The 70,597-nt window shown below is 45.7% G+C and overlaps 1 protein-coding gene across 1 annotated transcript; it reads right to left on the bottom strand.

Moving 5' to 3' along the window:
- Positions 1-11,822: 11,822 nt before the first annotated feature.
- Positions 11,823-56,333, bottom strand: LOC144687541 (glutathione S-transferase theta-1-like). Its single transcript, XM_078553825.1, has 5 exons — positions 56,126-56,333; positions 41,292-41,379; positions 25,079-25,229; positions 22,660-22,836; positions 11,823-12,134 (listed from the first exon to the last, which is right to left on the bottom strand). Exons 1-5 carry the CDS (start codon positions 56,235-56,237, stop codon positions 11,931-11,933), a joined length of 732 nt encoding a protein of 243 aa, XP_078409951.1. The 5' UTR covers positions 56,238-56,333; the 3' UTR covers positions 11,823-11,930.
- Positions 56,334-70,597: the final 14,264 nt, after the last annotated feature.

The raw sequence follows: 70,597 nt of genomic DNA, 5'->3' as shown, positions 1-70,597 counted from the left end.
TTCCAAGTCAGGATGGTGTGTGGCTTGGAGGGGAACTGCTCACCATATGGTTCCACATTGACCTGTTCATCATATAGTTCCATATTGATCTGCTTATCGCACACTTACATAATAGGGGCCAGCGAAGCCGACATCCCATGATTGAATAAAAATAAATTATCCCAATATCAACTGCGAAAATAACAAGTAAAGGACAAAGAGAGAGAGGAATTCCTGAAATGTGTACAACAGAACTTTCTTTGTCAGAGTCTTTCCAGTCCAATTGAGGAAGGAAGCAGGATTAGATCTGGTTTGTGTGAATGAAATGGGGCAAATGGAGCAGAATTCAGCGGGGGAAACATCTGGGGAAGATGATCATAATATCATCAGGTTTACAATAGTTATGGGGCTGAATCCTATGGTTCCCAGCCAGTGGATTTTCAGGCAGGGAGCCCGTAAAATTCCCAAGCTAGCCCTCCTGCACGTTCCTGACCTGTCCGCAATTTTACAGGGGCCGGGTGAGGCCGAGGACCGCCTGCCCACCCTCGCCTCAATTGGGGGCTTTAAGAGGCTGCATCCTGCCTGGCCTCAATTTGAGACTGGCAGGAGGAGTTCAGGGGCAGGGGTAGGTCACCCTGCCCGGGCCTCGGGTGGGAAGTGGGGGTGCCTCCCTCAAGGGCCCCCTTTCCACATCAGTTGCCCTCCCCTCAAGGTCTGCCCCTCAGGGGTGCTCCCCCAAGACTCTCCATCAAGTCCCCCACTCCTCGTCTCCTCACCCCACTTGGCCTCAACTCCCCGTTCCAGACTCCGGGACTTTGGCTGAATTTTTCCCCCGTTGGGGGGATGTTGATGGGCGGGCGTGTGCAGGCGTGCTTCCGATCAGAGGCGCGCCCAGTGTGATGTCCGCACACACTATGTGCTCCCTGTGCAGGTGGGGGGGAATGCCTAAAATCGAGAGTGCACTCTTTTGTGCATGCGCAAAATCATCCCTGAGGCTAAGTGCAGCCTCAGGGAGATCGGCCCTACTTTCAACCATATTAAAAATAGAAAAAAAAAATTTCCCTTACATGTCCCCTCAGGTGACAATGTCACATGAGTTGGGACATGTTTAAAATTTCCAAAAAAACTTTATTAAGATTTTTAAAACCCTGCATGAAACCTCATCCCACTGCTGGATGAGGTTTCATGCTTTTTCTAGTTCGCACTGAGGCTTCTGGCCTGCCCGCCAACCTTAAGGTTGGACAGGCAGGTCCACTAATTACTTTAATTGCTCTGTCAATGGCCTCAAATGGCCATTGACAGGTCGGTGGGCGTGCAGCTGATTTTGCTGCTCCCCCACTTTCCTGAAAATTTAATTGGGCGGCGGTGACATCGGGAGTTCCTTTGAATCTGGGGAAAGCTTGTAGTTCCGGTCCTGGCCACTGCTGCCACTGGCGCTGCTGGGCCAGCTGCTCTCTGAGGCAGGACTTCCACCCAAGACAGGAGCAGAAGTCCCGTCTCCAGCCAATGAATGTTTCTTGGAGTGTTAAATGGCTGTGTGGCTGCTGTGATCGGTGCGGGTGCGTCTCCCTCCAACTCTTCAGTGGCATGGGCGGGAAAGCCTGCTGTCTGAAAATTCCTGCCTATGGAAAAGGAAAGCTACGATCAAGAGTAAAAATACTGAATTGGAGGAAGGATGGCTTCAGTGAGTTGAGAAGGGATCATCTGCTGGTGGATTGGAATCAAAGAATGATAAGCAAAACTGTAAATTAGTAATTGGAAGCCTTCCAAAAGAAGATAATTTGGATACAGGATAGACACGTTCCCACGAGGGGAAAAGAAGTGCATTCAAAGTTGGGTGACTAAAGATATAAGCTGTAAAATTCAGATGTATGGTGTCTATGGAAGCCAAGTTGCTGAAATAGTGGGAAGACCACTTTTGGTGCAAACTGCATTGTGTACCATGTGGGCACTAGTGTGGGTATGTCATACGTGCACTGGAAGCTTTTGCAATGGGCGATTGTGACACCAAACAGCCTCTCAGGCTGATGCCAATTTTTGCCAATTTGGTGTTCGAAGGTGCGGAAGGTGCTAAGCTCATCCAGTTAAACATGCGTTCAGCTGTATGAAGATTCCCAAACTCATCTTACTTCTAGGATCAGACATCCAGTTTGTAGATGAGGAACTTATGACTTTCTTGCAAAGCTTGTGGAAGTATGTGGTGTGTTCGTGGAGGAGGTTTGATGATTTGTTGGATTTTGAAGGGAGTGTTCCTGTATTCTGACAGAGAAGTTTTCCTCTGGAGTTATAGAGGCTCTAGTTGGCTTCCTCTTATATTGTAACACAACAGTTACATGGAGCACAGGCTGCAGAGGGGAAGCTGTGCACAGAGGGAGTAGGAGAAGGGCTCTCAATAGAAGGCCGTACTCGCCACAGTTTTTCAGGAAGCGTATCTCTTCGCCTCAGCCAGGGCGAGCATGTGAGGTACCTATGATTCAGCAAAAAGGTGGTCATTGAACTGTGCCCCCCTCCTTCAACAGGACCTAGAGCTACACAGCAGGGTAAGGACAGAACAGTTAGGAGAGATGGTGATATAGTGGTAATGTCACTGACCTAGTAATCCAGAGGCCCAGGGTAATGCTCTGGGGACATGGGTTTAAATCCCACCACAGCAGCTTGGTTGGCAAGTGGACTCTGATGGGTAGAGGTGTTGCCATGGGGAATGCACCAGTGATGGTTAATGACAGTTAACTCTGCCAATCAGAGGCCACTTGCCAACCAGTCAGCACTTTCTTCACGACAGTATAAATTGTTGTTTTCCCCCTATATTGGTATTCTTGCAAAGTGTCCTGATGAGTGCAAGACAAAAAGCTTCGACGTCTCTTTTTTACTCAAAAAAAAATCAAGGTCAATGTTGCCCACAACTTCTACACAAGCGGATCCTTCCTGGTGGGTGTAGATGACACAGCCAATATCTCCCAGTTCACTGCCCATCTTTGCATAGCGAGGTGACCGAGATCCTGTACAGCAGGAGAGAGAATGTCATCATCTACTGTCGTACCAGAGAGAGGCAGGAGGAGTGGGCACATGCTTTGCCAGGGTTGTGGGATTCTCAATGTTGCAGGGAGCCATCGACTACACATGTGACTCTGTGAACCCCTACATGTAACCAATGAGAGGTACAGGAACCAAAAAGGTTCCCACCCTATCAACATGCAATTGGTGTGACCATACACAGAATATCATGTTGGTGAATGTTCACTATCTTGGCAGGAACAATGACACCTCCATCCTGAGGCAGTCAGCTGTTCCCACCATCTTTGAGCCACCACAATGAAGCAGGGGCTATCTAGTTGATGACAAGGGATACCCTCTGTACTCATGGTTCCACTCTGCTACCTGACCACAGGAGGACAAGGCAGCCATATCAACAACAACTTGCATTTATATAGCTAGAGCCATGCATGCACAAGGGACCTTGTAGAACAAACCATCAACATCATTATGCAACGGTTCCACTGCCTGGAACACAAATATTCACAGAAAGCAATTATTCTGTAAGTCTTTTACTTCCTTATTTTCATTAACACCATTATCAGTTTTGAAGGGACCACATTGTTTCAGACCACACACCTGTTCCTAACATGATTGTACAAATGTGTGTGTTGATTTTGATTTCCTTTACATGCTCCCTTTTTTAACTCTTACTGTCTGTTTTGTAATCACAGAATCACAAAATCACAGTGCAGAAGAGGCCCTTCGGCTCATCGAGTCTGCACCGACACGTGAGAAACACCTGACTTAATCCCATTTACCAGCACTTGGCCCATAGCCTTGAATGTTCTGACGTGCCAAGTGCTCATCCAGGTACTTTTTAAAGGATGTGAGGCAACCCGCCTCCATCACCCTCCCAGGCAGCGCATTCCAGACCATCACCGCCCTCTGGGTAAAAAAGTTTTTCCTCACATCCCCCCTAAACCTCCTGCCTCTCACCTTGAACTTATGCCCCCTTGTGACTGACCCTTCAACCAAGGGGAACAGCTGCTCCCTATCCACCCTGTCCATGCCCCTCATAATCTTGTACACCCTGATCAGGCCGCCCCTCAGTCTTCTCTGCTTCAACGAAAACAACCCAAATCTATCCAACTTCTCTCCATAACTTAAATGTTTCATCCCAGGCAACATCCTGGTGAATCTCCTCTGCATCCCCTCCAGTGCAATCACATCCTTCCCATAATGTGGCGACCAGAACTGCACACAGTACTCCAGCTGTGGCCTCACCAAGGTTCTATACAACTCCAACATGACCTGGAAAAACTCAGCAGGTCTGGTAGCATCGGCGGAGAAGAATAAAGTTGACGTTTCGAGTCCTCATGACCCTTCAACAGAACTGAGTAAAATTAGGAGAGGGGTGAAATATAAGCTGGTTTAAGGTGGGGGGGGCGGGGTGGGGGGAGAGAAGTGGGGGTGGGGGGGGGGGTGGTTGTAGGGACAAGCAAGCAGTGATAGGAGCAGTTAATCAAAAGATGTCACAGACAAAAGAACAAAGAGGTGTTGAAGGTGCCATTTTAACACTCCACCCTGCTCTCTTGCCCACATGTCTGTCCTTGGTCTGCTGCATTGTTCCAGTGAAGCTCAACGCAAACTGAAGGAGCAGCACCTCATCTTCCGACTAGGCACTTTACAGCCTTTCGGACTGAATATTGAATTCAACAACTTTAGGTCTTGAACTCCCTCCTCCATCCCCACCCCCTTTCCGTTTCTTCCCCCTCCCTTTTGTTTTTTCCAATAATTTATATAGATTTTTCTTTTCCCACCTATTTCCATTATTTTTAAATTTATACCTTTTATGCCCTGTTAGTCTTTCCACTCCACCCCCACTAGAGCTGTACCTTGAGTGTCCTGCCATCCATTCTTAATTAGCACATTTGTTTAGATAATATCACCACCTTTAACACCTTTGTTCCTTTGTGACATCTTTTGATTATCTGCTCCTATCACTGCTTGCCTGTCCCTACAACCACCCCACCCCCAACTTCTCTCCCCCCACCCCTCCCACCCCCCCTCTACCTTAAACCAGCTTATATTTCACCCCTCTCCTAATTTTACTCAGTTCTGTTGAAAGGTCATGAGGACTCGAAACGTCAACTTTATTCTTCTCCGCCGATGCTGCCAGACCTGCTGAGTTTTCCCAGGCATTTCTGTTTTTGTTTTGGATTTCCAGCATCCGCAATTTTTTGTTTTTATCCAACATGACCTCCCTACTTTTGTAATCTGCTTTATTTTTAAATTTTATTTTGTTTCTTACCTCTTGAGTCACGCATGATTATTTTCTTTGAATTTTAGTGGTATAACCCGATTCTGTATCATATTTAATTTTTTTAATGCCTTTCGCTGATGGTCTATTCTTTTACCCATTAGCTGATTTGCCTGTTTACTGTGCCATCCCCACTGAAGACAGCCTTATCCAAATCTAAATAGCTGTTTCATGTTTCTCCCTTTCAAACACTATGTTGAATTTGATCATATTATGATGATTATTAGATAAATGCAGTGTTTATGCAGTGTTAAGCTGCTAACTAAACCTGGATCATTGATCATTACTAAATCTAATACGGCCTGCTCCCTTGTTGGTTCTAGGAAATATTGTTGCAGAAAACTATTCCAGATACTCAAGAGATTCCCTAACTTCCCAACATGTACTCTTCTGCCTACCCCAATCTATTTGGAAGTTAAAATCCCCCAAGAAAACTACTCTACCTTTGCTACATGTTTGTCTAATCTCTGCATTTGAAAATCTATCACTTCACAGCTATGACCACAGGGCCTATACACAACTTCCACGACAGTCTTAAATCCCTTAATAGTGCTCTATTCTACCTGCATATCACATGTTATGTCCTCTCTTGTCATCAAGGTGATTTCATTTTTAATCACTAAGGCTGCATCTGCCATTGATCATTTGCCCTATCTTTCCTGTACACCTTATAACCTGATATATTTAGTCCCCTGTCCTTTATTGCAGCCATGTCTCAGTGTTGGTTATCATGTCATACCTTCCAGATTGAATTCACACCTGCAATTCATTCAATTTATTCCTTCTATTCCCAGTCTGTGTATAAAGAACATGTATTTTGGCCACACACCCTAACCTGTCCTGCTCTAATGTTTTACTCATATGTTTCATATTTCCCTCTCCTTGTTTCATCACACTACAACCTTTATTTTTCCATTTACCCAAAACACAATTTCTTACTGTTACTCTCTTCTCTTCCCTTTCATAAGTTTTTGAATATTACTAATAATGCCTTCCCCATCTGAACCCTCCCCCCTCACATACAATTTTATATTTAACGTCCTTATGACTCCCCTCATCGAAGTCCCTTTCAGCAGAATGACAGAATGGTTACAGCGCAGAATATGGCTATCCTGTCTCTGCCAGATCTCCAAAGGAGCAATTCACCTAGTGCCATCCCCTGCCTTCTCCTCGTAGCCCTGCACATTTTTCCTTTTTAGATAATAATCCAATTCTCTCTTGAATGCTTCAATTGAACCTGCCTACACCAAATGCTTAGGCCATGTATTCCAGATCCTAACCACTTGCATCATGAAAAAGTTTTTCCTCATGTTGCCATTGATTCTGTTCCTAGTTACCTTAAATCTGTGCCCTTTGGTTCTCAATCCTTCCAACAATGGGAAATATTTCATCCAATCTACTCTGTCCAGTACCATCTTGATTTTGAATACCTCTGTCAAATCTCCACTCCACCTTCTCTCCAAGGAAAACAGTCCCACTTCTCTGTTTCGAGTTCAAAGACAGCAGTGCTTTCTCATAGTATGTCTTTATTGAACTGATTGTAAGATGGCAGCTTACAGAGTTTCCCACATGGCAGAAATCACATGACTACAGAAAGTCAGATAGGACAGATAGTACTGTTGCATTTACTCCCTTATTTTCCAGCTCTTCTATCTTGTCATTTACGCTGGACTTGAGGGCGGCTGGAACTCTTCTCGACAGATGCTGAATTGGCCTTACACTCTCATCTACTTCAAGATGATCTTCTCCTGGTAGACATCTAAACCCTGTAAACACATCTGTGTACTCCTTTCGAATCTGTTCAGCAGTCAATGGTCTTGTGTATTGCGACGCATTGTAAATCTCTGTTGGCACGTTCAGAGTTACCAGTCTGCAGTATTTGCATCCTGTCCTTTGTCATTGTTCTGCTCTTTTGGCCTGTTATATCTCTCAGCATAATGTACCTCCTGGTCTGTTCTACCATACATGTGCCCTACTGACAGTTTACAAGCTCTGCATTTCTACACATATCTCTCGCTTTCCTGAGCGTCAGTTTCTCCTCTCTCAGTAGACTTTCTCTCACTGAGGGATCTCGTATGCCTAAGAGTATTCTATCTTTAATCAGATCATCTTTTAGCTGTCCGAATTCAGATGATTCTGCAATTTTGTTACTGCGGTCACATACCGTTCAGTGGGTTCTTTTTCCCCTTGAGCTCTAGCATTCATAAGTTATGTTCACTTGGGGTTCAAAATGTGTGTTCAAGGCTTTCAAAATTTCTGTTATTTGCTCCTTTTGTTCATCGATTAGATTTAGAGTAAAATACAATTTGTAGCAGTTCTGCTCCAACAGTGTTAGAAGTGTATCTACTCTTATTGGTCCTGGTTTGTTAATTAAATCTGTTGCCAGCTTATAGTTTTGCCATTGTAAGTGGAAAAACTGCCAGTTCTTCCACACATTATCTTTCATTTCGACAGGAGCTGGGAGTAAAAAGTTTACTGCCATGTTCACTCACCTAGTATTTTACTTGCAACATTGCCTCCATCATGTGTTTGCTTATCCTTGTGCTTCTTGAACAGCCTTTAGCAGATTGGAATATTTCTGTGTGCCTTTCTGAGCTGTGTCTTCTCTGCAGTATTTCCAAGATTTCAAAACTCTTGTATTTCCACTTTCTCATAGTATGTCTTTATTGAACTGATTGTAAGATGGCAACTTACAGAGCTTCCCTCATGGCAGAGGTCACATGATTACAGCAGGCCAGATAGGACATATAGTACTGTTTCATTTCAAAACCCAAACATTCTCCAATCTATCTACGTGTTTGAAGTTCCTCAGTCTTGGAGCCATTCTCTTCAATCTTTTCTGCACCCTCTCTCTAACACTTTCACTTCCTTCCTGAAGTGTGGCAACCAGAATTGGACATAATGGTCCAGTTGAGGCCAAACCAGGGTCTTATAGAAGTTTAACATAACTTCCTTGCTTTTATACTCCATATCCCTAGTAATAAAGCCTAGGATATTGCATGCTTTATTAACTGCCCTCTCAGCCTGTGCTACCACCTTCAATGATTTATGCACATTATACACCCTCTGCTCCTACAACCCCTTTAGAATTGTACCCTTTATTTTATATTGTCTCTCCACATTCTTTCTGTGAAAATTAATCACATCACACTTCCCTGCATTAAATTTCATCTGCCATTTGACACCCATTCCACCAACCTGTCAATGTCCTTTTGAAGTTTTACACCATTCTCCTCACATTTCCAATACTTTCAAGTTTTGTATCATCCACAAATTTTGAAGTTGTGCCCTTTACACCAAGGTCTATATCAGGAAGAGCAGGGGTCCAACACTGACCCCTGGAGAATTCCATTATAAACATTCCTCCAGTAGGAAAAACCTCCATTAGCCACTACTTTCTGTTTCCTGTCACTCAGCCAATTTTGTATCCATGTTGCTACTACCCCTTTTATTCCTTGAGCTATAACTTTTCTCACAAGTCTGTTGTGTGGTACTTTATCAAATACCTTTTAGAAGTCCATGTACATCACATCAACAACTATACCCTCATCAACCCTCTCTTTTACCATATCAAAAAACTTGAACAAGTTAAACAGGGCTTGCCCTCAACAAACCCATACTGGTTTTCTTTAATTAACCTGTAGTTGCCCAAGTGACTATTCATTTTGTCCCAGATTATCATTTCCAGAAGCTTCCCCACCACCAAGGTTAAACTGACTGGTCTGTAGTTGCTGGGCTTATTTTTACACCCTTTTTTGAACAAGGATGTAAGGTTTGCAATTCTCCAGTCCTCTGGCATGTCCCCTGAGTATAAGGAAGACTGAAAAATTATGGCCAGTGTCTCTGCAATTTCCACCCTCACTTCCCTCAGTATTCTTGCGTGCATCTCATCTGATCCTGGTGTCTTATCAATTTTAAGTACAGATAACCTTTCCAATACCTCCACTTCATCAATTTTAAACACTTACAGTGTCTGAACTCCTCTTTCACCATGACCTGTGCAGCATCTTCTTCCTTGGTAAAGACAGAGGCAAAGAATTCATTCAATACCTCAGCCATGCCTCCTGCCTCCTTGTATAAATCCCCTTTTATTTCCTGAGCACATTCCAGGAACACTTTCCCCTCTCTGCCCTCTATTAGTATCCAAGTCTACATTTGGGTAATTAAAGTCCCCCATTATAACTACTCTATAATTCTTGCGCCTAGAACAAGAACAAAAAAAAACAAAGAAAAGTACAGCACAGGAACAGGCCCTTCGCCCCTCCAAGCCTGCGCTGATCATATTGCCTGTCAAATCTCTGTAATTCCCCTGCAGATTTGTTCCTCTACATCCTTCCCACTAGTTGGTGGACTATAAACCTAGCCATGTAATTGCACCTTTTTGTTCCTAAGCTGTAGCCAAATAGATTCTACCCTTAACCCCTCTGGAACACCCTCTCTTTTTAGCACTGCAATGTTCTCCTTAATTGTTACTGCCACTCCTCCTCCTTTCCTTCCTTTCCTATCTTTCATAACCACTTGTATCCAGGAATATTTAATACTCAGTCCTGCCCTTCTTTGAGCCAGGTCGTATTTCTACCTGGTTATCTCTGCCTACCAATCACTGATCTGATTTACCAAACTCTATGCATTCATATACATGCACAGTAAACCCAATTTACACTTATTTTCTGCTTTACTCTGAACCCACCCAAGAACTCATCTTGTGCTTTGGGGAGCTGACACACAAACCACCTATCCCCTTGGCCTGGATGCACCCCACACGTGCCCCAGTGACTCACCGTGTGCTGAAGTCGACTTTATAAGACCATGTAAGGTAGGCACAGTGCCAGTATCTCAGCTGGCAGCTGTGAGTGTCAGATAAGTTATGGTTCATCTTCCTCAGAGGCCAGGAGCAGCTCTCGCCCTTATTCATGAGGCTGCAGTGTCAGGCCAGGAAGCAGGCCTTGGCTATCTGACAGTAGAACTGTAGCAGGGGAGGATTGGGGTGAGGATAGGGATATGTGATGGAAAGCAAGATGTCCATGGGTACACTAGGCTGGATTTTACCAGGCCTCTGGAGGGGCTGTAACGTGGCGACAGAAAGGCAGGGTGTGGCGTGCCCACCATCTTCCCACTGCCATGCCATCTTACCAGCGGTGGGAAAGGTGGAGGACAGATCTCCAACCCAGAGGCTAATTGATTCACTTAAGTAGTCAAATAAGGGCTGTTTGTATTTTGCAAAGGGCCCTTTGCTGCACGGGAGGCAGCCAGGTGAATCCTGGTTTCCTCCCTGCAGGCTTTGGGGTTTTGGGCCCTCCTAATTTGGCCCACAGAGGGCCGCCCCCTCTCAATGACAATGGCCACCTCAGTGGCAATGAAGCCACCTGCTATCACCAACTACCCGGCTGCATCCCCCAGCTAAGCTTGCCTGACTGGCACCGGATTTTCTGACTCCAGGGAGAGTGTCCTGCTCCATGGCATCCTCTTATTCAGGTGCAATCCTAGCAGTGGCCACTGCCGCCGCCCCCCCCCCCCCCCCCCCCCCCCAATTAGTGCCGCAGAGAATGCTGAGCTGCTGGCCCACTGACTGGCTGGCAGCCCCTGGGGAGGCGGGATGCCATCCTTTAAAGGGACAGCAACCCTGATGGCAACTAATTAGTCACCTAACTCCCATAAAATATGACCATTGGTCCTGCAAACAGCAGAGGTGGTGATTTCAGCACCACCCACCCTCCCATGCCCCAGCCCCTACCGCACTTGACTTTCCAGCCTGTCTTCAGGATCCTGCTGCTAGAATTCTGCTTATTACCCACAACTTCCACTTTTTGGCAGATAGCACGTTGAAAGTGAAGTGGATTTGAGAAGTTGTATAAGGCAGGAAAATATCAATAAACATAGAAAGATTTAAAGCACAGAAGCGGGGCCACTTGGCCATCATAAGAACATCAGAAATAGGAGCAGGAGTAGACCATTGAGCCTGCTGCACCGTTCAATATGATCATGGCTGACCTTTGACTTCAATTCCACTTTCCCATCTGCTCCCCCTATCCCTTAATTCCAAGAGAGACCAACAATTCTTCAGCCTTAAATATGTTTGACAATGGAGCATCCCCAACCCTCAGGGGTAGAGAATTCTAAAAGCTCAAACCCTTTGAATGAAGAAGCTTCTCCTCATCTCAGTCTTAAATGATTGGCTCCTGTGCCCCCTTGTTCTAGATTTCCCAGCCAGAGGAAACAACCTCTGTGTCTACCCTGTCAAACTCCTCCAGAATCTTATATATGTCAATAAGATCATTTCTCAATTTTCTCAACTCCATAGAATATAGGCCCAATTTACTCCCCTTCATCATAGGACAACCTGCTCACTCTGGGGACCAATCAAGTGGTCCTTCACTGTACTGCCTCCATTGCAAGTATATCCTTCCTTAAAGATGAAGATCAAAACTGTGCACAGTATTGCATAGCCCTATACAATTATAGCAAGAGTTGGCAGTGTCAGAAAGGAAGAAATAATAATGAGAAAAGTATGAAGTAAAAACAAATCAGCAAAACACAGAAGTCAAGGTTCTCATTGTTCCTGGCAGTTTATTTGATTCTAGGAGATATTGGAACATACCAGACCAAGCTGCAGTTAGCAGGCACCTCAGACACTGGGGCTTACTAACTCATTCCTTTACTTGTATTTTTTCTGCAGCTTTTGTGCAAGTTGTTGCACTGTAGGAGAGTTAAGGTCTAAAGCATTTGCAAAATCCTTACTCTTCATCATCTTCTCATGGGCCTCATCGAATAACTCTTTGCCCACATCACCCTTGACTCGCTCACGCCATTCGATCAGTTTGGGTCGACCTTCCAAGGGATCGATTCCAGTACTTAGAGGCTGGAGTGGAAGAAAAAGAGATAAAAGAGTGAACTGGATGGAGACTGGGACTGAGAGTTTAGAGAGTGAGATTGGGAGTGAGAGATCAAAGAGACTGAGAGAATTGGGGTGGAATTGGTGGTCAATGGTGAAAGTGGAGTGGGCGTCACTTCTGCTTTCGAGTTTGGAGTTGGTGCCCGCGCAATTCTTACAAAAATGCAGAGGGTCGGCCATGAGCATGTAAAACATGTCAATGCCAGGGGAGGTTTCTATTGAAGAATTGCACCATCAAGTGACAGTTCAGCAGGTCCAGGCGGCCTGGACAAGCAGGGAAGCTCTACATCTAGGCCCCAACTTTCTTGTGCAGCTCCTTTTTATCAGGAGTCATTTGATCTGTGCATCCCTTCATCCCCCTCAACCCCACCTCAAACATTTCCCCCCCCCACCCCCCCATCACTCCCCACCACTGATTAATCTTTATTGTCTTGGAACCCGCCAGTCTCATCCCCACCCCCAACTACGTCCAAGCCCCTTCCATGTTATTTTGAAGATGTCAGAGCCAAGACATAGACTGGTTCCAGGGTTCAGCGATGCCTTCCTGCAGATTCCAGGATTTCAGGCAGGAGATGCTCTTCCCAAGTGATGGCAACAAGAGACCATCCTGCATGACCAAGGGGGCTTGGGCAGAGGAGGTTAGCAACCACGGGGCGCAGCCACAAATGTGCGTCCAGTGCAAGGAAAGGGTCATTGACCACATCTGATCCACACAGGTAAGTGCCTTGGTGACATAGGATTTTCTCTCATGTTGGCATCAGGCTATGTATTTGTGTAAGTGTTCAGCTAATCTAGGCAGGTTAATGTGTGATGAACCTCAGGACCGTGAGGGACTTTAGGCCAAAGCATATAACAGTTTGGCTTCAGTGAGCAATTGGATGCAACCTAACACAGGCCAGTATGAGTGGTGGAGCTGCAAGCAGACAAGCAGCTCAGTTAGCATTTGTCAACTCAATCTCCACTTTCTCCTGCAGGACAAGCAGACCCATAGCCAGAAGTAAAAGGGCAAAGATGGGGCAGAGGGGCACCCGCTCTCCCCTGCAGAAGAACAAGCCCTCCAGGTTACTGGGGAACACAGAGGATGATCCGTTACTGATGGCGAGGCTGCAGAGTGAGAATGCATCCAAACTGGTGCTGACATAACGGCTGCTCTGTGCCACACGGTGCTCATAGACTCTGTGGAACCTTAATGTGTTTCTTTTTATTCTCCTTTACAGGACCCTGCAATCCAGACCCGATGCCCCAGCCACTGGAAACTGAAGACTCCACCTCTGGGCACAATGACACCATTGACCCAGAGGCTGCACTGTCACCTGCCTCTCCTGCACCCTCCACCAGCTCAGCTACACCCACCCACGTCACAGAGCGGTCGCATTTAGAATTGGGTCCACTTTCTTGTGAGCACAGCACAGATACATCCCAGTAGCTGAGGGAGACTGTGAGAGTCGAGGTCCCAGACATTCGGGAAATGCTGGGATCAGGCCCTCCCCCAAACCCCATGCTGATGGTGGACCTCTGGCCATGGCCACAAGATGCCTGCTAGAAATGTAGTAGAGGTTAGGGGAACATATGGTGGAAATACAAGCGATTATGCGCAGCTTTGCATGGAGTATAGAGCTATGCCATGCTAGCCATGAGTTCTGCCATACTTCAAGCATTTGAACTCATGGTTTCATCCATGGAGAAATTGGTGACCACCATGGAGAGCCAGGCTGCGCATTCGACCCATATGCACTCTGTCACTCTAGTCATCGGCACCATACAGCAGTGGCTAAGCGAGAGGACAATGAGGCACCTGGACTTCCCTCCAAGTGCTCCTCCTCTTCAGGGAGAGAGGAATGTGCCATTACGCACCCAGATAGAGGAGGAGCACATGCCAGCTGTCCCAGAGCTTCTCTCAGGGCACTCCCAGGGTGAGAAGCTGTTCCTCAACCCCTCTGCCATTGACCTCATTGCCTCCAGCAGGTATGGCCCAGGAGGTTGCCCCTGCACCGGTGCAGGAAACCCCCAGTGGGATGCAGCCCTCAAGGCCCCGCACCTCCAGAGGCACCCTCCAAAGTCATCACAGGCAATGGGGAAGTGTACTCAGCACTCTGCTTCCACCTCAGCTGCTGATATCCGGGTCACACTGGGACACATTGGTAGGAAAAGAATGCTTAAGAATTCATGAGAACACAAAGATGGCACAGGTATTTCTATGAAATTCACTTTGTCAATTGCAAATATTGCACAATATATTGTTTCCACTTTATTCAGATGTGCATCATTATTGTTTTTTGGGAATTGCTCAGGGACCTAACTATACTGACATGTCTCATAGCTGGCACTCATTGAAGGTTCATGGGAATGTTAGACATCTCCTTTATTGTGTAGGAGATTATAGTGTCTGTTTGCGTTCAGTCTTTATTTAATGTTCATATGTGTCTGCTCCAATGTTTGCCAGTCTGTGAGACTTAGAGGAACATTCAGGCTCTGCAGGCACTCCATTTCTTGCAGTGACAAGATGATTATCTGAGATATGTGGTGTCAAGGAACTGTAACGATGGAGCACTTTTCGAGACTTTGGTCATGATAGGCTGCTTGACATATAGCACTGGCATCATCAGTTCTCCTGGGTAACAGTCTTCAGCAGCGAGTGTGTGTGACAGATGTCCACTTCCCTTGCTTTTCTCAATGGCAGAGGATGCTGGTTCAGAGGCAGCTCTTGGAGTGGTGGTTGACAGGAGTTGCTAGATATCCATAGCAGGCAAGCATGTGCCGGCGATGGGAGAATGGTCATGTAGATCCCTCAATATTGGGCAATCTTGTGTATATGAGAATGTCCATGGTATCCCAGGAACATCACCCCATGGCCCTGGCATCCAGTAAAGGGTCATGCACATTCATGTCCTCTTCCTCAGGCTCATCCCATTCATTTTCATCTGAGAAGTGTTGCTCCTCCCTATCACCCTGATGCAAGGCCATAGTGCACAACATATCAGTACACATTGGGAGGTCTCCATGGGGAGAATGCTGGACGCCAGGGAGACCCTGGTCCAGCAGAATGAGGAGATGCACACAGACCTGCACTCCATCACAGTAGCCATGGGTGAGTTCCTGCAGTGGCAACGCAAGAAGGAAACGGGCACCTCGACATCCCCCCCAGGTGCTCCTTCCCCTCAAGTAGTCAGGCCGGGACCCTCAGGCACCGAAGGGAAGAGGAGCAGCTGCTGGACACCCCTGGGTCATCCACTCAGGAATCCCAGAAGCTGTCCTCTGCCTCCGAGTCCCCTTTGCCTGTGACTCCCTCAACCTCGTCCTCTGTCACTGCAGAGGGAGCAGCCGGCCCACAGGAGGACAGCCAAAGCCAATCGGAGCCCTCAAGGCCTTGGCTCTCCAGAGGATGCACTCCAAAGTTATCAAAGGTAACGGGGCCAACATTGCACAGGTTGTCTCCACCCTTGCTGCGGATGTCAGGGCAGCACCTTGAAGTCTAAGGCATTCAAAAGTTAAGGAATTCTGATCACAGCTGGTTGCATGGGTGAACACATTTTATGACATTACAATCTGTAAATATATTCACTTTCACTGAATAACATGTAACGGTGTCTTTCAGACTTCAGCTTCGCGAGTCCTCCCACTGCACCATCCCTCCACTAGCAATTCAGCTGCACACAGCCGGCCCATGAGTGATTCTGGAGGGAGGGGTGTGTGTGTGTGGCAGGGCCTTATGGAGCCCTGTGCAAGCACTCTCCCACACATCCATCATACTCATCTCAATGTCCTGAGCATTTTCAATGCTGCCTGCTGGGGTTCACTTTCAGTTGTCCATCTGAGCTGACCTGTATCTCCGCCCACCCACTGATCTCACCCCCATGCAGAACCTGATTTCGCCCGCCACGAGTCTTCCTTCATTTTCGATTTAGCATGGCGGTAATGCAGTTTTTCTTTCACTGCCCCGTCCTTTTCCCTTCCCCAGTCACCAATTTCTTTTTCCCCATCACTGTTGATCCCCCCGGCATCACCTTCCACCTCCCCTCCGTGACCTACCAGCCACAACCGTTTTCCCTCGGGGATGTCCAGGTGAACATGCATGTTCCCTTCCTTCCTGAAAATCCCACCCCCACATCCACATTAACCTCCCCGACCTCCTCCTTCCCACCCCCAAAGTCCGTGTCTGCCTCCGAGTCCCCACCAACCACCCTCAACAGCCCTTCTACTGATAACGTCAAACCCTCACCCTCCCACCCTACCGCCTCACTCTGCCCTCGGTTACTCTCACCATTCCCTCAGACTACACCCACCCTCACTCAGTCAGTTCACTCCCCATGAGGCAGTCACGGACTCACTGGGGCCTTCCCTTGCACGTTCACCTGGACATCCCCCCCTCCGGACTCCCTCCCCCTTTGGAAACCCTTCCTCCCCTGGAACTCCATCCCCCCCGGAATTTCTTCCCCACCCCCAGGACACCCTCGCCTTAGTCCTTCCCCCACCCCCACTTAGTCCTTCCCCCTTCCTGGCTCCCTCAGACACCCTTACTTCTTCCTCCACCCTTACTCCGTCCCCTCTCCGCACTCCTTCCTCCGTCCCCTCTCCGCACTCCTTCCTCCCCCTGGACTCCCTCCCCACTCTGCACTCCTTTCCCTCCTCCCAACCTCCCCCAAGATACGGTCATTCCCCCCCCAACCTCACCCCCTGACCCCCCAACACCTTCGTTCCTCCCCTCCCAACCTCAACCCCAACACCTTCATTCCCCCCCCTCTGAACCTCACGTCCCCCCGACACCTCTTCCTCTCCCAGTCGATCCTAGACCTTCCTCTCCCACACCCAGGTACACCTTCCTCGTCCAAACTCTGCTGGACCTTCCCCTCCACCCCCTCGATCATCATCCGTTGTGAGCGAACCCTCAACGGTGACTTTCCACCTCCTGTGAGATGCTTCGCAGTAGAGCCATGTCCATGAGAATCCACCCAGCGTGCGATGGTCGTTCCTCCAGGGTCCTGAGGCTGTTGGGCTCCAGCATCTTCTGCTCCTTGTGTGTTTGTGATGTGAGCAAGGCCCTGGCAGTAAGTCCCGACTTCTGTATGTCACACTTGTCAGCACGTGTTCTGCACCAGCATGATTTCCCGCCGATGTGGACAGACGGTCCAGCGGTGGGGGGGCATGTTTCCAGCAGGCTGGCCTTATAATGATATACAGATGTATTACAATGAGGTTCCCGATGTCCAGTGGCAGGAAATGCTGCCCGCCTTCAACCGGCGGAGCGGACGATCGTAAACTGGTTTCACGGCCTTGTAAAACCGATTTTTGGCCTTCTTGCCATATTGTCCACTCATGTTGCTGAGCACATTCGACGCCAGCAAGAATGGAAAATCTCACCCAATATTTAAAATGTATTCTCACCTACAAGCTCCATCTAGTGACTGATGTTGGTTGGCGCAGGTAGCACCTGAAATCCCAGGACGACCTGCACCAAACAGCTTCTGCAACTAGATGGAGTTCAGGACTTAGTGTGAGTTCAGAATGGGAGCCAGAAGCAGAACAACAGAAGAACAGACTCCAGGGACAAAGGTAAGAACAGAAGGCGGGAGACAAGGCTGGAGCATGAGGGGAGCAAAGATACAAAGCCAGAGGAGGGGGCAGAGGCAAAGCCAGGCCGATGAGGCAAGGCTGAGCAAGAAGCAAGGCCAGAGGGAAGCAACACTGGGAAGCAAGGGAGAGGGGAAGAGGAACTGAAGGCAGGAAGTGCTATGGGAAAGGCCTGTGGCAAATGATTTTAAAGTGAAACTGACAATGTTAAATGGGTATACAGACGCTACTTTATTAACAATGTGAAAATGAAGCAGTGTTAAGTGAGTCAACATTAGGCAGGGACTTACTGTGATAGTGTGAGTGATCCTCAAATTGCAATCCGTGACCCTCCCCCCTCCCCCTTTCACTTTCCACTTTGTCCCAATCATGTTTGACCCTCCAACATGACTGTGCACCTTCCCTTTGTAACCCTTGAACAGAGTGCCCTGAGTTTGACCCACAGGACCCAGCTTTGGACATTAATGACCCTGCCCTTTGGGCCCCTCATTCCTTGTACCTTCACTGACTGCCCCTACCCCCACCACACCCAAGGCTCCAGGTTGTTACAGCTGCACACTTACTTGCCCCAACCCAGCTGTTGTCCTCCCTCGAAGCCCTCTTCTAGTCTGTCAGGCCCCTACCTGAACGCCACCCCCTCCCACCCATTCCTCCCTCCTGACCCGCCCTTGCCGGTCCTGACCCCCCCATCCAAGCTGCCATTCTCCTGCTTCCCCTCCCTTGTGCCACAGAGTTTAAGACAACTCACTTCGGACACAACTGCCCAAAGGCGACTGGCACACACTACGTTTAAACAAAAGTGAACGAGGTGCCGTGAGGTTCCTGAGTGCTGCTGATTTTATCTTGAAGATCGGAACAATTCCAAAAAGTTTTAAGATATAATGCAAATTCATGGCATGCAAATGGGATCCAAGTAGGATCCTGTCAGAGGATGGCATGGGGCCTGACCTGCCCCTGCCACACTGGTGACTCAATTTTTCAGCTTGAACCCTCCGTTGTAATTTTGAAATTTCGGCTCCTGCATAATTAACTCACCCTGTACACCACGTTTCCCACTACCAGAGACTTCATAAGAGAGAGTGGGACCAGGAGTGAAAGATTAGAAAGACCGAGACTGGGGCTGACAAATGAAAGAGTAAGCGAATGAGTGTGGGATTGGGAGATGTGAGTGTTCCTCTGGGACTGAGCAGTGAGAATGAGTCCAGTACGTGGAGAGGGGAACTTACAAATCTGTAAAACAATGATCCTCGCACCTCCACTGGGGAATGGGGAAAGGAAATCTCTCAGGGGGTTCACCGGCTGAGAACCTGGACTGGAAAATGTAGATATCAGGTTTGGAGAAGACAGATTCCATCATTGTCCAATAGGCAATGGGCACTCACTGAATGACCTCACATGTCATAGTTATAGAGTCATTACAGCACAGAAGGAGGATCTGTGTCCCATCGAGTCTATACTGGTGCTCTGTGGAGCAATCTGTGTCAGTCCCATCTCTCCACTCTATTCCTGTAGGCCTGCAAGTTTAGTACCTTCCAGTGACCATTTTCTTTTGAAATCACTGATCATCTTTGTATCACTCTCATAGGCAGTAAGCTCTAATCATTACTACTCACTCATTTAAAAAGTTCTTCCTCACACCCACCCTGCATCACTTTCCCAAAACCTTAAATCTGTGTCCCCATCCTTGTGCCATCAACTATTGGGAACAACTTTTCTTTGTCCACCTCACCTAAACCTGTCACAATCATGTACACCTCTATCAAATCTCCCCTCAATCTCCTTCGCTCCAAGGAGAACAACCCCAGCTTCTCCAACCTAACCTTGTGGCTAACCTTCCCTCATCCCTGGAACCATTCTGGTCAATCTCCTCTGCACCTCTCAAGGGTCCTCACATCCTTCCTAAAGTGTGGTGACCAGAAATGGACACAATGCTCCAGTTGTGGCCCAACCAGAGCTTTATAAAGATTCACCATAACTTCCCTGCTTTTGTACTCAATTTCTCTGTTTATGAAGACCACATTGCATATGCTTTGCTCTCTGATCTCTCAATCTATCGTGCCACCTTAACTGATCTGTGCACATGAATCCCCAGGTCCCTCTATCCCTGCACACTCTTTAGAACTGTGCCATTATGTCTCTATTGCCTTTCCCTATCCATTCTGCCAAAATGCATCGCCTCACACTCCTCTGTATTCTGCTAACCTATCTATGATCTATCTCGATTAGTATCATCCTCACTGTTTGCCACTTCTCCAAGTTTGGTATCATTAGCAATTTTTGTTAACCAACCTTTTATGTGGTACTTTGTCAAACGCTTTCTTAAAATCCATAAGACAACATCCACTGAATTCCAATTTAACTAATTGAATTAGCTAAGCACAATCTACCTTTTACAAATCGATGCTGGCTCTCCTTAATTACCTCAAACCTCTCCAAGTGCCTCTCCCCATTTTTCCCTGATTGTTATTTCTAAAACATAACCCACAATTAATATTAGACAAACTGGCCAGCAGTGACAAGAACATCCTTACATTATTTCTTAACAGTTTCAGATTTGCCACTCTCTGATCATCTGGCACCTCCCTCGTATCTAGGGAAGATTATGGCAAGATCTGCCACTACCTTCAGCCCCAATTCCTTCAGCAACCTAGGATGCAAGCCATCCGGAAAGCAGCTTTTTCATTCTAAAAACAGCCAGCCTTTCCAATACTTCCTGCTTATCAATTCTCACCCCATTTATTGCCTCTACATCTTCACTACTACGACTAATATTTTGTCAGCAACCTTTCCTTAGAAAACATCGATACAAAGTACTCATTCAGAATTCTAGCCTTTCCCTGCACCTCTTAGCATCATTTTTGTCCCCAATAGGCACCCCCCCCACCCAGCTTCTTACTATCTACTTGCTATTTACATGACGATAGAAGATTGTTGGATCCCCTTTTATGTTAATAGCCATTCTATTCTCATATTCTCTCTTTGCCAGTCTTATTTTCCCTCTTCCCCTCACAACTTATTGTATTTGACCTGGGTCTCACTTGAAGAATTCACCCGACATGCATCATACACTCTCCTTTTGGTTTTATCATATTCTCTATCTCCCTTGTCATCCAAGGAGTCCTGGCTACCCTTTCACCCTTGTTGGAATGTACCCAGTCTGTCCCTGAAATATCTCCTCCTTAAAGATCACCCATTGTTCCGTTACAACTTTTCCCATCAAGGTTTGGTTACATTTTACCCTGACTAGCTCCCAACTTGAGGTCTTGTGGTGCAGTGGGTAGCGCCCCTGACTCTGACCCAGATGTTCTCGATTTTAGTCTCACCCCAGGACTTGATGGGCAAGGAAGGTGCATTCATAATGCTGCCAAATAGGTTGAGTACCAACCTGCAAATCCTTCCAGCGCACACCAATGGCAGGCAGTAAGAGCAGGAGAGACTCAAGAAAGACTTAAGAAAGCATGGAACAAACATTGGAGCCACTACCATTACTTTCTATAGCTCCAGACTGCAATATGCACATTGTCACAGCAATAGGGACTCCCTAAGTGAACTGTAACACTGTACCAGATCCTCTCTCACTGTATTGAAGTTAGTCCTCTTCCAATTTAGAAGTTCTACTTTAGATTGTTCCTTGCTCTTCTCCATTGCTAATCTAAACTTTATGATATGATGATCACTCTTACACAAGTGTTCCCCTACAGGCACTTGGTCCACTTGGCCCACCTCATTCCCCAGCACCAGATCCAGCAATACCTCCTTCCACGTTAGACCAGAAACATACTGGGTCAAGGAAGTTCTCCTGAATACATTTCAGAAATTCTTCTCCCTCTACCCTTTACTCTAACACTATCGGAATTGATATTTGGGTACTTAAAGTTCCACAATATCACCACTCTACAGTTCTTGTACGTCTCTGCAATTTCCCTGCAGATTTGCTCCTCTATTTCTCTCTTCCACTATTTGGAGAATATAATACCCCCAGTAATATGATCATCCCCTTTCTCCTTCTTAATTCCAATCAAATGCATTCTGTCCTTGGTCTCTTGCAGAATCCTCTCTTTCCAAAATTAAAGTGTCTTCTCTAATCAGTACTGCCACCCCACTTCCTTTTTACCTTCCTCTATCTTTTCTGAACACTTTGTATCCCTGAACATTAAGCACCCAGACTTCGCCATTTTTAAGCCATTTTTCTATTATTGTCACTATATCATATTCCCACATGACTATTTGTGCTTGTGGCTCACTAACCTTATTCACCACACTTTGCACATTTATATACATATATTCTAAACCTGTCTTTGTATTCCACGTTGTCCTTCTCAGTCTGTTCCTATCTAATATGGTACTACTTCCTTCCCTAGTACTATCCAACACTCTCACTCCTTTATGCACATTATTCCTCTTTTCTATTTCTATATGTTGGTTCCCACCTACCTGCCAATTTAGTTTAAATCTCCTCAACCACACTAATGAACCTCCCCATGAAGACAATGGTCCAAATCCTATTGAGGTGCAATACGTCCCTTTTGAATATGTGTCTCCTGCCACAGAACTGATCCAAATACCCTCCCTCCTGCACCATGCTTCAAGCCACACATTGATCCTCCCTATCTTTCCATTTCTACTTTCATAAACACACGGCATTGGGAATTAGAGATTATTAGCTTCAAGGTACTACTTTTTAACTTCTACTCCAGCTCCAGCTCCTGAAAGTCTGACCATAGGACCTCAATGTGACTAACTGTCATTTGAACAATGTATTGAAGGGCTGCCCAAGTCAATGTAAAGGAGCTATTTGAGGGGCAAGTGTTTAATCCAATTTCTGAAAACCACCTGGATCCACCAAGTGCAATTGCCTCTTTGTGGGACTGTGCTATCAGGCTGTTGGTTGGAAATATCATCAAGCTGGCTGCGATTCTCTCACCTGCATCAGTTCAACGAGAGCGACCAGGTCCGCCAGGGACACTTTCTCTCCCGCGATGTACGGTTTGTCCTGAAGGAACTTGTCTTCAAAGATCTGGATTGATTTTCGCAGATCCTCCAGGGCCTCGTCCATTCTGTCCTTGGGAATTGGCTTCCCAGTTAAAGCTGGCAACAGGCTCTAGGATAAAACACATGAGGAGAGGTCAGCAGTCCAAGGTGCACTCACAGGAGGTAAGACACAGCCCTGAGGAACCTTAACACAGCAGAAGGCTGAATTCAGGCATTGGAATTGTGTTCAGTGAGTCTTCTAGCTCACTCACATTTTGCAAGTGTCCTTTAGAAAGTACACAAGAACACAGGAGCAGTAGTAGACCATATGGTCCATCAAGCCTGCTGTGCCATTCAATACAATCATGGCTAATCTTCTGCCTGAATTCCACTTCCTGACCCCTCTCCATATCCTTTTGATTCTCTGAGAGACCAAAATTTTGCTCATCCCAGCTTTAGATATGGCCAATGATGCAGCTTCCACAACACTCTGGGACAGAGAATTCTCGAGCTTTATAACTCTTTGAGTGAAGAAATTTCTCCTTATCTCAGTCCTAAATGATTGGCCCCTTATCCTGAGACCGTGCCCCCATGTTCTAGATTCTCCAGCTAAGGAAAAAAACCTCTCAGTGCCTACTCTGTCAATTCGCTTCAGAATCCTGTATGTTTCAATTAGGTCATCTCTCATTCTTTTAAATTCCAGAGAGTATATGTAACTGCTAAGCATGTCCCTCTATTATTAGTGTTTGCATGCTCCCTGGCCTGATTCTCCTCTCCCACTGGCTGTGGTCTCAACATCCAACAAACATTCCCTTCACCTCGATCTCTTTGAGATTTATTGGGGGGGAGGGGGATATTTATTCCCCAGGGAAGACTTACTCCCTCTCTCTGTACCCCTGTTGGCCAACAAAAATCCTCTCTTACTCTTTGAAGCCATCCCCCACTAAACATCCCCTCCCCCAATTAACATCCCCTCCCCCAATAAACATCCCCTCCCCCAATAAACATCCCCTCCCCCAATAAACATCCCCTCCCCCAATTAACATCCCCTCCCCCAATAAACACGCCCTCCCCAATAAACACCCCCTCCCCAATAAACATCTCTCCAATGAACATCCCCACCCCCTAATAAACATACCCCCCTCCGAAAAATCAACCCCTCCCCCAATAAACATCCCCTCCCCCAATAAACACCCCCCTCCCCAATAAACATCTCTCCAACAAACATCCCCACCCCCTAATATACATACCCCCTTTCCCAAAAATCAACCCCTCCCCAATAAACATTCCCTCCCTAAATAAACATCCCCCCTCCCCAATAAACATTCCCCCAATGAACATCCCCTCCCCCTAATAAACATAACCCCTCCCCAATAAATCACCTCCTCCCCCAGTAAACATCCCCTCCCTACCAAACATCCCCTCCCCCAGTTAACATTCCCTCCCCAATAAACGTCCCCTGGCCCGATAAACATCCCTTCCCGCAATAAATATCCCCACCCCTCTCAATAAACATCCCCTCTCCCCTTAATAAACATCCCCTCCCCAATAAACATCACCTCCTTCAATAAACACCCCCCTCCCCAATAAACATCCCCTACCCCCAATAAATATCTCCTCCTCAATAAACATTCCTTCCCCCTCAATAAATATTTCCTCCCCCAGTAAACATCCCCTATGCCCAATAAACATCCCCTACCCCCAATAAATATCCACCCCCCCCAATAAATATCCCCTCTCCCACTAAACAATCCCTTCCCCCCAATAAACATCCCCTCCTCCAATGTACAGACCCTCTATCCAATAAAAGGCCACTCCCTCAAGTGAATAACCCTCCCTCCATTGAGCATCCCCATTTCTCACTGAACAGACCCTACCCTACCCCACAATGAACAGTTCTTCCATGCAGTGAGGGACCCTCCCTCCAATAAATGGCCACTCCCCCAATGAAGAGACTCGCACCATTAAAAAGTGTCTCTCCCTCCAATAAATGGCCCCGTCCTGAAGTACCAATGCTCCAATCAACAGCCATTGCCAAAATATGGCACCTCCGTCAAAGATGGCCCTTCTTTGAAGGACAGACTCTTCCCACCTTGGATCAAAGAGGAAAGTTTTAAGGACCGGGTTGAGACTCGGAGAGGTTTAGGGAAGGAATTTGAGAGCTTGGGGCTTGGCAGCTGAAGGTACAGCCACCAATGGTGGGGTGAAGGAAATGAGGAATTCACAAAATACCAAACAGGCAGGGAGTCATTTCAGAGAATAATGGAGGCCGGGAATAATTCCTGAGAGAGGAATTTAAAACTGGCTGCTTTGTGGGTGAGGATTGAATCGATACTTTTCTAGAAATGTAGCAAGAAAATTGCTGACTTTACCCTAAACATGAAAATCCTGGATCCCTGATACCGAATGGTGGCGTGCTGCCAGGCTAGATATTCATCCACTCGAGCCCGTTTCTGGAGGTCGGCCGGGTACCAGTGGTCAGGGGCCTGGTATTTACATGCCAGATATTTCAGAATCGCCACACTGTAAGAGAAAGAATTAGAGAGTTACTCTCCCTTTGCTTCACTATCCGTCAGTGTCACTCTCCATCTCGCTCTCCATCAGAGTCACTTTTCATCAGAATCACACTCCGCCCAGAATCACACTCCACCCAGAGTCAATCTCAGCCCAGGGTCACTCTTGATCAGTTTCACTGTCCATCAGGGTCACACTGCACCCAGGGTCACACACCCAGGGTCACGCTCCACCCAGGGTCACACACCCAGGGTCACACACCCAGGGGCACACTCCACCCAGGGGCACACTCCACCCAGGATCACACACCCAGGGTCACACTCCACCCAGGGTCACACTTCACCCAGGGTCACACTCCACCCAGGGTCACACACCCAAGGTCACACACCTAGGATCACACTTCATCTAGGGTCACACACCCAGGGTCACATACCCAGGGTCACACACCTAGGATCACACTTCATCCAGGGTCACACACCGAGGGTCACACACCTAGGATCACACTTCATCCAGGGTCACACACCTAGGATCACACTTCATCCAGGGTCACACACCCAGGGTCACACTCCACCCAGGATCACACTCCACCCAGGGTCACACACCCAGGGTCACACACCTAGGATCACACTTCATCCAGGGTCACACACCCAGGGTCACACCCCACCCAGAATCACACACCCAGGATCACACACCCAGGGGCACACTCCACCCAGGGTCACACACCCAGGGGCACACCCCACCCAGGGGCACACACCCAGGGTCACACTCCACCCAGTGTCCTCCCCCACACAGTTGGTGTCCCTCTCCTTTCACTCTCACTGTGTTGATTCAGCTCTTCATCTGGATCTCTGCTCTCAGTGGTCAGAATAGATGGAAGGCTGTAAATAAAGATCTCAAAGAGGATCCCAGTTCCAAGGTTTCTGACTGCTGGGGCTAGATTTTCCACAGGATTTCCAACTGTTTCAAGCGTAACGAGTCCACTGCTCTCCCCACATCCCCTCAAATCAAGGATGACATGCCTGTACAGTGTTGAGAGGGAGCATTGCATTGTCAGAGATGCTGTTCTTTGGACGAGATGTTAACCTGTAGCCTTACTTGCCTCTCGGATGGGCATTATTTCGAAGAAGGGCAAGGGAGTTATCCCCAGTGTCCTGGCCAACGTTTACTCCTCAATTAACATCACTATAATGGATTATCTGATCATTATCACACTGCTGTTTGTGGGAGTTTGCTGAGTGCATATTAGCTGCCATGTTTCCCATATTACAACAGTGAGTGAACTTCAGAAAGTACTTCATTGGCTGTAAAGCGCTTTGAGAGATCCAGTGGTCGTGGAAAGCATGATATAAATGCAAGTCTTTCTTTCTTTCCTTCTTTTCTCTCTCCAGTTAAATAATTCTGTTTTTCTACTCTTCCTGCCAAAGTGGACAGCATCACATTTCACCACATTATACTCCATCAGCCAAGTTTTTACCCACTCACTTAGCTTATCTGTATCCCTTTGCAGGCTCTTTGGACTGGATTTTAATTTTTAAGGCGGGAATCAGGAGTGGGGAATTTTCCCAACGTCAAAACCCTGCCTCTGTTCCGGCACTGCCAGGAGGCGTGATTTTCATCTGGAGGTGGGCTGGAGTCAAGCCGGCTACCTCGTGCGCCAGCGCAGAAGTGAAAGAGTAGAGCAAACGATGGCACAAATGGAGGCAGGCCAAACCCTAAGATTTTCACTGAATTGTGGAGACCCCATGGTTTAACCAGAATGGTGCTGGGAACCAGGATCAAGAGACCCCATCCCCATTTCCGACAGATCTTATTTTCACTGGTAGGAAAAGATGACAGGATGTGACTTCCACATGGGGGAATCCTGAACTCAGCAGGGTCATTTGAACTCAGTGCTGAGTTCAAACTAATTTCATTTTCATTGACACAAGGGCTTTATCCCACAGAGTGACTTACAATTTTTTACAGTAAATGTTTGTAAAAGGCAGGTAAGGTCAGTGGAACTGTCAAGCTGTCAAGTTCTTTAAATGGCCAGTCCTTTAAATTTTGAAAGAAAATAGCCTGCCTGTGTCTGAGTTGAAAATAATCTGTGCTTGCAGTTTCAACAGATCTGGGGTGTCATAGCATTAAGTGCTATCATTACAGCATTATTACTGCTTGGCTGTTTTCACAACCTGTCATTATCACAGTAAGGGGCTGTAAGTTCAGAGTTTGACTGACAGCTCCAAGAAGCTATTAAAGGATTAGCTGTCTTTGATTTGGAGCTATGGGTACAAATGTTTGTTTTTATAAGATATTAAGTACTTGAGGGGATTTAGATGTATTAAGTGGGCTTTTATCAATGAGAATGGGTTTTTCATATAGTGAAGTCTGTAATAGATAATTAGAACTTCATCTTATTTCATCTCAGCATGTCTTTGAGGTCTGCCCATCGTTGATACTGGGTGAGTTGGCATGAATTGGCACTAAGTTGGCATAGGGCCAAGTGGGGTGGGGGAGGTATGAGTTTGAACTAAGTTAACATGGGGCTATAAGGGGCCATGGGGATGAGCGGAAGAATATGAGGGGCTACTGGGGGTGGATAGTTGGCATAAGTGGGACATAGGGAATGGGTGAGGGTGAGGGGTTGTGAGGGGTAAGGGCTAGAGGGCGTAATATTTAACAACAACTGGGATGAAGTCCCAGAGTCGCAGCCTGTCTCAGCATGCAGCAGCCCCTGTAGCTGCCTCTGAACTGCATCTGGGGACACCAGCCCGACTCCAGCACGACTGAGAAACGATACCGGTGAGAAACTTCCTGGCTCACCTCACCCTCCTCTGGAAAATGTGCCCCAAATTGCAGTATGTTCGTTCTGGTGGGGTGTCGGACCAGAGTCGTGCCTGCTACCTTGTGCGTCAGCACAGAGGCAATAGAGTAGAGCAAACGATGGCACAAATGGAGGCAGGCCAAACACTAAATTTTCACTGAATTGTGGAGACTCCATGGCTTAACCAGGATAGTGCTGTGAACCTTTCACCAGTATTCAGACCACAAATCACCAGCCCTTTGCTATCATGTAAGCATGGCAAGCTAATGATGCACCACACTCGGACAATCCTGGCACATGTACATCATCTGCTCCGATGCCAGAATGTTGCAGCAATCCAGCAGCTAACAGAGCCATGACCTGCCAGCTCCACCGTTCACCGACCTTGACCAGGATCTACTGATGCAGGCAATCTATGAAAGGAGGAACATCCTCTATCCAGCAGACTGCCAGCTGTCCCTGACCCTCACCAGGAGGGCCTGGGTTCAAATAGCAAAGCTGGTTAGTGCCTCAGTGGAGCAGCTGCGAACATGGATAGCTTTTGTACCTGCACACTAACATTATGCATTTCATGTACAAGCTTTTCTATTCTTCCTGCCAAAGTGGACAGCTTCACATTTTCCCACATTATACTCCACCTGCCAAATTTTTGCCCATTCACCTATCCTATCCATATTCCTTTTCAGTATCCTCCTCACACTCATCAGCAAATTTGGCTACAATACAGTCCGACCCATCATCCAAGTCATTAATATAGATCATAAATATTTGATGCCCAAGCATTGATCTCTGTGGAACTCCACTTGTTACACTTTGCCAACCTGAAAATGACCCATCTATCCTGACTGTGGCTAATGAATAGGAAACAATCCTCTATCCATGCTAATATATCACCCGCAACACCATGAGCTCTTATCTTGTGCAGTAACCTTTTATGTGGCATTTGATCGAATGCGTTTTGTCCCTGCAGGGGAGACTGACCGCCAAGGATCTCACAACCACATAGCCAAAGATGTAAGCAAGCTGTCTTCACACATGTCCGCGTGTGGTGCATCATTAGCTTCCCAACAAGGGAAGCACATCATAGACGTGTCCATACTTGCAGAACACTCCATCACCTTGAACACTGAGTGGGTCACTGTGGTGTTTTATATCTCACTCATTCTCACTTTTCCAGAACTGCTTTATCCAATTCAGGGTCACGGGAAGTTGAAGCCTATCCGGACAGAAAATGAGTACTAGGTGTAGTACACTCAGGCCAGGATGCCAGTCCATCGCAGGGCACATACTCACTCGCACACATACAGACACACACACTAAGGGGCAGTTTAACCACAGCTAATCCACCTAACCAATACGTATTTGGAGGGTGTGAGGAAACCAGAGCACCCAGAGGAAACCCACGTAGGCACGGGGAGAACGTTCAAACTCCACACAGACAGACAACTGAGGTCAGAATCAAACCCAGGTCCCTGGAGCTGTGAGGCAGCAGCGCCAACCACTGCACCACCATTATATCTCTATTTGGTAAATATATTGTGTCACTCACTATTAAATCAAATTAACTGCTTTATGCAATGGTTTGCATGCTGTCTGCGGTTTATATCAAACAGGAGCGCAGCTAAGGAAATTAAGTGCAGACCTGGGGCAGAATTTTGCCCTTGATGGGCAGGCGGGCCCCACCGGCTTGGCGGCGGGCGGGCAGCCGATCGCCGCTGCCGAAATGGGCCCTGCCACCATTTTAAGTGGGCGGACCAATTAAAACCCACCCAATGGGCTGCCCGACGGGAAGCGCTATGCGCTCCCAGTGCCGGGAGGGGGGGGATTCCCCATCTGTCAGAGTGCGCTCTTTCGCACTTGCACACGAAAGAGCGCACATCTCCCTGAGACTAAGTGCTGTCTCAGGGAGATCGGTGAAAGGTTTGTGAACTTCAAAAACAGAAAAATAAAAAAATTATTAACATGTCCCCCTCATGTGACAATGTCACACGAGATGGGACATGTTAATACAAATCACAGAAACTTTATTAAACATCTTAAAAACAGACATGAAACCTCATCCCACCGGTGGATGAGGTTTCATGTTTTTTCAGAAGCCCACTGGGGCTCCTGGCCTGCCCACCAACCTTAAGGTTGGACGGGCAGGGCCTTTAATTACCTTAATTATCCTGTCAATGGTCTCAATTGGCCATTGTCAGGTCGGCAGGCGGACAGCTGATTTCACTGTCTGCCCGCTTTCCTGAATATTTAAATGGGGCGGGATGATGTCAGGGGTTCCCCCCAACTTCATCCCGCATCATTTTCCTGTCAGCGGGCCCTGTCCCCAAATCGCCGACGGGAAAATTCTGCCCCTGGAGTTTGGTGAGTGGGGGAATTTTAAGTGTTAATTTTGTTCTTAAATTTTGCTCTTAAAATCTAATCTAGTCTGCAATTAGCAGTAACTGGACTGTCCTGTGGAATCAGGCTAAGTTCTTTCTTTCTTGCAGTTTAGACAGGGTAAACTCACTCTCCGCTGTAGGAGCTGAGTACTTAATTAGCTGACTGGTTGAATCTGGTTACTGTAACCCCAGTTCAGTTTACTATAAATTCATGGTTCTTTAGTGCAGTCAAGACAAATGGAGTGCAGCTGAGGAAACTGAGTGCAGACTTGGGGCTGAATTTTGCCGTCAGTGAGCAGGGGGCGGGGCCCGCTCGCCGACACGTAAAATGATGCGGGATGAAGTTGGGGGGAACCCCCGATACCATCCCGCCCCATTTAAATCTTCAGGAATGCGGGCCCACAGCGAAATCAGCTGTGAGCCCACCAACCTGTCAATGGCCAATTGAGGCCATTGACAGGATCATTAAAACAATTAAAGGTCCTGCCCGTCCAACCTTAAGGGATGAGGTTTCATGTAGGGATTTAAAAAGTTTAATGAAGTTTTAGTGTAATTTATGAATGTGTCCCATGAGTGGGACATGTTAAGGATTTTTTTATTCTTTCAATTTTAACGTTTTTAAAACTGTCAGCGATCTTCCTGAGGCAGCACTTAGCCTCAGGGAGATGTGCGCTCTTTCGTGCACATGCACGAAAGAGCGCACTCTCACTTTTGGGGAATCCCCCCCAACACGCACAGAAAGTGCATAGCGCTTCCCGCTGGACGTCACACTGGGCGGGCCTTAATTGGCCCGCCCATGTAAAATGGCGGTTGAGCCCGCTTCTCCGGCGGGGATCAGCTCCCTGCCCGATGGAGATTAGGTCAGGCCCGCCTGCCCGCCCTTGGAGTTTGGTGAGTGGGGGAGTTTGGTGAAGGGGGAAGGAGGTGTTTGTTTCCTTTTTCTATCTTTATCACCCTCTAGGAATTGGTTCTTGCTCTACTACAGGGAAAGGAGCCAGCTGTATGCTGAGTATCTGGTAAGTGGGTAAGTGCTATTCTAACCCTAAGGTTTAAAATAGTACACAAATTGGTGGTAAAATTAATTAAAAAAATTAAAAAGCAACATAAATAAGTGATTAAAATAATTAAGTAATTATTTAAAAGACATTAAGGATGTCCGGACAGGTGATGTGTCAAGGCTGCAGCAAGTGGGAGCTCCTGCATAACATTGTGATCCAGGGCAAACACGTTTGCAGTAAGTGTTTGTGGCTTGAGGAACCTCGGCTCAGAGTCACTGAGCTGGAGGCTGAGCTGCAGACACTGTAATACATCAGGAAGGGGGAAAGTTACCTGGATGCTTTGTACCAGGAGGAAGTCATACCACTTAGGATAGAGTCTTCTGATTTGGTCAGTGGTCAGGGACAGGAGGGTGTGACTGCGAGTGAGGCAGGTAAGGGGACCCAGAGGGCAGGGGTGTGAGCCTCTGCAATTGTTCAACAGGTTTGAGGTTCTCTCAGCTTGTTTGGATGAGAGGGTGGATGAGCAAACTGACCAGAGCACTGTGGTACAGTGGGGGAAGCAAAAAGGAATGTAGTGGTAGTCTAGGACAGTATAGTGAGGGGGGTTAATACTGTTCTTTGTAGCAAAGAACGAGAGTCCAGATGGCTGTGTTGCCTGCCCAGTGCCAGGGTTTGGGACATCTGCTCAGGGCTGGAGAGGAACTTACAGTGTGAGGGGGAGCATCCAGGTATTGTGGTCCACATAGGTACCAACGATATAGGTAGAACTAGAAAAGAGGTTCTGCATAGAGAGTATGAGGAGCTAGGTCCTAAATTGAAAAGCAGAACCTCAAAGGTAATAATCTCTGGATTATACCTGAGCCACGTGCAAATTGGCATAGGGTAAATAAAATTAGAGAGATGAATACGTGGCTCAAAGACTGGTGTGGGAGAAATGGTTTCCGGTTTGTGGGACACTGGCATTAGTACTGGGGAAAGTGGGGCCTGTACCATTGGGATGGTTTACACCTGAGCTGGGCTGGGACAGGGAAGTAGAGAGGGTTTTAAACTAAATAGTTGGGACAAGGGATCAAATGTGGACAGATGTGGTATATCAAAGAGTAGAGACAAGGTAAAAGAGGAAAATAGTTTTATGGGAAATGAGGGTTGGAGAATGGCAGGAAGGGACAGTGAGAAAAAAAATTAAGAATGCACAAAGAATCAAGGCTAGATGTTACAAAGATAACAAAAATACTAAACTAAAGGTTCTGTATTTGAATGCACGTGGCACTCAAAACAAAGTAAACAAATTGATAGTGCACATTTAAGTAAATAAACATGATCTGATAGCCATTAAGGAGACCAGGCTGCAAGATGACAAGGATTGGGTCCTGAATATTGAGGGATATATGATATTCATAAAGAATAGGAAGCTAGGTAGAGGTGGAGGGGTAGCACTGTTAATCAAGGATGACATTTGTCCAATAGTTAGAGATGACCTTGGTTCAGGAGATCAGGATGTAGAATCGGTTTGGGTGGAGATGAGTAATGGTAGGTGAAAGAAGTCACTAGTGGGAGTGGTCTACATGCCCCCTAACAGTAACCACAATGTAGGACAAAGTATACAAGAATAAATATTGGGTGCTTATGATAAAGGGACGGCAATAATCATGGCTGACTTTAATCTACATATAAACTGGAAAACTCAGGTTGGCAGTAGTAGCCTGGCTGAGGAGTTCATAGAATGCTTTCAAGAGAGTTTCTTAGAGCAGCACATTCTGGAATCAACCAGAGAGCAGGTTATATTATACTTGGTATTGTGTAATGTGACAGGATTAATTAATAACCTCAGAATAAAAGCACCATGAGGTAGCAGCGACCACAATATGATTTAATTTTACATCTGGTTTGAAAGGGAGAAGGGTGGGTCTAAGACTAGTATTTTAAACTTAAATAAGGGCAGCTGTGTGGGCATGAAAGCTGAGCTAGCTGAAATGAACTGAGACACTAGGCTAGGGGATAGATCAATAGAGAAGCAGTCTCTATTCAAGGAGTTATTTAAGGAGATATTTCAGAATACTCAGAATAAGTATATTCCTACAATAAGGAAAAATTCTAAGGGGAGGACCCACCATCTGTGATTAACTAAAGAATTAAGGAAAGCATCAAACTTAAGGAAAAAGCATATAACTGCAAAGATGAGTGGCAGGTCAGATGATTAGTCAGAATATAAAGAATGCAGAGAATGGCTAAAAGATAATCAGGAGAAAGAAATTAGAGTACGAGAGGAAGCTAGTTAGGAAAGTAAAAATGGATAACAAGAGTTTCTACAGGTATTTAAAAAGGAAAAGAGTAGGTAAAGTGTTAGTAGTCTAGAGAGTGAGACTGGGGAGTTAATAGTAGATAATAAGGAAATGGCGGATGAAATTAACAAACATTTTGTTCTGTCTTCACTATAGAGCATACAAAAAACATTCCAGTAATAGCTGTAAATCAGGAGGTGGAGGGGAGAGAGGAACTTGGTGAAATTACAATCACAAGGTACTGAGCAAACTGATGAAGCTGCGGGCTGACAAGTCTCCGGGTCCAGAGGGACATCTCCTTGGGTCTTAAAATAGGTGGCTAATGAGGTAGTAGATGCATTGGTGTTAATTTTCCAAAACTCCCTAGATTCTGGAAAAGTTCCATTGTACATCTTTTCTTTAATTTGATACCATCCTTAACTACCTTAGTTAGCCACAGATGTTACATCCTCCTCATAGGGTCTTTCTTTCTCAATGGGATATATATTTGAGAGTTATGAAATATCTCCTTAAGTGTTTGCCACTGCTTCTCTGCTGCCTTACTTTTTAATCTATTTTCCCATTCCACTTTAGCCAACTCTGTCTTCATACCCTTACATTTTATTTAAGTTTAAGACTCTGATTTCAGGTTCACATTTCTCACGCTCAAACTGAATGTGAAATTCTATCATGTTATGAATATCCTTACCAAGAGGTTCCTTTACTATGAGGTCATTAATTAATCCTGTCACACTACCCGTTCTAAAATAGCCTGTTCCCTGGTTGGTTCCATATGTATTGTTCTAAGAAACTTACCTGAATACGATGTATGCACTCATCCTGCAGGCTACCTTTGTCAATTTTATTCTTCCATGCTGTAAGAAGATTAAAATCTCCCATGATTACTGCAGTCCCTTTCTTACAGCCCCCATTATTTCTTGACTTATACTCTGTCCTACAGTATAGGTACTGTCCAAGGGCCTATAAATTACTCCCGCCAGTGACTTTTTTTCCTTTGATATTTCTTATTTCTACCCAAACTGATTCTACATCTTGATCCTCTGATCCTGGATCATTTCTCGCTACTTTGTAACTAGGACAGTAGAGAGGACTTTAAACTAAATAGTGGGATGGAGGGTTCACATGAGGGGAGATTTGGAAAGTTGAAGTGGAAGGGCAAGGTATTAGTGCAAGGTAGCTGTTATAGAGTGGCTGAGTTGTGCTATTAATGATAGTGCTGATCTGCAGACACTTCTTGGGTGGAAACATTAAGTTTATTTACAATATACTTAGCAGCAATTGCACGTGTGCTTTCAACTCCAACTCTATCTCTCCACTGACTACTGAGGTAGCCCTTGCTATGCTCCTATTGTTACTACAGATCATGTGATCTTGCCTAACAAGTATTATTCTTGAAGGTACATTGCACACTAAATAAACCCATAGTTACCGCAATAGCAATGAGGATAACAATAACTAGAGTATGACCAGAAGGGTCAGAGCTCATCCTTTATTATCAGAGATACCCCACCCACTTCTCCTTTCTTCCTGTCCTTCCAAAATGCCAAATACCCTTGAATATTCAGTTCCCAGCTGCGATCACTTTGCAACCATGTCTCTGTAATGGCTATCATGTCATATTTCTATTAGTGCTATGGATTTATGGATTTATCCATCTTCTTACGAATGCTGCATGCATTCAGATAAAGAGCTTTTAGTTCTATCATTTTACCATTTCTCATTACTCACCTTATTTGCTGTTGCAGTCTTGTTTGTAAGCTCTTCTGGTCACACTCTAGTTTTTTTTTAATTTGTTCACGTGGGTGTCACTGGCTAGGCCAGTATTTATTGTCCATTGCTAATTGCCCTTGTTCAGAGGGCAGCTAAGAGTCAACCACATTGTGTGGGTCTGGAGTCACATGTAGGCCAGACCAGGTAAGGACAGCAGATTTCCATTAGTGAGCCAGATGGGCTCTGCTGCTGACCTCTGTGGTATCTCTCAGTGGCTGCTGCATTCACATTGTCACAGATGCCCTCTTTGCAAGGGTTGCTGACTTCAGCAGCTTCTCCATGGATGCAGCCTCATAAGCACAGAGGGCAACAGGTTTCATTTCAATATCCAGTTTTTCCTAGTTCCTGGGTGTAATTGACTACAGCCATGTGGCCATGAAGATACCCACGGACAGACCTGCAGATTCATCAGTTCATCAATAAGTAACATTTGCGCCACACAAGTGCCAGGCTATGGCCATCTCCAACAAGAGAGAATCTAACCATCTCCCCATGACATTCATTGGCATGACCATTGCTGAAGTCCCACTATCAACATCCTGGAGGTTACCATTGACCAGAAACTGAGCTGGACAAATCAAATAAGAGCATGTCAGAGGCTGGGAATTCTGCGGAAAATAACTCACCTCCTGACTCCCCAACGCCTGTCCACCATCAGGAGTGTGATAGAATACTTTCCACTTGCCTGGATGAGTGCAGCTTCAACAACACTCAAGAAGCTTGACATCATCCAGGACAAAGCTGCTTGATTGGCATCCCATCCACCAATCAACATTGACTCCCTCCACTGACACACGGTGGCAGCAGTGTACACCATTTACAAGATGTGTACCATGTACACGCTTTCCAGGCACCTGCCAGAATATCTTAATTCTGAGTCAAGCCTGCCTCAGCTCTTCCACCCCACTGCTCAGGTACATGGATGGATTATGGGTGATTCTAAGCAGGTGGATCCTTACACCCCTTAAGTTCCTCAAATTGAGTCCTAGCATCACTACAACAAGAGCTGCCTGCATATCAGGACACTGAGGCCATCGGCCAAACACCTGCTCAAAATGAGATTCCGATGCCTTGACCATTCTGGTGCAGCCTGACAATATTCATCTATCAGGGTCATTGTGCTCTGCATGCTGCACAACATGGCACAGCAGAGAGGAGTGACACTTGAGGAGTCAGAGTGTGAGGAGGGCCTCCTCCCCCTGTCATCAGAGGAGGAAATGAAGGAGGAGCAGGACAGATGAGAAGAAGGGCTAGGGGCCTCAGAGAAAGAGATACACAGATCACAGAGACATGGCAGTGACCATGCCTATGGACATGGAGAGGGATCCATGCAGGATGCCGTTGTTGTTACTGATCCAGCAACGGCTCAGCTGATGTACCCTGAATAAATGATGATGGAACACATGCCTGGCACTTTATGATGTCTGCGCCTTCACATGGAAATCACATATAGATGGACTATTGGTTGTAGTCTCCACTGGCTTCGGTGAGAACCTGATAGTATCTGTGCACCTCGTAAATACAAACTTACAAACATACAAAATAGGGGTCGAAGTAGGCCATTCGGCCCCTCAAACCTGCTCTGCAATTCAATAAGATCATGGCTGATCTGTTTGTGTTTTGAGTTCCACATTCCCCTCTAACCCTGATAACCTTTGATTCCCTTGCCTAACAAGAATCTATCTACCTCTGCCTTAAAAATATTCAATGACCCCGCCTCCACTACCTTCTGAGGCAGAGTTCCAAAGTCACATAACCTTCTGAGTGAAAAAAATTCTCCTCATCTCTGCCATATTAGGGTAACCCCTAGTTCTGGACTCAACCACAAGAGGAAACATCCTTTCCATGTCCACCTCGTCAAGACCGTTCAGGATCTTTTATACTTCAATCAAATCACCCCTCACTCTTCTAAACTCCAGTGTAAACAAGCCCAGCATGTCCAACCTATCCTCATAAGACAACCCACTCATTCCAGATATCAATCTAGTAAACCTCCTCTGAACTGCCTCCAAGCATTTACATTGTTCCTTAAATAAGAAGACCAAAACTGCACATAGTATTCGAGATGTGGTCTCACCAATGTCCTGTATAACTGAAGCATAACATCCTTACTTTTATGTTCAATTTCTCATAATAAAGGATAGCATTCCTTTAGCCGTCTTGATTATATGCTGTGCCTGCATACTAACGCTTTGTGACTCATGCATGAGAACGCATCGATCCCTCTACACGCCTGAATTCTGCAATTGTTCTTCGTTTAAGTCATACTCTGCTTTTTTATTCTTCCTGCCCAAGTGAACAACTTCACGTTTCTCACATTATAACACATCTGCCAGATTTTTGTCCACTCACTCAATTTATCTATATCCATCTGCAAATTCCTTATGTCTTCTTCACAACATACGTTCCTACTTATCTTTGTGTCTTCTGCAAATTTAGCTACCATCCCTTCGCTCCCCTCATCTAAGTCATTGATGTAAGTCATAAAAAGCTGAGGCCCCAGCACAGACCCCTGTGGGACTCCGCTTGTCACATCCTGCCAATCAGACAAAGACCCATTTACGCATACTCTCTGTTTCCTGCCAGCCAGTCAATCATCTATCCATGCTAATATGTTGCCCCCTACACCATGAGCTTTACAATGCTGCAAAGATTAGTGGTAGGCCAGAAGATTGGGAAAATTTAAGAAACCAGCAAAAGATGACTAAAAGAATGGACTGAATCTTCGGCTTGGGGAGCGGGGACGAGGCCCGCTCGCCAAAGCGTAAAATGACGGGTGGTGACATTGGGTGTGTGTACCAATGCCACGGCGCATCATTCAGACTTTCAGTTCGGCAGATGCGCACCCGAATCGGCTGCGGGCCCACCGAACTGTCAAAGGCCTATTAAGGCCATTTAACTCTCAATTAAAATAATTAATGGAGCTGCCTGTCCAACCTTAAGGTTGGCGGGCAGGCAAAGAGCCCAGACGGCCTTTGCATTTTCCATGGAACCTCATCCACGGGCGGGATAAAGTTTCATGAATGATTTTAAATTTTGACAAAAATTTTTATTGAAATTAATGCACATGTCCCAGCTCATGTGATAGTTTCACATGAGGGGCATGTCATGAAAATTTTCTCACCACTTTATTGAACTTTTTGGACTTAAAACTAATCTCCCTGAGGCACCTCTGTGCACTCCCGACTCAGGCAATCCCCACCCTGCCTGTACAGGGAGCCTGCCACATAAAATGGCAGCGTGGACCCGATTGGGGGCACTGATCGGGTCAGCGCCCGCCTGTGCCTGTTTCTGTTCTGCCCGCCCGGCAGGCAGAAAATTCTGCCCAATAATAGAAGAGGAAATAGGTGCATGAGAGAAAACTAGAAAGAAATATAAAAACAGACAGCAAAAGTTTCTACAAGAAATGAAAAGGAAAAGAGGAGCTAAAGTGAGCATTGGTCCCTGATACTGGGGAATTAATAATGGGAAAAAAGGAAATGACAGAGACTTTGAACAAGTATTTCATGGGCAACATTTTCTCCCCCCGTATGGGCGGGGGGGAAGTGCAGGAGCGGGCGTGGGCGGGCGGCTTTCCGATCGGCGCCCCCAATTGACGCCATTTGACGTGGGCGGGCCAATTAAGGCGGTGGGGGGTGGGGGAGGGCGGGATTCCCTCAGCCGGGAGTGCGCTTTGTCGCACATGTGCAGGAAAGAGCGCATAGATCTCTCTGAGGCAAAATGCTGCCTCAGGGAGATGGGCTCTGATTTAAAACTTTTAATAAACATGTTTAAAATTTTTCCCGCCATGTCCCCTGTCACATGAGTTGGGACATGTCCATAATTTTTATTGAAACCTTTAATAAAAACTTAAATACCCTCATGAAACCTCACCCTGCCCGTGGATGAGGTTTCATGCTTTTTCCAAGGCCTGCCAGGGCTCCCGGCCTGCCCGCCAACCTTAATGTTGGATGGGCAGCTCCATCAATGAGGTTAATTAGTTTTTTAATGGACTTAACAGGCTGTTGACAGTTTGGCGGGCGCGCAGCCAGATTGGCTGCGCGCCTGCTGAACTGAAAATCTAAATGACGCGGGGTGGCATCGGGATGCACGCCCAACGTATCCCCAAGCCATTTTATGTGTCAGCGAGTGGGACCCGTCCCCGCTCGCCGACCAGAAAAAGTTGCCCCATATCTATCTTCACATAAGCATTCCAAGAAAAGGAGAAAACCAGGGGGCTAAAGGGAATGAGGAACTTAAGACAATCATGCTCAATAGAGAAAAATTATTCGGAAAACTGATGGGACTAAAGGTTGACAAGTCCGCTGGACCTAATGGCCTGCATCCTAGGGTCTTAAAAGAAATGGCTGTCGAGACAGTGGTAGTAATCTTCCAAGATTCCCTAGATTCTGCAAAGGTCTCAGAGGACTGGAAAACCTCAACTGCAACACCTCATTTCAAGAAAGGAGGGAGACAGAAAGCAGGAAACCAAAGGCCAATGACACCTGTCATTGGGGAAATGCTAGAATCCATTATTAAGGGGGTAATAGCAAGACATTTAGAAGGCAGAGACAACATTGTTTTGTGAAAGGGAAATCGTGTTTGACAAATTTATTAGAGTTCTTTGAGGATAAAACAAATAGGGTGGATAAAGGGGAATCAGCAGATGTAGTGTATTTCGATTTCCAAAAGGCATTCAATAAGATGCCGCTTAAAAGATTACTGCACCAGATAAGAGCTCTTGATGCTGGGGGTGATATATTCCCATGAATAGAGGATTGGCTAACGAACAGGAAACAGAAAGCCAGGATAAATGGGCCATTTTCAGGTTAGCAAACTGTAACTACTAGGGGTGCCGCAGGGGTCAGCGCTGGGGGCTCATCTATATTAATGACTTGGACGAAGGGTCCAACTGTATTGTAGCCAGATTTGCTGACAACACAAAGATAGGCAGGAAATCAAGTTGTGAGGAGGATACAAAGGATCTCCAAAGGGATATAGGTAGGTTAATTGACTGGGCAAAAATTTAGCAGATGGAATATAATGAGGAAAAGTTATGTAAATGGGGGGATTGCAGAACGCTGTGGTACAGAGGAATCTAGATAACCTTGTGCATGAATCACAAAGAGTTCACATGTAATTCAGTAAGTAATTAGGAAGGCAAGTGGAATGTTGGCCTTTACTGCAAGGGGGATGGAGTATAAAAGTAGGGAAGTCTTGATTCAACTGCACAGGGCATTGGGGAGACCACATCTAGTGTACTGTGTACAGTTTGGGTCTCCTTGCTAAAGGAGGGATATACTTGCATTGGAAGCAGTTCAGAGAAGCTTCACTAGGTTGATTTCTGGGATGAAAGGATTGTCTTATGAGGAAAGGTTGAGCAGGTTGGGCCTAAAATCGCTGAAGTTTAGAAGAATAAGAGGCAATTTTATTTAAACATATACAATTTGGAAGGGGTTTGACAGGGTAGATGCTGAGATGATGTTTCCTCTAGTGGGGGAATCTAGAACTAGCAGTGGAGACTGGATCATTGAATATATTCAAGCCTGAGTTAAACAGATTTTTGATCTATGAGGGAGTCAAGGGTTACGGGTGGCAGACAGGAAAGTGGAGTTGAGGCCACAATCCAATCAGCCATGATCTTATTGAATGGGGGAGCAAGCTCGAAGGGCTAAATGGCCAACTCCTGCTCCTATTTCTTATGCTCTTATGTTTTATGATTTCCACCCCTTCAGTTGTTCTGGTATAATAACATTTATTAATTGATAAAAAAAATTTTCCCCTTTCTCATCACCCACAAACCCCTCTCCTTGGTCTGCACAGACTCTGTTTAGAGTTTGAGATTATCAGCATGCACTCACCTCTCGCCCAGGGTGAAGTCTCCATCCTTTATCGCTGGCACCAGTCTCAGAGCATTAACTTTTCCAAATTCCTCACTGAACTGCTGACCTGCAGACAACACAAGAACATAAGAAACAGGTCAGGAGGCCATTCAGCCTTTCAAGTCTGCTCTGACATTTAATGAAATCACGGTTGATCGTCTACATCAACTCCACCTTCCTGCATTATTCCCAGGTCCCTTAGTTCCCCTGGCTCCCTAAAATCTATTGACCTCCATCTTGAATATACTAGATGACTGAACAACCACAGCACTTTGGCATAAAACATTCCAAAGACAATCCTATGAGTAAAGGAATTTCTCCTCATCTCAGCCCTAAATGACTGACCACTTATTCTGACACTGAGACCCCTTGTTCTAGTGTTCCCAGCCAGGGTAATGAACTTCCTAGAATCTATCCTGTCAAAGTTTTAAACAATTTTACACATATCAATGAGATCATCTCTCATTCTTTTACATTCTAGGGAATATAAGCGTAGTATATTCAATCTCTCCTCATAGGACAGTACCCTCATCCCACCAATAAGCTGAGTGAAGTTCCCCTGCACTCTCTATAGGGCAAGTATGTCCTTCCTTAGGTAAAGAGACCAAAGCTGTACACAATAATCCAGGTGTGGTCTCATCAAGGCCTTAAGTGATTAAGTTAAAAATTCTTCACTCTTACACTCTAGTTCCCCTGTAATAAAGGCTAACATGCCATTTGATTTCCAAATTGCATATTGCATCTGCATGTTAACTCTCTATGATTTGTATACAAGGATACCCAGGTCCTCTGAATTCAAACATTTCCTGGTTTCTCACCATTTAAAAAATATCCTGATTTGTATTTTTCCTTCCAAAGTGGATAACTTCACACTTGCCGACATTACATTCCCTCTACCACAGCCCTGTGTACTTGCCCATCCCGTCTATACCCCTTTGCAGCCCTCCAGCCAATTTTTCCACCCATATTTGTACCATCAGTAAAAATAGCTACATTACATTCAATTCACCCATCCAAGTCATTGAAATAGATTACAAATTGCTGAGGCCTAAGCATTGAAAATCCAAACACACTACATCCACAAGGGGGAATCCCTTGACTCCCTTGCTTACTAAAACCTCGAAAAACTAGATCTGTCAAACATCTTTTTGCTTTCATAATCGGTAATGACTCTGTTTAATCTTATGATTTTCTATGTGCCCTGTCATCACATCTTGAATAATAAATTCTAATAGTAAACACATTTTCCCCATTACTGATCTGAGGCTAACTGACTTACACTTTTCCCTTCCTTCTTTCTTGAATGGCTCGGTTACATTTACAACCTTCCAACCCATGGGAAGTGTTCTAGAATCTGTGGTGTGAGGGGTTAATTATAACTGTGCAATATGCTAATGAGACAATATTTTATCACAGGAAGTGATGCAATGTCCGGGATTTTCCGCCCCAGATCGCGGGAGCCATGGCGGGAGCGAAATCTAAATCACGGGAGAAGGCCTAAAACTGGTCTGACGACGGCGTAAAGTGAGGAATCAGTTGTGCGCTTCAGCTGTCAATGGTGGACCACGTTTCGCGCCACCGAATGTCGCGAACGTCATTAGTATAAATCAGCATCTCATAATGACACCTGCTTGCCAGAATCGTCTCTCCAAGCTGGATGAAGAGCCCACGTTGGCATGCAGTTAGGATGACATGTTTCACAACAGGATTTAAACAAAGTGCAGATGGTGACCTGCACTTTGCTCCTGACCGCGAGGCGAGTTTGCATACCATGCATCGCACAGCACCCATGGGGGTCAGCACCAGCCTCCACAGTCTGCACCGCATCACTTTCAGGGGGGTCTCAAAGCAAGTCTCTACAGCTACCACAGGTTAAGGCAGGGGTGGCTTTTACTGTGCTGCAGGGCAAAAGCTCCACAGGGGAAAGGGCCCAGACAGGACTAAGCGAAGGCAGGGAGCTGCAGGGCATGGGCTCCACTGGGGACAATGAGTGGGGAAGGTTTCACTGAGACACATGACCTGGGGAACAGGGGGGTGTGGGGGGTGGGGTATGAAAGGGCCACCCAACTGAACTGTTAGTTCCAAAATGAGGACAGAGGCACTGCTGAAATGGTTTAGCAGCTGTTCAATCGACATGCAGGGACTCAGTAAAGTGAAGCAATAGTGCCCATTTGTGCAACACTGATCCCTCAAAATGGCAATGATTGTTCTCCTAGTTTTAACCCCTAGTTTACAGCCTTCAAATTCACCAGAGTATTATGGAACTGCAGAACTATTGGGCAACTGGACAAGCTTGAGAACCCCCTTGGAAATGTGGCCATTCACCACTCACAAAGGAAAAGCCTCCGAACCACCTAAATTAATCTCATGTAGTCACTGAACATTGACCCTGATGTTTAGTCCAGACAGTGCAGCTATGGAGTGCAGGTATTGATGAACCTGGTGCCTGGGCTGAAGCAGAACATCCAGTCTCCTGGCTGAAGCTGTCGGCTGTTGGACATATGGGCTGGGGCAGGGGTGGAAGGGTTTATGGTGAACATTCATGTGCCCCGTACTGGGCATTATTCCAGGGTCCAGTGCTCTCTGGCATGCGTGAAAAGGCCTTGAGCCCATGATCACAGACAGAAAGTGGACCTTTGGCAACAAATGCTGACAATTGTGTGTTTCTCATTGACACTGCAGTGAGGAGACCACCAGGAAGATGGATCCTGGTGTTATCGCTGTTGCATTATTGCCTTAGGCAGGAGAGAAGAATGAGAAGAAGTCGACGGAGATGCCTGGCTTGCCAAATGGAAGAGCAGAACCCTCAAGACCAAGGGGCAGCAGGTCCTCCTCAGGACGCAGATGATGATCCTCAGAGAGCCAGAATTCATAGGCGCCTCGGGTGTATACCCAGGGTGTATAGACGGCACACGTGTTATCTGCAGATGACTGAGAATGACATGCCTTTGCATGTCAAGGGATCTGGTGACCCACATTTTCTACATTCTGCAGGATTTGGCGCCACAGGAATTTGGAGGGCATCCATTGCCAGCAGCTGTGAAAGTAACCACCGCACTCAACTCCTACACCAGTGGCTCCTCCCAGGGTACCGCTCTGGCATCTCCCAAGTGTCCACCCACAAATGCATCCAGGAGGTCACAGATGCCCTTTTTGCGAAGGCCCACAATTTTGTCCATTTCGACAGAGACAAGCAAGCCAGGAGGCAAGAGCACTGGGCTTTGCAGAAGTTTTTGGTTTCCGACAGGTGCAGAGTGCCATTGACTGCCATCATGTGGCTATAAAAGCTCCATGGCAACAGGCAATCCAGTACGTCAACTGGAAAGGCTACCAGTTGCTGAGTGTGCAGCTGGTGTGCGACCATAACAAACTTATGCAGGTGTGTGTCAGATTCCCAGGTAGCATCCACGACTTGTAGACCCTGAGTAAGTCTCAGATCCCTGACATCTTCCAGGGAGCAGGGTTGGCTCCTCAGGAACAAGGATTACCTGCAAAAGGACATGGCTGATGACGGTCCAGCAGCGACCTCAGACTCCTGTGGAGAGAAGGTAGAACGAGGCTCATGCCGCAACCTAGATATTGGTGGGAACACACCACAGGGATCCTGAAAATGTGATTCTGATGCCTGGACAGATCATGCAGAGCGTTCCAGTACACTCCCCAGATGGTCTCATGCATCACTGTGCCTTGCTGCGGTCTATACAACCTGGCGCTATAAAGAGGTGAGGACATGGAAGATGACAAGATGAAGAAGCTACACTTTTCCTCTGATGAGGCCTTCAAGACAATGATGGTGATGAGGTCTTGGAAGCTGAGAATGCAGGCGAAGAGGCCATTGCATGGGCCAGACGAGGTAGGCATGCTCATGAGGCCCTCATGGCCAGCAAGTTTCAGGAGGAGGATGACAAGATGCACTGAAGATCCTCCTGGACAACTCTTCTCCATCATGGGCCAGCATGACCACCAGGATAGCTACTCCTCTAATTTCACCCATGAACTTCCAGATGACAGTGCACTGTTGCACAGCACGCTCACATTGCCCTGATGCTGTGAACGATGAGCAAGCCTCAAGGGCATGTGTCCATGCTGAGATGAGGTGCTACCTGGAGGAGGGTATTTCAGCATCAGAAATTGCTGCCTCTTCACACATCCATCCAGCATCCCAGTCGCAACAGCATCCTACAAGACACAGGGGAACTTGCATGATCCTCAGCAGGTTAGTGTTTGCATGCCTTCAGTCTGGCAAGGCTCCTCATAGAGATCCATAGGAAGCAATGCAGCCACGCATGATGTGTTACATAAATGGTGACACAGAAATATAACACTTGGGACAAGGTAGCTGATGAAATATCGCTGCTGTGACTGCACTTGGAGATGACTCAGCCAGCTGTGATACACTCCCTGAAATAAAAGTGACATCTGGCAATTAAAGTTAGGAACCCTGAGCTGCATTTCTCCTAACCCTACTTTGGAGATGAAGCATCTGAGTGAGGAAGGGAGTTCCAAAGACTCTCAACCCCGTGACAGAAAAAAAAATTCCTCAACTCCATCTTAAGTGAGCGACCCCTTATTTTTAAACAGTGACTCCGAGTTCTAAATTCTCCCACAAGAGGAAACATCCTCTCCACACCCACCCTGTCAAGGTCAGCATCCAAACATACAGTCAATGCCAAGTCCTTCCATTTCATAAAAGAAAAATTCAGGCTTGTAAGTTAGGATTCTAACACAATGTAATCACTCTATTTATAGGTTTAAAATCCTAGGATGCCAGTGGTCAGATCCAGGGCATTTATTAACTTTTAGTCCCATTAATTTCTCCAGTACTATTTCTTTACTAAGAATAATTTCTTTAAGTGCCTCATTCTCGCTAAATCCTTTGTTTCCATTATTTCCAGAATGTTTCTTGTGTCTTCCACCATGAAGACAGATAAAAGGTATTTGTTTAAAGCTCCTGCCATTTCCTTATTCCCCATTATAATTTCACCTGTCTCTGTCTTTAATAAGTTCATGTTTACTTTCATTAATCTCTTCCATTTACATACTAATACTTCCAAAGGGCAATTGCCCTGCACTGGGAACCATTCAAAACTGATTTAAATTGCAAACTTTGGATAATTCTGACTGTCTTACAGGAACAGTTACACAGGAAAAGTTAGAAGAATTAAAACCATTCTAACTCCTCGGTAACGATAGTATTAACCCATACCCGACCGCCCCCCCAACCCACAGGACTGCCCCCAACTCCCCAGGAACCACACTCCCCAACTCACCCATGAACCCCCATGGGACTCCGCCCACCCCGACACCCCCATGGGACACTCGACTATCCCCCCCACCCCTCAATTGTCCTCCCCATCCCTTGACTCCATCCCACCCAACTGCCCTGCCCACCAACCAAACCCCTCCCGAATATCTGACCTCCCCTACTTACCACCCCCACCACTGACCACCCAACACTGACCATCCAACCCCACTTGACCATTCGACTTCCCCCACTGACAATCCCCACCACTGACCACCTGCACCACCAATGACTAGCCGACCCTCCTACTGACCTCCCAAACACCCCACTGACCACCCGACCACTGACCACCTGACACCCCCACTGACCACTTGACACCCACACTGACCACCGGACCCCACCCAACCCTCCTGACCCACCCTGCCCCTCCACCCCATCCTGCCCACCTACATTATACACTTACCTTCTCCCTGGCTTCCCAAAGTGGCTGGACCTTTAAACTTACTGGCTTTATGGTAGCTAGTGCCCTAAAAAGGGCCCCACCTCCGCCTCAGCTGCCCCTGACACGAGGCCTCGGGAACCTGCTGCACTATACCTTCGGACATGGGCCAGGTGAGAAAGGCGCAGCTGCATTTCAGTGTAAGTAACTCGGAGTGGAGTGGCAATCTGACTGTGATTGTCACTCCACAGAAGTTATGGCTGGATACATCTAACCTTCCAATGTTGTGATGAAGTTTAAAACACAAAGCCATCCATCAGAAAATGCACAGGCTCAGTCAATTTAACTTCCTCATAAAATGTTTTTGCCTTTTCAATGAGCATTGGGTTGGAGACAGGGCAACCTCCAAACGTTTCAACAAAAACCATTTATATAAAACACTGCCTAGCTGCTCTAACTTAGGTACATGTAAAGAATGGCATCCTTCAACAGTTTTATTTGATTCGGAACAAGCTAAAAATTTCAGTAATTTTTTTTTTGACTCCTTATATCGTATATCATGGATGAGCCAACATTATATTCTTTCAACAAAACCTTCTGATTCTCGCCCTTTTCAATACATCTACAGATGTCAATTTTCTCCTTTAGCGTCAACACAACTCTTATGTTTCTCACCTCAGCTTTTCTCTTGTTTATTGGATGCCATAATGGCAGGATGCGGTTTATAATTCATACAACAGCAAAAGTAAAAATGACAATGGCAGCTACAAGCAAGAAAGATTACCAGTCCCTCTAACAGAAGCTTGCCTAGTCGTACTGAGGTGACCTGGGAAGTCTTCGGGTTCCGGATAGCTTCTGAGTGGCTGCCGGTTAGTAAAGTTATGATTCACATTAAGGGAATATCAGAAATTCCAGTGAGGAGAGAATTGTGGTTGGTGGAGTGTTGGATAACACAAAGTTTACTGTAAAGTAAAAACGGAAAGTGCTGGAAGTACTCAGCAGGTTTGGCAGGTTCCAGTTCTGAAGAAGAGTCATATTCGACTTGAAATGTTAACTCTGTTTCTCTCTCCAGAGACAGTGCCGGACCCTGCTGGGTAACCCCAGCACTTTCTGTTTTTTTTTTCAGATTTCCAGCATCTGCAGTATTTTGCTTTTCTTATCATATCTTTTAATGTATTCCCAACCTATTTTAGGCGACTCGGTCTTCATATCTACATAGACTTTGATCAGATTTAAGATACTGATTTCGCATTTAACTAAATCACTTTCAGACTCAATGGGCAGCATTTTCCTGTCAGCGAGTGGGGAGCGGGGCCTGCTCACCGACGCGTAAGATGACGCGCAGTGACGTCGGGAATGCGTCCTGACGTCACCACGCGTCATTTAGATTGTCAGTTCAGCGGGCACGCAGCCGACTCGGCTGAACTGTCAAAGGCCTATTAAAGCCTGTTAAAAACTAATTAAAACAATTAAATGAGCTGTCCGTCCAACCTTAAGGTTGGCAGGCAGGCGAAGAGCCCAGGCGGCCTTCGCATTTTTTATGGAACCTCATCCACGGGCGGGATGAGGTTTCATGAAGTGTTTAAAAAATCAGTAAAATATTTTCCAAAATTTCACTAACATGTCCCAGCTCATATAACACTCTCACATGAGGGGACGTATTTCAAAAGTTTAAAAATCCTTTATTTAAAAGTTTAACACTGAAACAAATCTTCTGAGGCACAGAGGCACGGAGGTGCCTCAGGGAGATCTCTGTGCTCTTCCGTGCACATGTGCGAAAGAGCACAGGGAATCCCTCCCGCCCGCACAGGGAACGCACAGCGCTTCCGGGCAAGCATCACGATGGGCGGGCCTTAATTGGCCCGCCCATGTAAAATGGTGGTGCAGACGCGATCGGGGGCGCCAATCGGGTTCGCGCCCGCCCCCGCACAACCCACCCCCCCTCCGACAGGGGAAATTTCTGGCCAATATAAAATCCTCTAATATTATGGTCAGTCTTCCCTTCACTACAAGGTTATTAATTAGCACTTTCTCGTTGCTCAATACTAGATCCAAAATAACCTGTTCCCTACTTGATTCCTCAACATCCTGATCCAGAAAGCTATCATGTATACATTCCATGAACTCATCCTCCACAGTACTACTACAAATTTGGTTTTCCCAGTCTATATGAAGATTAAAGTACCCAGTGACTACTGTATTACCTTTATTAAATGCACTTCTTATTTCCTGATTTATACACTGCCCTACACTGTAACTACTGTTAGAGGATCTTGTAAACAACTATCTCTAAGATTTTCTGCTCCTTGCTCTTCCTTAGCTCCACCCAGACTGATTTTCCTTCTTGAATTTCTGAGCTAAGTTCTTTTCTCTCTTCATGCCATCCCTTATTATGGCTACCCTACCCTTGGCCCTGCCCCCATACCCATCGTTCCCTCTTCCACCCACTCCTTTTCTATTTTGTTGATCTCTTCTAAAGATTAACAGGAACATAGGGCTTAGGAGTTGGCCGTTTGGCCCTTGAGCCTGCTCAATCATTCAATAAGATCCTGACTGATCTGGTTGTGGTCTGAACTCCATTTTGCCTCCCCCCTGCGCACCCCCTCCCATAACCCTTGACTCCTTTGCCTATCAAAAATTTGTCTAACTCAGCCTTGAATAAATTCAATGACCCAGCTTGCACTGCTCCCTGGGGAAGAGAATTCCACACACTAACTCCCCTCTTAGAGAGAACAGTTTTCCTCAGCTCCATCTGGAAAGGGAGGCCTCTTATTTTAGTATTTGTTCAGCAGTCAATGGCTTTGTGCTGTGCGAAACACTGCAAAGCTCTTCTGGTATATGGAATTCTAGTCTCTCCCACAAGAGGGAACAACTATCCCCTCAGGATCTTATACATTTCAGTAAGATCATCTCACATGCCAATGGGTATAGGCCCAACCTGTTCAACCTTTCTTCATAAGATAAGCCCTTTATCGCAGGAATGAGTCATGTAAAACTTCTCTGAATTGCTACTAATGCAATTATATAATTTTTTTAAATAAGGAGACCAAAACTGTACACAGTCCTCCAGATGTAGTCTCACCAAGGCCTTGGACAACTACAGTAAAACTTCTCTACTTTTATATTCCATTCACCTTGCAATAAAACATGAATGTTCCACTTGACTTCTGAATCACTTGCTGTACCTGCATACTAACTTAATTCATGTACCAGGACACCCAGATCCCTCTGTACTACCGAGCTCTGCAATCTCTCCCCATTTAAGTAATGTGCTACTTTTCTATTCTTCCTGCCAAAGTGGACAAGTTCACACTTTCCCACATTATACTCCATCTGCCAATTTTTTACCCACTCACTTAGCCTATCTATATCCCTTTGCAGACTTTATATCTCCCCTTGATAACCTGATGTCCTACCTATCTTGGTGGGCAAATTTAGCTCCCATATATTTGGTCCCTTTATCCAAGCCATTGATATAGATTGTAAATAGTTGAGGCCCCAACACTGACCCCTGTGGGCATTCCATTCGTTACAGCTTGTCAACTCTGAGATATTTAATTCCCTGCTTTGATCACTTTGCAACCAGATCTCCCTAATGGCTATGAGATCATTTATTTTACATTTCCATCTGTGCTATTAGTTCATCCAATTTGTTGTGAATGCTTTGTGCATTCTGTTTTAAGAGCCTTTCTGCACTGTGGCTTGCTATAGGCTTGCCATATTCATGTGACATATGATGTCATGCTTTATGTATAAAAGCTTGAGAGTAGAAGCCATTCCATGCACCACTTGGAACATAGTATGCAGCTGAAGGAGAGCCAGTCACTGTAAGAAGCAGCAGCTTAATTAATAATTAAACCTTCAGTCTGCAACTTTGTAGAGGTCATTGACTGCTTGGTGAGTCAGTATGGCTTTCAATATTCCAGTATTGGCTCCCATGGAGATGAAGGAAGATTTGAAAATAAATTGGAAATTCTTCCACTCTCAATGGCAGGACAATGACAATGGCAGAAATTGCCACAGAATTAAACAAGAGAGCTGAACAAATAAGAGTTGCAACTCTTGTTATGAGTGCTGGGGAAAGAGTGCTACTAGCTGTACTGCATCCTAGACCTCACTGAGGAGCAGAAAAGCCAGTCTTGTGAAATTTTGGAGGCCTTGAAGACCCAAGTGTTCAACACCAAAGCTCAGATAGATGGGGAGAATATTGATCAGTTTGCAACTGTACTGAGGCATCTAGTTGAATCTTATGAATTTGCGCAACTGAAGGATGATCTGATCAGAGGTAGGATTGTCTTGGAACAAGAGATACTGCCTTGAGAGCATGTCTGCTGAGAGAAAATAAATTTACTCTCAAGAAAGTTATTGACATGTGCAGGAGCTCTGAAGTGGTCAATCATCAGTTGAAGAGTATTGATGGGAGAACTGACGAGGCGTTGTACTCTACTGAGAGGCAGTTCAGGCCTTCCAAGCAGAAGACAATTAAGAAAAGGAAGAACAATTTACAGAACGGCCAACAGAAATATCAAGGCAGAAATTCTTGATGTAAATATTGCAGAGGACAATACACATAAATAAGAGAGAGCATGCCCAGCATAGGAAAAGCACTGCTCTAACTACAAGAAATGAAATCACTTTGCACGTAAGTGTTTTTCCGGAAAAAAGAAAAGCAAGCCAATAAAGATGATTCCTGGAGAGCTGTTGGATGAAGATCTTAATGAATCATTCTACACTCCAGAACCTCAAGTCTCAAGGAAAGAAATGGTTTGACTTTTGGAATAATGACTGCAGAAGAAGAGCATCAAGTTAATGTGAAATGTCAGATAGACACTGATGCTATGTGCAACATCACGAGCTTTGCAGACCTGTGTAAAGTTGCTCAAGACAGTGACCCCAAAATGAAGCTGTCAAACATAAAGTTGTGGTTATATGATGGAATGATCCTCACCCCAAGGGGACAAACTAAGCTGAGAGCCCAATGTAATGGGAAGAAAGACTTGCAGTTTGTAATGAATATCAAGTGAAAGAATCGCTCATGACTCATGACATCCCAGACAGAACATGGATGAAACTTGGAGTAGATACCTTCTCTCTTCACTCTCCTTGGAAGTGACTATCTTGTCACCATCGACTACTATTCAGACTATTGGGAGTTAGACATGCTGACGTCAATGACCATAGTGAGATTGTGGAATGTCTGAGAGCATACTCCAACCGTTATGACATTCCTGACACTGTGTTGAACGACAATGGCCCCAAGTTCATGAGTAATGAATTTAGGTGCTTTGTAAGTGATTGGGAAATTCAGCACTACTCATTTTCTTTTTTTCCATTCATGGGATATGGGCGTCACTGGCTCGGCCAGCATTTATTGCCCAGCCCCAATTGCCCTTGAGAAAGTGTTGATAACCTGCCTTCTTGAACTACTGCAGTCCGTGTGGTGTAGGTATACCCATAGTCTGTTGGAAGGGAGTTCCAGGATTTTGACCCAGCGACAGTGAAGGAACAGCGATATATTTCCAAGTCGGGATGGTGAGTTTCTTGGAGCGGACCTTCCAGGTGGTGGTGTCCCCATGTTTCTGCTGCCCTTGTCCTTCCAGATGCTTGCAGTCTGGGTTTGGAAGGTGCTGTCTAAGGAGCCATGGTGAGTTGCTGCAGTGCATCTTGTAGACGGTACACACTGCTGCTACTGTGTGTCGCTGGTGGAAGGAGTGAGTGTTTGTGGATGGGGTGCCAATCAAGTGGCCTGCTTTGTCCTGGATGGTGTTGAGTTTCTTATGTGTTGTTGGACCTGCACTCATCCAGGCAAGTGGAGAGAATTCCATCACACTCCTGACTTGGGCCTTGTGGGATGGTGGACAGGCTTTGGGGAGTCAGGAGGTGAGTTACTCACCGCAGGATTCCTAGCCTCTGACCTGCTCTAATAGTCACAGTATTTATAAGGCTAGTCCAGTTCAATTTCTGGTCAATGATAACCACCAGGATGTTGATAGTGGGGGATTTAGTAATGGTAATACCATTGAATGTCAAGGGGCGGAGGTTAGTGTCTCTTCTTGGAGATGGTCATTGCCTGGCACTCGTGTGGCACAAATGTTACTTGCCACTTGTCAGCCCAACCTTGGATATTGTTGAGGTCTTGCTGCATTTTGACATGGCAGACATCAGCAAACATCCCCACTTCTGACCTTCTGAGTGGTGGAAGGTCATTGATGAAGCAGCTGAAGATGGTTGGGCCTAGTACACTACCCTGAGGAACTCCTGCACTGATGTCCTGGAACTGAGATGATTAGCCTCCAACAACCACAACCATCTTCTTTCGTGCTAGGTATGACTCCAACCAGCAGAGTTTTCCCCCGATTCCCATTGATTCCAGTTTTGCCATGGCTCCTTGATGCCACACTCAGTCAAATGCTGCCTTGATATCAAGGGCAGTCACTCTCACCTCACCTCTGGAGTTCAACACATTTGTCCATGTTTGAACCAAGGCTGTAATGAGGTCAGGAACTGATCTGGTGGAACCCAAACTGAGCGTCAGTGAGCAGGTTATTGCTAAGCAAGTGCTGCTTGGTAGCACTGTTGATGACCCCTTCCATCAATTCCATCACTACCGCCAGTCAAATGGAAAGGCTGAGGCAGCAGTGAAAATTGCCAAAGGGATCATTAACAGATCAAGTAGAGCCAGCACGGATGTTTACAAGGCAATCCTAGAGTGGAGAAACACACTTACAGAAGGCATGGAAAGTAGTCCAGTTCAGTAGTTCATGTCACGTCGCATCCAAACTATTCTTCCAGTAACTATAAACTACTGAAGCCAGAAGTAGTAACAGGGAGTGAGTGATAAAATCAAAGTGAAACAACAGAAAGGCAAATTTCACTTTGATAAAGCTGCCAAATCATCGCTAGAGAGTTGGAGACCCAGTCAGAGTGCAAAAATTCAATGTTCTCAACAAAAGTCAGCTCACTTAGCAACTTGGGATCTGTGTAGAGACGTTGTCATCTCGATCGTACACAGTGAAAATGAATGACCAGTTATATCATTGTAACCATAGACGTATATACATGTGCATCAGAAGAATACAGTAGACAGTAGAGAGCTGATGAGGAAGACGAACTGCACAAGGGATGAAAGACCACCAGTTCCATAGGCCAACTGTTCCTCAGTAAAGGCAACGGATCTGCAGGAACACTCACCATGGCAACAACATTCTCCAGAGAGGAAACATTACCCCAGCAATGAGCGGACACCAATGAACGGTCAATAACAACCTGGACCATTTAGAAGACCTGAACCGTTCAAAGATTGTGTGCAATGCATGTGTAGGGACAGATGAAAGTGGAACGGACTAGAATGAACAAACAGTTTTCTCTACATGAGTGATGATTTTCATTGTAAACCATGTATGTGCCTGCCTTGCAACTACAAATATAGTGTATATAGATTGTTGTTTTTTACCTTTTTATGAAAAAGGGGATGTTTGGAGAAGTGCTTTTGTGCACTGTGGCTTGCCTTAGGCTTGCCATTGTCATGTGACCTCTGATGCCATCCTTTGTGTATAAAGGCTTGAGAGCCGAAGCCATTTCACCCACCACTTGGAACACATTCAGATATATGGCCTTAAGCTTTGACTCTTCTCTAATTTTCCATGATGTCACCTTAGCTACTAATGGCCTATTACCTTTACTACTCTCTCTGTTCCTTCCTGACCCACTCTGATTATTTGTACCCATGTTACAAAGCATTTGCATTTCCCTTTCTGCTTTGAAGTCCTGTCTACCACCCGCGTTATTTGATTTGCCAGGACACTGGCCTGCCATGGTTTAAGTGGAGCCTGTCCCAATGGAACAGCTCTCTCTTTTCCTGCTGCCAGTGACCCATAAAGTGAAACCCCTACCTCCCACCACTCCTTCAGCCACACATTGAACTTTCTAATCTGTTTATCCCAATGCCAATTGGCACATGGCTCAGATAACAATCTAGGGATTATTATCTTTTGAGGTTCTGCTTTTTAATTTGGACCCTAATTCCTCAAATTCTCTCATCAGAACCTCAATCCTAGTTCTACCTCTGTCAGTTCCAAATGGACCATAACAACTGGATCTTCCCCTTCCCTCTCCAAGTTCTTCTTCGGTTGAGAGGAGATGTCTATAACCCTGGCACCAGACAGACAACACAACCTTTGGACTCCCCACTTGTGGCTGCAGAGAATAGTAACCTATTCCCCAACTTCTTCCAACCGAAACCACATTTCACAACCCACCATTTGAATGGATTCCTGAACCATGGTGCTATAGCCAATTTGCTCATCCATCCTGGCAGTTCTCGTTTGCATCCAGAGGTAGCAGTAACATCGTACTAGTTGGAAACAGGCAAAGGCTGAGGCTCAACCAGCACTGCATCAGGGGTCCCCAAGCCCACCTCAATCACAAACAAGAGGTAGAACCATTGCAAATTTGGACTTTGATCAGGTATAACACAATGGGGAATGGCAACTTGTGATTCTGCTTAAGGACTTGAGGGATGACAGGAGAGAAAGGGGAGAGAGATAGGGGAGACAAGACAGGGAGAGAAGAAAGGGGGAGAGGTGAGAAAGGGAGAAGGAGGAGCAAGGGGTATGAGAGGGAACGGTAAGAGGGGGAAGGAAGGGGATGAGAGAAAAGAGCACAGAAGGAGAGCGAAAGGGAGGGGAAGAGGGGGATGAGAGAAAGGATCAAGGGAGGGGAGGCGAGGTGGCAGAGGGGGATGAGAGAAAGGAGCATGGGAGGGAAGGGGAGTGGAGGGGGGATGAGGGGAGTGGAGCACAGTGAATGTGAGGATAGGAGAGAACTGAAGAGGGAGGGAGATGAAAGAGGGGTAAGAAAGAGAAGCCAGGGGAGAGAAATGGTAGAGGGGAAATAGAGGAAAAGGAGGACACAAGGTGGGGGGGGGGCAGGGTGGCATGAGGGGAGAGGAGAAGGAAAGAAAAGAGATGGCAAGGGTAGAGGAGGGGAGAGGAAAGGAGTTGGGCAGGAAAGCAGAGGGGGAGAGGTAGAAAAATGGGCAAGAATAAAAGCTGAAAGTATAAATATATTTTAGCAGACAGCCAATGGCAGAAAGCAGTGTAAACTGAGTCCTGACATTCCACTGACCCTTACCTGTTGAAAGATCAATAAACTTAAACTCAAATGCAATGTTGTTCTTCTTGGCAAAAATGTAGACAGCTCGGCAGGGCTGAGAGAGGAGATTCAAGTACAGCTCCAGGCCCATTTTGTTCTTTAGACTTTTCAGAGTAACAGGACTAGAGGTATCGGCGGCACAGCCTTTGCTTATGTAAAGTCAATCCCTCCCCCTATTCCCAGGGAAACACTGGTTGGAGACCAAAGATCAAGTGATATTAATCAATGAGAGAGAGAGAAAGCAAATTCTTGCTCCACAATGAAAAACAACTAAACTCTCTGTGACTTGCCAAATCAAAAACTCTTAGCACGCACAGGGTAAGGAGAAGCGATCATACTTAAAAACAGAACATCTTTGTTTCCCCAAATGTTCAAAGATTTTTAAACTGTACAGAACTGTGAGTGATGTTCCCAGTGCAGGAATCTGCCCTAAACCAGATGGAATGGCACATGGCAACTCTCTCCTTAAGGGTCACTGTAAAAATTATTGATCAACTGATGTCCCCTGTAAATGTAACTCGGGTTTAACAAAGACCCTCTGCTGATACCTGCCTGCTCCTTTAGAGTGGCGGGCAGCTTGTTAAAGTTTGACCCCCCCTCAGATATCTGTGCTCCTCTAATTCTGGCCTCGTGTGCGTCCCTGATTTTAACTGTTCCACCGTTAGCAGCCATACCTTCAGTTGCATGGGCCCCATGCTCTGGAATTCCCTCCCTAAACCTCTCGGCTTCTCTACCTCACTTCCCTCCTTTAAGACACTCCTTAAAACCTACCTCTTTGACCAAAGTTTTGGTTATCTGATGGAATATCTCCTTATGTGATTCGGTATCATACTTTGTGTTGTAATGCTCCTTTGAAGCCACTTTGTGGGTTCAGGGGTGGGAGGATGATGGGATGTTTCATTATGTTAAAAAGGTGCTATATAAGTATAAGTTGTTGTTGTTATTGACACAGAAGTATCTTTTGCAGGAATTTTGTGTTAATGGAGAATGGGGTATGGAGGTTAGAGTTCACACTCTGCATTGCCAGGTCTGTCCATCTTGTGACTGTTCAGTTCACTGGAGGCAAACTCGAGGGTTTGTAACCAGCAGGAGTAATACCCGAGGGGGTTGATTTTGAGTGCCCTTCATCCTCTAAACGGGGTCAGACTTCTTGTGACATAAGATTCCCCCCTCCCCTCAAAATTTGCCACCAAGCCACTTGGGGAGATATTAGGACCAGATTTAGGTTTTAAGGCATGTCTTCAAGGAGGAATGTGAGGTAGAGAGACAGAGAGGTTTAGGGAGGGAATTCCAGAGCTTGGGGCCTAGGCAGCTGAAAGCACGGCCACCAGAGTTGAAGTAATAAAATTTGGGGATGTTCCAGAGTCAATATTGGGCAAGACTGGATACCTCAGAGGGTTATGGGACTGCAGGAGTTTACAGAGATTGGGAAGGTGAGGGCATGGAGAGATTTCAAAATAAGATTGAGAAATTTAAAATTGTGGTATTGCTTAACTGGGAGCCAATATAGGTGAGTGAGCACAAACGTGATAGCTAGGGGAATGAGGCTTGCTACGAGTTAACACTTGGACAGCAGAGATTTGGGTGACCTCAAGTTTATGAAGGGTAGAATGTGGGAGGCCAGTCAGGAGTGCATTGGAATAGTCAAATCTAGAGGTAAGAAGCATGAAATGAGGGTTTCAGCAGCAGATGAGCTGAGACAGGGGCAGCCACAACAAGATCATGCAGGTAGAGGAGGGGGAGATTGAAAGTCAGACCAAGTTAGGTGTGATATCAGCTGTGTGTCCACCTGAGGTCACAGTCAGGAGGCCTGAACTTGACAAGTGAATTTTTACTAACCAATATTGGGCATAACCAGGCCTGTGTGAATGCATGCCCTGCCCTGACCCACATTGCTCTGTCTTGTCTATCTCTGCCTCATCTCACCTCGCCTTATTGGCTGGGGACAGTCTCTAATCCCACCTTTCCAGGTGCAATTATCTTTAAAAGGAGTTTTGTAGAGGGGCCACTCCCTTACTCAGGGATGAGAGCCCTCTGTCCTGCTACAGCTAATATAAACGACTGCTGTGCTCCTGCGAACCACACCCCACTTTGTATGAATCACACTTGTGCAAGCGTCAACAACATTGCAGAGGCAAGCAGGAAAGTGGAGTTAAGGCCTCAGTCAGGTCAGTCATGATTTTATTTAATTGGGGAGCAGGCTTGAGGGGCCGAATGGTCTATTCCTGCTCCTGTTTCTTACGTTCGTATGATGCAAGTGTAAATAACATCTGTGCTTGTGTGAACAACATTTGTACTAGTGTGCGGAACATTGTTGCTAGTGTGAACAACATGTCCTAATGTGCACATCCATGCTAGTGTGTACAACATCAGTATATTTATTATATTGCAAGATCTCAGCATTTTTTATATTGCTTTCTCTGTTGCCCTCTCTGTTGGAGAGCAATATATGAATTGGTATTAGTTCAATAATGTGTTAGTATTTTCTCAGTGCAATACACAACAGACAAGGCTGGGATGGCATTTGCTTCTACATTTCATTTGAGAAATAAAGGGCTGAAGAACATTGTGACATTTTTAGAACACCTAAAGTTGATTTTGAGGATTACTCCATGTACACACTGTGTTCAGGTATACAGTGAGACAGCACAGTACGTAATTGAAAAAATAGCATTGAGGACATATATGAGGACAATGGGGGAATTCAACTCAAAGAGGACTGTTGTAATTACGATCAAAGGTTACACATTTGGGCGAAAGTGAATAAAATAGGAGATGAGGATAAAGTAACTTTTTTCCTCACCATGATGGGGCCAGATACCTTTAAGCATGCAGGAGGAGAGGAAGCAATAATGCTCCAAGTCATGAAAAGCACCAAGCCACCAGGTCATGGTGGAGTTTGGAAATCCTTAATACACATGTGATAGATATGGAAATAGAAATTTATGTTATCGAGCAGAAGGATCAAGAGATAGTGTCAACCAATGCTGCCCATTAGACGCCAGTACTATGGACTATCTTGAAATTAATGAGATTCTGGACTCATATTATGGCATGACTAAGAATTAAATTGCACTGGGAGATGCATTCTGTGAAAGGAAGCAGTTGCCAAGTGGAATTGTTGCAGATTACATCCTCGAATTAAAGATACACTCTCATCACTCTGGGTATGGCGCAAACTTAGAAATTGACCTTAGCGACACATTTGTAGGAGGCCTAAAGAACGATTAAATCCAAGCCCAGCTTTTGAGCAAAGGCAATAAGCTCCTGGAATAAGGCCTGTGATGAGGCCATCGCCACAGGTGTGGCAGGAAGAGATAGTTGCAAATTTCTAGGGAGCTCTTTTCCTGAGCCGGCAGGGGAGGTCCCCCAGGTTTCAGTGAGATCCAGGCCATGGCAGCCAAGTTCATAGTCTCAGAGTCAGAAATGTAGATGCTACCAGAAATGGTCGCCACCAACCATTTAAATGTCCCCCTTTCCAGTCAAAATGCAGAAAAATCAGTCATATCCAGACAGCATGCAGGAGGAGAGAAAACAATAATGCTCCAAGTCATGAAAAGCACCAAGCCACCAGGACATGGCTGTGGTAGATCTAAAGTTAGTTCAGGAGTCTGGAAATCCTTAATACATATATGATATATATGGAAATAGAAATTTATGTTATTAAGCAGAAGGGTCAAGAGTTGTACTCAGTCAGAAAGCAGAAAAGCAGCTCACGGAAAATGAAATTAGTAGGGCTGAAAATAAAATTCCAGCACCCACAGCAGAAATGAAAGTCAGAGATTCACAACTTACTTCCATCGTTGACCCAGCTTCAGTTGTGTCTGTTATCTCAGAAGGAGAGTACAAGAAGTCTCTAAGCCACAGTCCCTTTTTCCAATAACAGTATTCCAGTATTAGGTGAAGTTAGTGTTAGGGTACAATACAATGATACATCGTATTATTTGCTATTGTTAGTAGTAGGAGGGAATAAAGTCTCCCTGATGGGAAGGAATTTCTTAAGAAAATATGGTTAAACTGGGCCGAGTTATTTACAGTGGGGATCAGTAAGAGTACACCTATCATTACGTCAGCAGATCATGCAAGTGCGGATATTCTTTCGAGATTGCCCATGAATACTGATCCATTTTTAGCCACCGAGTTACTTGTGATTTACTTTACATATACAAATGACATGCCAGTATCTGCCAGAGAAAATAGTGAAGGAACTCACAAGGATTTGGTTTCTGTAGAAAGTGCTCAATTATCTCATGAATGGCTGGCCTAAAGAGTGTGAGAAATTGCAGGACTATTCCACATATAGAAATCAACTGAGAATAGACCGAGGCTTTCTCCTATGGGTTGTAAGAGTCAGTATTCTGCCAAAGGTTAGATATTGTCAGAGGAGCTCCATTAAAAGCACACAGAGATAGTCTGTATGAAAGCAATAGCAAGAAGCTATTTTGGTATCCAAAGGTAGGTAAGAGATATTGAAGAGTTGGTGAAAAGTTGTGGTGTATCTCAGAATGAGAAATGATCCGACCAAGGTTCCTTACATTCCATGGTTAAACACAAGGAACCATGGGAATGAATGCATGTTGATTTCTTTGAGGTGGAAAGGAAAGATTTGGTCGATAGCTACAGCAAGTGGATAAATATTGAGTCCATGACCAATACCACAAGTGCCAAAACTATTGAGGTTTTGAGAAGTTGGATTGCAATTTATGGGTTGCCAGAGGTGCTGTTGTCGGGGTCCACAGTTTACACCAGAAGAATTTGAAAAGTAAAAATGGAGTCAAACAGACTATAATACTATAAGACTATATTGCCCCAACATCAAATGGTGCTGCAGAAGTATTTGCTAGATGACAAACTAGGTACTAATTTCCATGTTTCTCTTCAGTACAGGCTAGCCAATTTTCTGTTCTTTTGCAAAATAACCCTGCAGTCTATAACAGGTTGCTCACCTTACAGGTTAATGTTTAAACAAGCATAGGACAAGGTTTAGTTTTCTTAAGCCTGACACCAGTAGCAAAGTAAGAGAAAAGCAAGACAAATGAATCATGTTATACCAGGCATGAAACTTGAAGAGTTTAGTGCTGATCAGATGTCATGGTAAAAACCACAGAAGTGATAAGAAGTATGTGATTGGAATTGTTGTAAAAAGACCAGGTGCGTTCACATATCTAGTGAAGATTGGAGAGAGACTCTTTCAGTGTTATGTAGATCATTGGTTTGAAAGAGGAAATCTGACAAAAGGAGAACAAGATAAACCTCCTATAGTCCAAATTCCTCCTATAGCCCAAAGTGAAAGTCACAAAGAAAAAAAAAATGAGCTGGGGTCTTTGATTAACACAAATGAATGTCACAGTCCAACCATTAAGTGGAGTTGGTAGTCAAAGTCCAGGCTTGACACAGTCAGAGATGTTAAAAGAAGAGAGTCAAGCTAATAGAAATGGTAGGAGATAAGGCTGTAAATGATTGTAATATTGTTTGTACTGATGCACCTGGTGATACATTTTGTTAAAGTTGAACCGGATTGTACCCTTGTAATGGCGTTTTTGAAATGGTTTGGAATGTGGTTGAAGATATTTTATGAATAAAGTATATTTTTGCAAAAAAAAAGATAAGGCTGTAAATGATTGTAATATTGTTTGTACTAAGGCACCTGGTGATACATTTTGTAAAAGTTGAACCGGATTGTACCCTTGTAACGGTGTTTTTGAAATGGTTTGGAATGTGGTTGAAGATATTTTATGAATAAAGTATATTTTTGCAAAAAAAAAGATACCCAGACAGAAAAGCAAAAAACCAGATGGTTAATTGTTAAGTCTGTTTAATAAGGAAGAAGAAATAAGTTGTTCTTTCTGTGCTTGCTGTCAAATGATGATAGTTTTGTTAGATATGTATTGGTGTTAAGGAAAAACAATTTTTTGCATGTAAATTACTCTGGAAGTATCAGTCATACATGCTCACATTAGTATTGTGTATTGCACTGAGTAAGATTAACACATGCTCAGCTGCAGCAGTCATTTTTGAACTAACTTTACTTCCACCTCTGTAACAGAGATGGCAATATAACAAATGGTCAGATCTTGCAATATAATTGTTACAATTATGAGGTTTATAAATAGTGTGCACAATATTCATGCAAGTGTGAACAACATTGATGCTAGTGTGCTTGTGTAAACAACATTGTTGCTATTGACCACAACATCTGTGCTAGTGTGAGCAACATCTGTACTAGTGTGCACAATATCCATGCCAGTGTAAAGTATGAACCTCTGGGAAGTATGAACGAAATCCGTGTTGGTGTGAACAATATCTGTACTAGTATGAACAATATCTGTGTTAGAAACAAAAAATTACTGCGGATGCTGGAAATCCAAAACAAAAACAGAATTACCTGGAAAAACTCAGCAAGTCTGGCAGCATCGGTGGAGAAGAAAAGGGTTGACGTTTCGAGTCCTCATGACCCTTCAGCAGAACAGAGTATAGTTAGGAGAGGGGTGAAATATAAGCTGGTTTAAGGTGGAGCCAGAGGGGGGGGGGGGGGGGGGGGGTGCGGGGGGAGAGAAGTTGCGGGGAGGGTGGTTGTAGGGACAGGCAAGCAGTGATAGGAGCAGATAATCAAAAGATGTCACAGACAAAAAGAACAAAGAGGTGTTAAAGGTGCTGATATTATCTAAGAAAATGTGCTAATTAAGAATGGATGGCAGGACACTCAAGGTACATCTCTAGTGGGGGTGGGGTGGAAAGACTTACAGGGTATTACAGTTATAGATTTAAAATAATGGAAATAGGTAGGAAAAGAAAAATCTATATAAATTATTGGAAAAAACAAAAGGGAGGGGGAAGAAACGAAAAGGGGGTGGGGATGGGGGAGGGAGTTTAAGATCTAAAGTTGTTGAATTCAATATTCAGCCCGGAAGACTGTAAAGTGCCTAGTCGGAAGATGAGGTGCTGTTCCTCCAGTTTGCTTTGGGCTTCACTGGAACAATGCAGCAAGCCAAGGACAGACATGTGGGCAAGAGAGCAGGGTGGAGTGTTAAAATGGCAAGCGACAGGGAGGTTTGGGTCTTTCTTGCGGACAGACCGCAGGTGTTCTGCAAAGCGGTCACCCAGTTTGCGTTTGGTCTCTCCAATGTAGAGGAGACCGCATTGGGAGCAACGAATGCAGTAGACTAAGTTAGGGGAAATGCAAGTGAAATGCTGCTTCACTTGAAAGGAGTGTTTGGGCCCTTGGACGGTGAGGAGAGAGGAAGTGAAGGGGCAGGTGTTGCATCTTCTGCGTGGGCATGGGGAGGTGTCATAGGTGGGGGTTGAGGAGTAGGGGGTGATGGAGGAGTGGACCAGGGTGTCCTGGAGGGAACGATCCCTACGGAAGGCCGCCGGGGGGGTGAAGGGAAGATGTGTTTGGTGGTGGCATCATGCTAGAGTTGGCGGAAATGGCGGAGGATGATCCTTTGAATGTGGAGGCTAGTGGGGTGATAAGTGAGGACAAGGGGGACCCTATCATGTTTCTGGGAGGGAGGAGAAGGTGTGAGGGCGGATGCGCGGGAGATGGGCCGGACACGGTTGAGGGCCCTCTCAACCACCGTGGGTGGAAAACCTCGGTTAAGGAAGAAGGAGGACATGTCAGAGGAACTGTTTTTGAAAGTGGCATCATCAGAACAGATGCGACAGAGGCGAAGGAACTGAGAGAATGGGATGGAGTCCTTACAGGAAGCGGGGTGTGAGGAGCTGTAGTCAAGTAGCTGTGGGAGTCGGTAGGCTTGTAATGGATATTGGTGGACAGTCTATCACCAGAAATTGAGACAGAGAGGTCAAGGAAGGGAAGGGAAGTGTCAGAGATGGACCATGTGAAAATGATGGAGGGGTGGAGATTGGAAGCAAAATTAATAAATTTTTCCAGGTCCCGACGAGAGCATGAAGCAGCACCGAAGTAATCATCGATGTACCGGAGAAAGAGTTGTGGGAGGGGGCCGGAGTAGGACTGGAACAAGGAATGTTCCACATACCCCATAAAGAGACAGGCATAGCTGGGGCCCATGCGGGTACCCATAGCCACACCTTTTATTTGGAGGAAGTGAGAGGAGTTAAAGGAGAAATTGTTCAGTGTGAGAACAAGTTCAGCCAGACAGAGGAGAGTAATGGTGGATGGGGATTGTTCGGGCCTCTGTTCAAGGAAGAAGCTAAGGGCCCTCAGAACATCCTGGTGGGGGATGGAGGTGTAGAGAGATTGGACGTCCATGGTGAAGAGGAAGCAGTTGGGGCCAGGGAACTGGAAATTGTTGATGTGACGTAAGGTGTCAGAGGAATCACGGATGTAGGTGGGAAGGGACTGGACAAGGGGAGAGAGAAGGGAGTCAAGATAACGAGAAATGAGTTCCGTGGGGCAGGAACAGGCTGACAAGATCGGTCTGCCGGGACAGTTCTGTTTGTGGATTTTGGGTAGGAGGTAGAAGCGGGCCGTCCGAGGTTGGGCGACTATCAGGTTGGAAGCTGTGGGAGGAAGATCTCCAGAAGAGATGAGATCAGTGACAGTCCTGGAAACAATGGCTTGATGTTCAGTGGTGGGGTCATGGTCCAGGGAGAGGTAGGAGGAAGTGTCTGTGAGTTGACGCTCAGCCTCCGCGAGGTAGAGGTCAGTGCGCCAGACAACAACAGCACCACCCTTGTCAGCGGGTTTGATGACAATGTTGGGGTTGGACCTGAGAGAACGGAGTGCAGTAAGTTCAGAGAGAGACAGATTAGAATGGGTGAGAGGAGCAGAGAAATTGAGATGACTAATGTCACTCCGACAGTTCTCAATGAAAAGATCAAGAGAAGGTAAGAATCCAGAGGGAGGGGTCCAGGTGGAGGGAGAATATTGGAGGTGGGTAAAAGGATCCGTTGAACAGGGAGAGGACTCCTGCCCAAAGAAGTGAGCACGGAGACAAAGACGGCGGAAGAAGAGTTCAGCATCGTGCCGAACCCGAAATTCATTGAGATGAGGGCATAAGGGTATGAAACTAAGTCCTTTGCTGAGCACTGAACGTTCAGCATCGGAGAGGGGAAGGTCAGGGGGTATAGTGAATACACGGCCGGGGCTAGGCTTGGAAGATGGGGTGGGGACGGAGGGACAAGCAGGGGTGGAGGGTCCTAGATGGGTGTTGGTGTCGATGAGTTGTTGGAGCTTCTTTGCGTTCCTTTAGCACTTGAGAGAAAGAGAAAAAGTTTCTTGTTGAGGCATCGGATGAGATGAAGAATAAAATGAAACTGGGGGCACGCGCAGCTTTGAAAAAGGGTAATATCTGTGTTAGTGTGAACAGCATGTGTACTGGTATGAACAATGTCTGTACTAATATGAACAGCATTGTGTTAATGTGTACATTGAACAATTATGGATCTTTTAATACAAATTTTAAGGAAACTGAAAAGAAACCCTGGATTTCTCAATAAGCAGAATGCAATTGAAAGTTTTAACAATAAAGGATAGAGCACAGAACTAATCTAATCTAATTGCTTAGCAGGCTAAATAACAGTTTTCCCCTAAGAGACTGTGGGAATATCACAGGAAGAGATGGGGGAGGATGGAAACTTGTTGGGCCGTTTGGTTTGCCAGCAGCCAGGATACAAAGAAAGACTGTTTAACTCTCTGAAGGAAGAAGGGAAAAGGCTGCAGTCGGATGGGAAGGAGTCTGCTGTGCAAGAAAAAAGATGAGGTTAAGAGTGTTCCCTCATACAAGAATTGGTCACCCCTTTGTTTTGGGCATATACAGACTCCCCTTTTACAGTTGTATTATTGTTAACTGGGAAGAGGCCTGAAAATGGTATTATCAATCACTGACATGCAAAAATAGTGAAACCACAATATATAGGACACTCCAGCTAGTGTAACTGTTACAGACAGGGGTGAGAGGCAAACTGAACTCCTTTACTTTTCTCACTGTCTGTCCATAAGCAGAGGTGTTTTAATTTTTGAAATAGGCTGTGACATGTTTCCCCGAACCCTCTGTTTGGGAAGTCAATTTTAAAGTGACTCACAACAAACCCGCTTTAGGGTTAAATCAGAAGTATTGTTTATTCATACATTCAAATCAGGGGGATGGTAGTCACAACTACATACACACACAAGCACACAGGAAGGAGATAGGATAGAAAGGAGTTTTACAACTAAGAATAACTTAAAACAAAAAAACCCAAGAAATGATATTAATTCATGTGAATGTCAGAGTCCAGAATGTCAGTGACAAAGAAGTTAAGGTTCAGGCAGGTTCCGCTAGCTGAAAGCAGGAATTGCAGGATTCCTTTAAAGTTGTTGATGACGCAGCAAGATGGGACTTGATCCATTCTACAGGCAGTGGCAGGAGTCTTCCAGAGCACCAGGCTTTGAGGAAGTTTAGACTTTAGGCAGGCTTTGTTGTCGGCCTGGAGTCCGGCTTTGGTGTTGGCAGGCTGGATGTTAAACAGCAGACTGTCCTGGAAGTCCAGAATGTAACATTAAAACCTTCCAAAGGCCAAAGGAGCTTTGGTCATGTGGTGTTAGCCATTAATGAGTCAGTTTCAGGTTAACAATCAGTTTCTATGCATTTGGTAAAAATCCATTGTTCACTTTAGGAGATTAAAAGGTGGCTATTAGCACCTCCACAGGTAAAATGAGGCCTGATGGCTCTCTCTTTGTTATAAGTCCAGGCTAGGAGACAGACTGTCTGCTGCTCCTTTGTTTCATTGATTGTAATGGGTCCACACATGATAGATGTGAGATTCCACAAGGCTGAGGGTTGAGCTTTGTCCTGTAATTACTGTTGAAAGTTTCCAGAACTGTAGCTATTTGCAAATCATGTGACCTGTAACAGTCATGTTTATGGTCCACCAAAGTCCATCTTTAAATAAGCAGAAAGTAAGGTTTTATTTGCACAGTTTATGATCTCTTTCATGTCTTATGAACATGGCAGTAAAAGTAGAAACAGGGATCTCTGACTCATTGAGGATTAAAGGTGGGAGAAACAATAATAATGAAGAGTAAAAGATTGGAATATATTGAGAAGAAACTGCCAAAGTGGAGGCAGCAGCTTGAAAAATCTCGAGTCCACCTAATCAGGCCTTGTGAATCGAGATGGGAGGAACTGAGTAAATTAAAGAAGTTGAAAAGAAACAATCCAAAGCAATTTGGTCTTTGGCCAGTGGTTATAAATTACAACCAGAATCCCTAAAAATAGAGAGAATTAAAAAAACTAGAAAGAGTAGTAGAGCAATTGAAGAGCCAATTAAAGGAGGAAGATCCGAGGCGCTGAGTTTCACCAGCCCTCTGGAGATGGGCTGGGAGGACAGAAGACTTGTAAAATGTCATTGGAGGATGTTGAGAGGGAAGTCTGACATCTTTCTGCCACTACGGAATATTCCCAGAAGTGGGAGCAGCAGTGACATGGTTGCCTGCTGGCCAGAGGCACTTACCAGCATCGGAACAGACCCCTGCCATGTGGCTATATGTAGGCAGCCTCCCAGTGGCTTCCTGGCAGAAGGGGGCCCTTCTGTTCCGGTGGCTCCATGGCTCATGGAGGAGCCCACTGACAGCAATGGCCACCCCCATAGCTCCAATGCTGATTACCGGGGCCTGCCTGGCCCCAGCCCCTTAAAAGAAATCCTCCCCACCCTTCAAGAGCGCCTTAACATGGGGGCATTCTCTCCTTCTCCTCAGCAGCAATCTGTTAGTGGCATTATTGAGGTTGCTGAACCTCTGATTGGGCTAGCAGCTCTGAGAGGCGGGCCAGGGGCTCTGAGAGTTGGGACAGAAGTTCTGAGAGGTGGGCCAGGGTCTCTGAGAGGTGGGCCAGAAGTTCTGAGAGGTGGGCCAGGGGCTCTGAGAGGTGGGCCAGAAGTTCTGAGAGGTGGGCCAGGGACTCTGAAAGGTGGGCCAGAGGCTCTGAGAGGTCGGCCAGGGGCTCTGAGAGGTGGACCAGAAGCTCTCAGAGGTGGGCCAGGAGTTCTGAGAGGTGGGCCAGGAGCTCTGAGAGGTGGGCCAGGGGTTCTGAAAGGTGGGCCGGGAGCTCTGAGAGGTGGGCCAGAGGCTCTGAGAGGTGGGCCAGGGGCTCTGAGAGGTGGGCCAGAAGTTCTGAGAGGTGGGCCAGGGGCTCTGAGAGATGGGCCAGAAGCTCTGAGAGGTGGGCCAGAAGTTCTGAGAGGTGGGCCAGGAGCTCTGAGAGGTGGGCCAGGGGTTCTGAGAGGTGGGCCAGAAGCTCTGAGAGGTGGGCCAGAAGTTCTGAGAGGTGGGCCAGGAGCTCTGAGAGGTGGGCCAGGGGCCACAGTCCTTAATTGGATGGCAGTCCAGTCGTAGCCTGTTAATTGCTCACAGCTGGTAAAATTGCACCTGGGCTCCCGCTGTCCACCTATGTGGTCCCAGGGCCTGCTTTCAGTCCTGGCAAAGTGACAACCTGGATTAAGTAAAATTCCTGGATGTGGAAAGGTGTGTGATAAGAAAGGAGTCTGCCCAGTCATCACTGGAACCCATTACATATTTCCAAAGTCAGGCAATTAATAGAAAGAAATGCATATCTGTCAGTCTAGTAAAGTACAAGAGGTACAGATAATAAATTTGGAAAAACAAATGAAGAAGGTGTAGTCACTGTAAGTATTCAAATTGAATGAGGCAGGGAAAGTAGAAGGTCCAATACAGTATCCACAGAGAGTGATACAGCTTCTGTACAGAGTGATACACTATCCACACAGATTGACACAGCATCGGTACAGAATGATACAGTATCCACATGTAGTGATACAGTATCTGTACAGTGATAAATATCCACATGAAGTGAAACAGTATATGTACAGTGATACAATATCCACACAAAGTGATACAGTATCCCACACAGAGTGATACAGTATCCACATGAAGTGATACAGTATCCATACAGTGATACAGTATCCCACACAAAATGATATAGTATCCCACATGGAATGATACAGTATCTATACAGAGTGATACAGTGTCCCACACAAAGTGATACAGTATCCCACACAGAGTGATATAGTATCTATACAGAGTGATACAATATCCCACATGGAATGATACAATATCCCACACAGACTGATACAATATCCCGCATGGAATGATACAGTATCCCACACAGAGTGACACAGTATCTATACAGAGTGATACAGTATCCCACACGGAATGGTACAATAATCCACATGGAGTGCTACAGTATCTATACAGAGCGATACAGTGTCTATACAGAGTGATACAGTATCCCACATAGAGTGATACAGTATCCAACATGGAGCAGTACTGTATCTATGCAGAGTGATACAGTATCCCACATGGAGTGATATAGTATTTACACAGAGTGACACTGTGTCCCACACAGAGTGATACAGTATCCCACACAGAGTGACACAGTATCTATACAGGGTGATAGAGTATCCCACATGAATGATACAGTATCCCACACAGAGTGATACAGTATCTATACAGAGTGATACAGTGTCTATACAGAGTGATACATTATCCCACACAGAGTGATACAGTATCTATACAAAGTGATACAGTATCCCGCATGGAATGATATAGTATCTATACAGAGTGATACAGTATCCCACATGGAATGAAACAATATCCCACGTGGAGTGCTACAGTATCTATACAGAGTGATACAGTATCCCACACGGAATGATACAGTGTCTCACACAAAGTGATACAGCACCCCACACAGAGTGACACAGTATCCCACACAGAGTGATACATTATTCCACACAGAGTGATACAGCATCTATACAGAGTGATACAGTATCCCACATGGAATGATATAGTATCTATACGGAGTGATACAGTATTCCACATGGAATGAAACAATATCCCACATGGAGTGCTACAGTATCTATTCAGAGTGATACCGTGTCTATACAGAGTGATACAGTATCCCACACAGAGTGATACAGTATCCCACACAGAATGATAGAGTCTCCCACACGGAGTGAAACAGTACCTGCTTGAAGTGATACAGTATCTATACAGAGTGATACAATATCCAAAATGGAACGATACAGTATCTACATGAAGTGATACAGTATCCCACATGGAATGATACATATGTAGCCCTTGGCTCCTGTGATTCAGAACAACATGATCTTGCAGGGCAGAAGAACTGGGCACCTTAGCCCACAGATGCATGTCCCCTGAACATTCTCAGGAAATGGCTGAGCAGATACTGTGGTTTGACAGGAAGGGAGATGGAAAGAAACACTTTGCTGAGGTGGAACAGACAGTCACAATTGCTCCAATGAATCAGGCAAAAATTCTGAAGCTGTTGTGGACATTTGGCTTGGTGGTTTACAGGGTCCTCCTTCAAGGTAGGAACATGGAAGGACAATATGTAAAGATACATAGGACTCGGTGTTGAGAATGTTAGCATTTAGCAGGGGTGACCCAGATGAGGTCCTGGGAAACTACAGTCAGGAGCCCAACCAACATCCCAATGTTTATACTGATTG

This window comes from Cetorhinus maximus, chromosome 12, assembly GCF_964194155.1.
Source record: "Cetorhinus maximus chromosome 12, sCetMax3.hap1.1, whole genome shotgun sequence".
In the NCBI taxonomy this organism is placed as follows: Eukaryota; Metazoa; Chordata; class Chondrichthyes; order Lamniformes; family Cetorhinidae; genus Cetorhinus; species Cetorhinus maximus.
The sequence above is the reverse complement of the archived record's forward strand: the minus strand, read 5'-3'. Positions and strand labels throughout refer to the sequence as shown.

Coding starts and splice junctions, on each gene's coding strand:
- LOC144687541 (XM_078553825.1), bottom strand. CDS start 56,237: ATGGGCCTGGAGCTGTACTTGAATCTCCTCTCTCAGCCCTGCCGAGCT. Junction 41,380..56,125: donor GTTTATTGATCTTTCAACAG/GTAAGGGTCAGT, acceptor TGTTGTCTGCAG/GTCAGCAGTTCAGTGAGGAA. Junction 22,837..25,078: donor CCAGGATTTTCATGTTTAGG/GTAAAGTCAGCA, acceptor GTTTTATCCTAG/AGCCTGTTGCCAGCTTTAAC.